General features: G+C 46.5%; 1 protein-coding gene across 1 annotated transcript; it reads right to left on the reverse strand.

Moving 5' to 3' along the window:
• Positions 1-26,250: 26,250 nt before the first annotated feature.
• On the reverse strand, positions 26,251-58,469 carry LOC142924244 (uncharacterized). Its single transcript, XM_076066230.1, has 3 exons — positions 58,464-58,469; positions 33,901-34,051; positions 26,251-28,422 (listed from the first exon to the last, which is right to left on the reverse strand). Exons 1-3 carry the CDS (start codon positions 58,467-58,469, stop codon positions 27,374-27,376), a joined length of 1,206 nt encoding a protein of 401 aa, XP_075922345.1. The 3' UTR covers positions 26,251-27,373.
• Positions 58,470-72,089: the final 13,620 nt, after the last annotated feature.

Genomic DNA, 72,089 nt, shown 5'->3' on the forward strand with positions numbered 1-72,089 from the left:
TGTCTAAAATCTTGACAGGGATGAAAACATCAACATGTGTCCTGGACCCCATCCCACCTCATCAAAGACTGTTTACAGCTATCTCCACACTCATCACAAAAATAATTAACTCCTCTCTCAGCTCTGGCTCAATCCCACGTTCACTCAAACTGGCTGCTGTCACCCCCATTCTCAGAAAAAATGGACTTGACCCCAACATTGTCAAACTTTCGGCCCATTGCCAATCTCCCCTTTCTGTCTAAGATACTGGAACGCACTGTCGCCAAACAACTCAAAGCCCACCTCTCCTCAAATGACCTGTTCGAACCATTTCAATCCGGCTTCCGTTCACAACACAGCACTGAAACAGCCCTCCTCAGAGTTACCAACGACATCCTCCTCTCCGCAGACTCTGATGATAGGATCTGCACTATTGAGGAGTTCTGTTATATTGAGGAGTTCTGTTATAATGAATCTGTTATAATGAATCTTGCCACCTTATGTATGCCTTTGTGAGTCCACATATGACACAGGTGTAATGCGCTTGACCATTGTCTTTTGTTTCAGATGTGCGAGAGCAACTCCGCTGCGAGTCATGGTGGTGCTGGGAGAATTGCCTTTACCATCGATGGCACTTCACCAGCACCCGTCTCGACCCCACCTCAATCTGGTAGAGTTACAAGAGCGAAAAAACTCATCTCTTGTGACGTCTGTGGGAAAAAAATTCCAACTGGCATGGTGCCTAGAAGCCCACGTAAGAACGCACAAGGAGACCCATGACCAATGGTGCGGCATATGCGGACGAAGCTTTGATCAGCAAGGAAAATTCAAAAGGCATATGAAGACCCACGAAAAGGATTACATGATAAAGGGTGCACCAGGCTTGGTGAATAATGGCAGTTTTGCCAATGCGGTGTTGAATCCGATAGAGTCACTAGAATCCGATAGAGTCACTAGAGCAGTGGTTCTTAACCTGGGTTCGATCGAACACCAGGGGTTCGGTGAGTCGATCTCAGGGGTTCGGCAGAGCCCCCGCCACGGAGGTCCGGACACACTTGAATTATTGTGTAAATTTGTAATGACACACACGGCCCGCTTGGCCATCACCGGCTGCAGATGATCATGCTACACTGCTTGGCCAATCAGCGCTGCGGGGAATTTAGTGCGTACTCAGTACTCAACGTGTGACTGTTGTTGTCGTGTGATTTCTTTAATATTTTATCCATACTAACTATGTCGGGCAAAAGAAGAAAGTGGTCGGACGAATATGTACAACATGGATTCTCATGTATCACGGAACGTGATGGGAGTGAGCGTCCTATCTGCATGATTTGCAACGCCAAGTTGAGCAACTCTAGTCTTGCACTGGCAAAACTAAAGGAACACTTCTTGAAGCTGCATGGAGACGGGGAATACAAGAACACAACACTTGCTGAATTCAGGGTGAAGAGAGCCAGATTCGATGAAAGGGCCACTCTGCCTGCTCTTGGATTTGTACCTGTTAACAAACCGATCCTGACAGCATCGTACGAAGTTGCTTACCTGATCGCAAAGCAGGGCAAGCCACACACCATTGGTGAAACACTTGTGAAACCAGCTGCATTAAAGATGGCGAATCTGATACTCGGAACAGCGGCCGAAGGTAAATTATCCCAAATTCCCCTTTCAAATGACACCGTCAGTGACAGAATAGAAGACATGAGTAAAGACATCTTGGCTCAAGTAGTCGCGGATCTGATTTCAAGCCCGGCAAAATTCAGCCTTCAACTCGACGAAACCACAGACGTTTCTGATCTAAGCCAGCTTGCTGTTTTTGTACGCTATGTGAAAGACGACATGATAAAAGAAGAGTTTTTATTTTGTAAGCCTCTTACAACAACAACGAAGGCAGCCGATGTGAAGAAGCTTGTGGATGACTTCTTCAGAGACAACAATCTTTCATGGGATATGGTTTCTGCAGTTTGTACGGACGGAGCTCCAGTCATGCTGGGAAGAAAGTCTGGTTTTGGTGCGCTAGTAAAGGCCGATGCACCACACATCATTGTGACGCATTGTATTCTGCACAGGCATGCGTTGGCAACAAAAACCTTACCTCCAAAAATGGCAGAAGTATTAAAAACTGTGGTGGAATGTGTGAACTATGTGCGAAAAAGTGCTCTGAGGCACCGCATCTTCAGTGAGCTGTGTAAAGAAATGGGCTCTGAATTTGAGGTACTTCTGCTCCATTCTAATATTCGGTGGTTATCCCGGGGACAGGTGCTGAATCGTGTTTTTGCCATGCGTGTGGAATTAGCCCTGTTTTTGCAAGAGCACCAACACTGCCATGCAGATTGCTTCAAAAATCCTGAGTTCATTCTCATTTTAGCGTACATGGCTGATATATTCGCAGCTCTCAATCATCTCAATCAGCAGATGCAGGGTGGTGGAGTCAATATCATGGAAGCGGAAGAACACCTGAAGGCTTTTCAAAAAAAGCTACCGTTATGGAAACGACGAACAGAGAACAATAACTTCGCAAACTTCCCGCTTCTGGACGACTGTGCAAGTAAGATCGAAGATGTGTCTGGAATCGGAGATATGTCTGTATCCACGGAACTGAAGCAAACAATTGCCACGCACTTAGATGAGCTTGCAAAGTCTCTCGACGGATATTTCCCTACAAGAGAGTCATATCCAGCATGGGTGAGACAGCCGTTCACGTTTGCTGTTGAAACAGCAGATGTCAATGATGAATTCCTCGACGAAATAATTGAAATTCAGCAGAGCCAGGTTCAACAGCAACTCTTCAGAACAACAACGCTCTCAACGTTTTGGTGTCGACAAATGAACAAGTATCCAGTTATTGCTAAGAAAGCCCTGGATTTTTTTATACCATTTGTTACAACATATCTTTGTGAGCAATCCTTTTCGAGGATGCTGGACATAAAAACGAAGAAAAGGAACAGACTTTGCTGTGAAAATGACATGAGAGTGGCACTTGCCAAGGTGAAGCCACGCATATCTGAACTGATCTCTCAAAGGCAACAGCAGAAGTCACATTGATTTCCAGGAACCGGTCCCGGGCCTCCCCTAGGTCTACTCAGCCTCAAATGAGTACCTGGTGCGGTGTGTAAACATCGCCACTAGGGAGACAAAGGCGGTCGGGCGTGGTGCTGGCCACCCACCCCCTCGTGTACTGTTCCGGCCTTCATAGGTGCTCGCTAACAGCACTTGCCCCTACAGTCTGTTCAGGCTATACGGGGGATCTTTGTGTCTCCCTGTCTGTGTTTGGTCTCTCTCTCAAATTTAGTTTCACCTGATGACGACTGCTTGGGTTGCAATAGAAACGTCGTATTCTATTATTTATTTTCTTTTCTTTCTACGTGACTTTACCGAAAGACCATTGAGTAACAACAGTGTTTTTAAGAATCACAGCTAAGAGACAAACAGCATTATATTTTCTACTAAACATAACATTTTAATAACATGTAAAAAAATACTTTAAATCTCATCACTGCTCCTCATACTCAATCCGTGATCAGTGCCGGATTATCCTCGGAACAAAATAATCATTAGCTGTGGGCCCCGCACTTTCAAGGGCCCCGTGGTAAATGATCTCACGCTATAAATCCCGGTTCAGTGATTCTGTACTTGCTCTATTACTATAGTAAAATTACAATTACTTTACTATGCAAGTTAAAAACTTCGTGTTTCAATAATTGTGTTTTTTCATTATTTTGGGCACCTTTATAATATAAGCTACAGGACCCGCACGAGCTTAATCCGGCACTGTTCGGGATACTGTTCCAGTGCCCAACCAGGCTGTTGAAGACACCGTGAGTGGAGTTGAGGGGGATCGGTGGAGGTGTGAAGGGGGCGAGTGATGCCGACGGGCTGCGAGGGGGTCATCCGAGAGGGTGCCCAGTGGGGAGATGAAGCAATGAAATCGATCCACGTGCAGGTGCTGGGTGGATTACTGCACAGCGGCATCGTGGGAGGTGGCGACGGCTCGTGGAGGTCTCTACCCACTAGTGGATTGACCATGGCTGATGGTGGTGATGATGATGGATGTTGCTCACTCACTTGGCGACGTATGAAACGCCAGAGATGCACGGCGATGTGCAGGGTGTTCAGCAGCACGGTGGAGCTGATGGCCTCCTTGCAGCCGCTGTACAGCTGACCCACAACGTGGAGCAGAGCAGGGAGCATGCTGTCCACTATGGCCTGGCAGCTGCTGCTCAGCTCACCCATAGCCTGCAGTAGGGCAGGGAGCACGCTGTCCACAATGTCCTCACTGTGGCTACTGCACAGCTGACCCGCAGCGTGCAGGAGAGGAGTCGGCGCGCTGTGCATGAGCCAGGACATCCCGTGGGGCCAGGCTGGGCCGTCCCTCTCTTGTCCATCTGCGTGGCCGCTAGTGAACATCGGTCCCCAGGTGGCGACCCCTGCTGGTGCAGAGACGTTCTTCTTCATGAGTCCCGAGTAGTTGATCGTGGTGGTGGTGTTGGAGCCGTGGATGTCCGAACCCCCACGCCGAGATCCTCCGAGGAGTTCCACCATCGGCTGCGTGAGCAGCAGAACCACAGTGAGGACAGCCGTGAAGATCGCCATGGTGGTGGTGGCGAAGTTCTCTGAAGACCTCGAAGTGGAGGAGCAGCGTGGGGCGAGGTGGTTGCCTCTGCAGGAGCCGACTCCACTCTGGCCTCTGCCGTGACGTCACCGGGCCATGACGTCACCGTGATGTCAGAGCTTTCCACGGCTCTTTCGTCATTATAGCATTCCGCACGTGGCTGTGCAATGGAACATCACCACGTGATACACTACAACACTGTATTGTTTATAGAATTGTAATACAATACTAATTATTCACATCTGAGACACGAGTGACGCTCTAGATTCTGTGCGGATGGAGGAAGCCACTGGGAGCAGCTGCGTCATTCTGGACGCTTCTGGCTGCCCCTGGCATCTGCTCGTAGCTACTGCCAGGGCTATAAAAGCAGCTGTGGTGCCGCCGCAGCGGAGCCGCTGCAGCGGAACCGCGCCCGCTACCGCGGCGCCATCACCTATGCCGCAGATTTCCCGCCACTCTCCCGGGGCCGGTGCCTTCTCAGACGTCCGCGTTTTGGCCCCTGCACAGTCGTGAGGCCGCTGCAGCAGGGCCACTCTGCCGAGGTCGTGGCCACCGCTGCAAAGCCGCCACCGGGGGATGTCGACGCCGACGCTGCGCACCCTCACCACCCCCCCCCCCCCACACACGAACGTACACACGCCCCACGTAGAGCCAGGAGGAGAGGTCACCCGGCTGATAGGTTTTTGTCCAGAAGTCCCTAGTGGGATCGAACCTCATGGTTTCCTGCGGCCGGGAAATTGGGCAATCCTCCCCCCTGTAGCTGACATGCACTGCGGCGCCGCGACCTGATATTAAAGTTGCATGGTCGCGGCAAGGGCCATCGAACCACCGCGAGTGGAGCCTCACACATGCACGGGTCAGTGGACTGGTAGCGGGAGAACAGAGAGCGGACGTCGGTGAGATCACTGCGGCGACGTCATCTGAGCTGGGATCCGGACATCGAAAGGGCGGGAGAATCCGAGCCCCTGATTGGACGGGAGGCCAAGGGTCGGAAAGAGCAAAAATTCCTTTGTTGTAGGTAGGATAAAAAGGGGGGGGATCGGGGTAGCAGGGGGGTTCTTCTGGTTCAAGATCATCGCGGTCCCGGGAGCAGGAGAGTCAGCCATCCGAGACGTCCGTGAGACGTACTCCGGCATCGGCAGGCTCGTCGCCTCATTCCCTCACAGCGGTCAGTACATCGGGGAGAAGTAAGTACGAGTGAGAGAGGCGTAAGTTCAGCCGTTTTACATCCAGGATAGAGAGCGGGGCGAGCGGTAGGGGAAATCGACTCGTAGACCTCCGAGGGATAGGTTAGCGTCCACTGACCATACCATCACAGGTAAATAAAATTCGCTAGTGGGGGGAAAAACAACTGTGTTGCGTGGTCTTTTGGGAGCGTGAAGTGGAGGGCAGTGTGCGCTGGGTGTCTACGTGTATGCGCGGCTGTGCACCTCGAGACGAAGCGGGTGGTGTTTACGTGCCCGCACGATTGCCCACCATAGTGCTTAGCGATCGCGTACCTGGGTGGCGGTGCCGCGGTCACGCACCCGCACACGGGTCTGGTCGCGAGATAGCGAGTTAGAGCGCCGAGCGTGCGCGTATTCGCGCGACTGTTTGAGCCGGACCTTTAACTCAGAGCCAAGCGAGCGTCCCCAATCAGCGGCGCGCACGGCAGAAACCCTGCCCGCCCGTCCCCCGGCTCCAACCCCTTCGTGTGCGATTGGTTTGTTTAGGGGCAGAGGGTAGGGGCGTGTTTGTTATTGTCGGCACACGTGGAGCGCGGGTGGGAGGGAAACACGCGCCGCGCCTGTTTGTTTACGGGCGGGACGGAGATTTACTGGCGAGCGCGCTTACAGCCCCACCCCGCCTTTGCACAGTGTAACGCATCGCAAGCGCGGAGCGTACGAGCCGATAATTAAACTATGTAAACGCGGTCTACATCCCAGGCAGAGGTACAGGGGGGCGAGACGTTAGGGGTCGTTAGTCTGGACCTGAAGGAGCAGCCGGGGGGTAGCGGTGTGAGTGGAATGGGGGAGTCGGTGAGCAGCGGCCCCGACAATTCAGTGATGGCGGGGGACGGTAGCCCCCACACAGCTCCTGTAGCTGCACTGGCAGAACATCGGCGGAGGAGGGAGCAGCGCTCACAGCTGAAGCGAGCCTCACTGTGAAGTACATCAACAAGCATGGCCCTGAGTGTTTACTTCCCTGCGATGCACGTGATGGAGAGGAGCGTCTGGCCAGGCTGGCCGGTCTGGAACCCCCGCGGTGAAAGTCTCTTCCAGCAGCTGCAGCAAGACATGAGGAGCGAGATCGAGAGGATGGAGAGAATCTTCCGTGGAGTCGATCAGCTCAGCAGCCACACGCGGGCTCCGGGCAGCCTCGGAGACGCACTGCTGCAGGAGCCGGCCGTGAGCATGTGGGTTCCAGATTGAAGATCCACAGGAGCAAGGAGGCGGGTTTGTCGCGTCCCTGGACGTGCAGGACTTCTCCCCACAGGACCTGGCCGTGAAGGTGTCTGGAGACAAGCTGGTGGTGGCCGGACGGCGCGAGGTGAAGAGCGGAGAAGTCAGCAGCGGCAGCTACAGCCACAGCTGCCAGGAGTTCCACAGGGAGACGCAGCTGCCCAGGAACGTGGACCCGCAGAGCGTGAGCTGCTGCTTGACTGAAGACGGGAAGCTGAAGTTCAAGGCTCAGCGCCGCGCCCTCCCTGCAGCGGCCGAGAGGGTGGTGGTCATTGAGCAGCCAGCGACAGCGACTCCTGGCACGGCCTCTCAGTCCACTGGCACCACTCACGCGTAGAGTGGCGCCTGGAGGATCCATTCCAGCAACCTGCTTTATTGATGTTTTAATTGTATGGATATTTAGTTAAATCAGTTTCTTCTATCCACGCAATGTTCAGTAATATTTACGTGTTTCAGCGTTCACGTTCAACTTCATTGGATTAGGTGTTTATTTTCCACAGTCTAATTTTCGAACTACTATAATATATACTGTTTGTGTGAATGGTAATGATGTTTGTTTTTTGTATTAAAATGCCTTTCAATTTCCTGTAACAGTTGCAACTGTTCTTTTTTTCTACATTGTGTTTGTTTCATCGTTACTGTGGATCAGAGTTCTGGACACAGAATTCCCCAAAACTAAGACAACCGGTAACGCGGCCTCATTGCTCCCTGTCCATGACAACTCCCAAGGTGCCAGGCTCACGCCGTCGGCCCTGCCGAGTCACTCCGAACTCAGAATCTGGGATTGGCTTGCAATGATCTAAGGTCAATCTTACCACTTCACATTTCACTTGTATCATCCTTCAATTGGTAGTAAATCCGTCGCTAAGGAATTGGCCCTCAAATCGTGGGGACAATCGTACCACAGAAAAATTAGTTTCCATTTAATGTTTGCGGCACAGAGAATGTAACTAGTTACATGATAACATCGCTGCTGTAGCAGTGTAAGTCACGCTGCTATTAAAATATTCTATATCTAGAGTTTCCTGGCTGGCTGCTGGCTGTGCTTCTCTCCACCCCAACAATAACTCCGTTGTTAGTGGGTGCAGGAGACAATAGGGACACCAACAAGGTGGGAATAACCAGAACAGTATTTGAAGACTCACACGGTTAATTTAAAATTTCACTTTCAATGTATGCGACAATTAACGTAATTATTTTTGACAAAATAACTTGTTTTATCCTAGAGAATTAGAAACTAAAGCTGAAGACATTAAACTAGCGCAATTAAAATGTACGATTGATTGTAAAGTTAGCAAAATAAATAAATGATCTAATTCATATACTATATTCTTGGTTCTTTCGGTAAAGTCACCAAGAAGGGAAACAATACATTAATAAAGATATAAAACAATAAAATTCTCACAAATCAAAATTCATATACTGTTGATTTATTCACTCCATCTCCGCACTTGACACTGCCGGTTGTGTCCCTCCTTAGCTCCCATTCCCACGTTAGTCTCGACCACCGGCCGTCATCACTTCAAGTTGTGTGTCCTGCCTCACCCCACCTTTCTAAACTAAAATTACGTCCTTAATTTGCATATGATGTCCAATTGATTTGTCCGTCTTCCAGTATCAGTGTAATTCTTAGGATGTGCATCATCTCTACGCTTCCTTGTGCATTTCTAAACATTGGTTCTATTTTTCGTTTGTGATGAATCTGTTTGAAAAAAACGTTGTGCTTAAGGTATATGGCTCAGTTACGTTTCATTATTAAGTTAAGATAACAATAAGCACTTTGTTGTGCCCTGATACGCCTCTCTTAATCATTTTCATTCCTCTTCCCTTCAACAACCGCCCTACGTGTAGATGCACTTCTGTGTTTTCAAGGCTGTGTCCCTGTTCTTTTTGCGCTCAGTTTGTTATTCACCCGCACCTCCAGTAAAGCATGGTTGGCTGCGTACGGTGCGAAAGAAGTTCACCATGCAAACATACGCTGCGTTGAAAAATTATTCTACTGACTGCAGACCAAACCTGGACAGATTTCTCAATACGAGTGCAATATCGAGGGTACAGATCAATGCCACCTGAACACAGATGCTAATTCCCGGACGGGTTGCAACTCTAGCCATGCCCATGCAAACATACACAACATCTTGACCATGAATCGCCTATGCGGCAGATTAAATGTCAAGCATTTAACATTGAATTCCGATCTACTTTTGTTCGTTTTGATTTATTTTGGCGCAGCTTCAAGTAAGTCTTTTTGATATAATTATTGTATTGTCATTTACTGTATAATTATGATAATAGACCAAGCACTGAGACATTGCCCAGGGTTGGTCTACAATCGAAAAGGTGGCAACCCCATAGCACACCCTCCTGTTCCAGTGTTAACACATCGTATGTTTGTATCTTGAACTTCTTTCGCACCGTACGTAGCGCACCGTGCTAATCGGAGGAATGAGGTGAGCGGGAATCGACCTCGTGTAGTCGGGGTTCGTAGCGCAGTGCGCTAACCGCTGCGCCACCGCTCCCCCCACCACACACGCGCACAGCAACTCCAGAGAGCGACTTTTGGGTCAGAGGTAGCCGCATTGCACTGGGGCCGTCCATAAATGACGTCACGCACCTGGGGTGGGGGGGGGGTCAGACATTTGTGACGATGTTTGACGATGGGGGGGGGGGGGGTTGAGAAATGTGACGTCACATCAAAATGCGCAACTTTAAATAAATACGGACAACACGTTCTACTTAATTAAATAGACTTTTTAAATAAATCTTTTCTCCCATAACATCAGAGTGCAGCGCCACATTAAATACGCACTACAATGACAATAGTTTAAAGCGATTTGAAACACGTTTTATATTTGGGGCGTGGGGGGGGGGGCAGAGCTTTGTGTCGTCATATTTGAGGGGGGGGTCTGACTTTTTGTGACGCCGCGTGACGATGGGGGGGGTGGTCCAAAATCGAGTGACGTCATTTATGGACGGCCCCCACAGCGTGAAATAGCGCAACAAACCGAACCCGCGTACATTGAGGGAAGCCCTGGCTGGTTTATCATTAATTAATCTCCAGTTAAGTCACAAACGAATCTCTTAGAGCCGAAGGCGCGATCCAGTATCACGTTGGCATGCCGTGTCAACCCGTACGGGGTTACCCCGTATTGGTGTACAGGGAGATTGAGTTCTCAGGTCCATACGGCTTACTATAGCCGTTTTAAAATGGGCAAAACAATGTTTTGTGTTTCTCCCCTTGTGATGGGACTTTGTAGGATGAATGTTGAGATTTGTAAGGGGCACGGGGTGACCAATAAGGTCTGAATTGGTCTGTAATAAGAGAGGCAATGGTTAGGGGGTGACAGGTGTGCGTTGGCACTGCGTGCCACGTCGCGTTGTCATACAGCTGACACTCCGATGAGCAATGATTCAGCGACGCACGGTGCCAAAGGGGCCGTCCAAAAATGACGTCACGCGATTTCTGACGATTTTTGACCCCCCCCCCCCCATCGTCACGCGGCGACACAAAAAGTCAGACCCCCCCCTCAAATATGACGACACAAAGCTCTGTCCCCCCCCCCCCCCCCAAAAAAAATATAAAACATGCTTCAAATCGCTTTAAACTATTGTAATTGTAGTGCGTATTTAATGTGGCGCTGCACTCTATTGTTGTAGGATTAAACATTTATTAAAAAGTCTATTTAATTAAGTAGAACGTGTTGTCTATGTTTATTTAAAGTTGCGCATTTTGATGTGACGTCACATTTCTCAGCCCCCCCCCCCCCCTTCGTCACACATCGTCACAAATGTCTGACCCCGATGCCTGCAGGATTAGCTTTTTTATTCTTCGTCTTCCAAAGAAGATAATTAATGAGAATATTGATGGAATTTCCCCCAGTGCATGTTGGCTGGGGAAGGGCTGTTTAAGACCCGCGGTGAACCCGCTCATCTCCACGTATCGGCATGAAATGATAAAATCGCGGATTTTAGGAAGCGCGTTCGTTTCAAGTGGATGCTTGTTGTCAACACCGCCACATTGACAGCACTCGCAACCATCCCATACCTCCGATTAGCACGGTGGGCTACGTACGGTGCCAAAGAAGTTCAAGATACAAACATACGATGTGTTAACACTGGAACACGAGGGTGTGCTATGGGGTTGCCACCTTTTCGATTGTAGACCAACCCTGGAAAATGTCTCAGTGGTTGGTCTATTATCATAATTATACAGCAAATGACAATACAAAATTATATCAAAAATACTTACTTGAAACTGCGCCAAAATAAATCAAAACGAACAAAAGTAGATCGGACTTCAATGTTAAATGCTTGACATTTAATCTGCCGCATAGGCGATTCATGGTCAAGATGTTGTGTATGTTTGTATGGGCATGGTTAGAGTTGCCACCCGTCGGGGAATTAGCATCTGTGTTCAGGTGGTATTGATCTGTACCCTCGATATTGCACTCGTATTGAGAAATCTGGCCAGGTTTGGTCTGCAGTCAGTAGAATCATATTTCAACGCAGCGTATGTTTGCATGGTGAACTTCTTTCGCACCGTACGCAGCCAACCATGCTTTACTGGAGGTGCGGGGGAATGACAGACTGAACCCAAAAAGAACAGGGACTCAGCCTTGAAAACACAGAAGTGCATCTCCACGTAGGGCGGTTGTTGAAGGGGAAGAGGGATGAAAATGATCAAGAGAAGCGTATCAGGGCAGAGCAAAGTGCTTATTGTTATCTTAACTTAATAATGAAACGTAACTGTACCATATGCCTTAAGCAGAACGTGTTTTTCAAAGAGATGCATAACAAACGGAAAATAGAACCAATGTTTAGAAATGCACAAGGAAGCGTAGAGATGATGCACATCCTAAGGATTACACTGATACTGGAAGACGGACACGTCAATTGGACATCATATGCACATTAAGGACGTAATTTTAGTTTAGAAAGGTGGGGTGAGGCAGGACACACAACTTGAAGTGATGACGGCCGGTGGTCGAGACTAACGTGGGAATGGGAGCTAAGGAGGGAACACAACCGGCAGTGTCAACTGCGGAGATGGAGTGAATAAATCAACAGTATCTGAATTTTGATTTGGAGAATTTTATTGTTTTATATCTTTATTATTTTATTTTCTTTGGTTCTTTCGGTAAAGTCACGTAGAATGAGAATAAAATAATAAAATGACACGATAAAATTCTCACGACGTTTTGGCAACAACGCAAGCGGCCGTCTTTAGGTGAAAGGTACAGAACTGTCGGGACGACAGAGCTTCAATTAACGATGTTAAGATTCGTAGCGACTTTTAAGCCGGTTGGGAGAAGTGAGGCACCTTGACAAAGGGGTTTACATATCAATAGCTGAGGGATTAGCTTGTGACTCGTCACGGAATTGGCTATGTTAAATCAAAACCTACACATCCACAGAGGCAACTAGTAATTTAGCATTGAAATAACTAAGGGATTAGCTTGTGACTAGTCACAGGAATGGCTATGTTAAAGTCAAAACCTACACATCCACAGAGGCAACTAGTAATTTAGCATTGAAATAGCTAAGGGATTAGCTTGTGCAAATAGCTGAGGGATTAGCTTGTGACTGGTCACGGAAATGGCTATGTTAAAGTAAAAACCTACACATCCACGGAGGCAACTAGTAAATTAGCATTGAAATAGCTAAGGGATTAGCTTGTGACTGGTCACAGAAATGTATGTTAAAGTAAGGCCTACACATCCACAGAGCTTCAATGAACGCTGTTAAGATTCGTAGCGACTTTTAAGCTGGTTGGGAGAAGTGAGGCACCTTGACAAAGGGGTTTACATATCAAATAGCTGAGGGATTAGCTTGTGACTGGTCATGGAAATGGCTATGTTAAAGTCAAAACCTACACATCCACAGAGGCAACTAGTAATTTAGCATTGAAATAGCTAAGGGATCAGCTTGTGACTGGTCACACAAATAGATGTTAAAGTCAAAGCCTACACATCCACAGAGGCACCTCGTTCATGGACGCCAAAGGGGGCTGCAACAACTCAACTGTCATACAGTAAAGCGATGTGCAAACCAACCGGCTACCATGAGAGATTCGTTCATGAGGCCATCCACATATAAAAACACAGAGACTATTTCAACCGAGAAGATGGATTCTGGCTTAGTAACCATTGGAAAGATGTTTTAAACCATTTCGGTTCTTAATTAATTGTATTTCACGAGGACCTTCAGACCGCAGCTCTTTCGCTGGCACTGACTTTTAATACCTCTCACACCACGGTTAATGGTATGGTTTATAACATGGAGTATAACAGCGCCTCGCAGCTGTTTCTCCCCTCCTTCCTCCTCTGCTCCAACCATGGATGGACTCGTCCGTCTGAACGTAGCTGTCCGTGGTGAGTAAGGTAAGAATCCACCCGTTTTTTCACCATATAACATTGTGATATAACATTGAGGTAGTTTTGATTTAAAGCTTTCGTGACTGCAGTAATTCATATTCTTAGTTCTTTCGGTAAAGTCACGTTGAAGGGAAACAATAAAATAATAAAAATATATAAAACAATAAAAATTCTCACGACGTTTCGACCATAACACAAACGGTCGTCTTCAGGTGTGTCAGTTTGCATAAATTTATTTATTTTTAAACGGTGTATTTATTTATTTATCTATCAAAAAAAAACCGTTAGCGCCACGTGCAGCCATTTGGCAGTTTATTTAGAAGGACGAGTCCATCTATGTTCTAAAAAGAGGAGGGGGGAGACGAAAAATTTAATGATTGCTGTCTGAAAGCCACTGTAAGCGTGAACAATCAATTAAGACCTGAAATGGTTTATCAAATCTTTCCAATGATTGCTAAGACAGAATCCATCTTCTCGGTTGAAATTGTCTCTGTGCTTGTATATGTGGATAGCCTCATGAACGAATCTCTCATGGTAGCCAGATGGCTTACAAAGAACCTCTGTCTTGGAAAAGTCAATGTCATGTGAGCCTACTGAATTATAACAATGATCTGCCACGGCCGAGGTGTTGGTCTTACCGTGTTTAAGGTCTGCTTTGTGTTCACGAATGCGGTCCGAAACATGGCGTTTGGTTTCTCCAATGTAACTACTACCACAGAGGCAACTTAGTTTGTAGACACCAGGGTATTGTATGTCCGGAATCACATCTTTTACAGACGGAACCGGATCACGGATTTCATGTAATGTGTTGAAACGGACCTGGATCTTGTGTTTATTCAAGATTTTGGAGATCTTTTTTGTGATCCCCGCAATGTAGGGTAAAGTGATGGTTTTGAAAGGCTCCTCAAGAGGGTCCTTCTTCTTATTTTTACACCGTTTAAAAATAAATAAATTAATGCAAACCGACACACCTGAAGACGACCGTTTGTGTTATGGTCGAAACGTCGTGAGAATTTTTATTGATTTATATATTATTATTTTATTGTTTCCCTTCAACGTGACTTTACCGAAAGAACTAAGAATATTGAGGAAGTTTATATTTTAATTTTTATTGGTTTACTATATGATATTCATTATATAGTGTAGTGTATACCCAGTTAATGTTAATAGCTCAGCTTATTGAAGAATATATTGAGTACATTTATTATATTGATGTAATTTAGAATTAGGTTTTTCACATCGCTTTACTGTATGACAGTTGAGTTGTTGCAGCCCCCTTTGGCGTCCATGTACGAGGTGCCTCTGTGGATGTGTAGGCTTTGACTTTAACATAGCCATTTCCGTGACCAGTCACAAGCTAACCCCTCAGCTATTTGATATGTAAACCCCTTTGTCAAGGTGCCTCACTTCTCCCAACCAGCTTAAAAGTCGCTACGAATCTTAACAGCGTTCATTGAAGCTCTGTGGATGTGTAGGCCTTTACTTTAACATCTATTTCTGTGACCAGTCACAAGCTAATCCCTTAGCTATTTCAATGCTAACTTACTAGTTGCCTCTGTGGATGTGTAGGTTTTGACTTTAACATAGCCAATTCCGTGACCAGTCACAAGCTAATCCCTCAGCTATTTGCACTAGCTAATCCCTTAGCTATCTCAATGCTAAATTACTAGTTGCCTCTGTGAATGTGTAGGTTTTGACTTTAACATAGCTATTTCCGTGACCAGTCACAAGCTAATCCCTCAGCTATTTGATATGTAAACCCCTTTGTCAAGGTGCCTCACCTCTCCCAACCAGCTTAATAGTCGCTACGAATTTTAACAGCGTTCATTGAAGCTCTGTGGATGTGTAGGACTTTACTTTAACATCTATTTCTGTGACCAGTCACAAGCTAATCCCTCAGCTATTTGCACAAGCTAATCCCTTAGCTATTTCAATGATAAATTAACAGTTGCCTCTGTGGATGTGTAGGTTTTGACTTTAACATAGCCATTCCTGTGACCAGTCCCAAGCTAATCCCTTAGCTATTTCAATGCTAAATTACTAGTTGCCTCTGTGGATGTGTAGGTTTTGACTTTAACATAGCCATTTCCGTGACCGGTCACAAGCTAATCCCTCAACTATTGATATGTAAACCCCTTTGTCAAGGTGCCTCACTTCTCCCAACCAGCTTAAAAGTCGCTACGAATATTAACATCGTTCATTGAAGCTCTGTCGTCCCGACAGTTCTGTACCTTTCACCTGAAGACGGCCACTTGCGTTGTGGCCGAAACGTCGTGAGAATTTTTATTGTGTTTTTTTATTATTTTATTCTCATTCTACGTCACTTTACCGAAAGAACCAAAGAAGATGAATCCTTGCAGTCACGAAAGCTTCAAATCGAAAAAAAATATTTTATTGTTTCCCTTCTATGTGACTTCACCGAAAGAACCAAGAATATAGTATATGAATAAGATCATTTATTTTGCTAACTTTACAATTAATCGTACATTTTAATTGTACTAGTTTAATGTCTTAAGGTTTAATTTCCAATTCTCTAGGATAAAACAAGTTATTTTGTCAAAAAGAATGACGTTAATTGGCGCATACATTGAAAGTGCAATTTTAAATGAACCGTGTCAGTCTTCAAATACTGTTCTGGTTATTCCCACCTTGTTGGTGTCTCTATTGTCTCCTGCACCCACTAACAACGGAGTTATTGTTGGGGTGGAGAGAAGCACAGCCAGCAGCCAGCCAGGAAACTCGAGACATAGAATATATTAATAGCAGCTTGACTTACACTGCTACAGCAGCGATGTTGTCATGTAACTATTTACATTCTCTGTGTCGCAAACATTAAATGGCAACAATTTTTTTCCGTGGTACGCTGTCCCCACGATTTGAGGACCAATTCTTTAGCGAAGGATTTACTATCAATTGAAGGATGATACAAGTGAAATGTGAAGTGGTAAGATTGATCATAGACAATTGCAAGCCAATCCCAAATTCTGAGTGCGGAGTGACTCGGCAGGGCCGACGGCGTGAGCCTGGCACCTTCGGAGTTGTCACGGACAGGGAGCAATGAGGCCGCGTTACCGGTTGTCTTAGTTTTGGGGAATTCTGTGTCCAGAACTCTGATCCACAGTAACGATGAAACAAACACAATGTAGAAAAAAGAACAGTTGCAACTGTTGCAGGAACTTGAAAGGCATTTTATTACAAAAAACAAACATCGTTTACCATTCACACAAACAGTATAGTATTATAGTAGTTCGAAAATTAGACTGTGGAAAATAGTCATGTGTAATGATGAAAAATACTTGAAGATAACATCATTATCTCATTGCAATATATGAACGTGTAATGGCAAATTAAAACGATGCGATACAATTTGACAATCATTTACAGCGATACACTTAATCCAATGAAGTTGAATGTGAACGCTGAAACACGTAAATATTACTGAACATATCGTGGATAGAAGAAACTGATTTAACAAAATATCCACGCAATTGAAACATCAATAAAGCAGGTTGCTGGAATGTATGCTCCAGGCGCCACTCTACGCGTGAGTGGTGCCAGTGGACTGAGAGGCCGTGCCAGGAGTCGCTGTCGCTGGCTGCTCAATGACCACCACCCTCTCGGCCGCTGCAGGGAGGGCGCGGCGCTGAGCCTTGAACTTCAGCTTCCCGTCTTCAGTCAAGCAGCAGCTCACGCTCTGCGGGTCCACGTCCCTGGGCAGCTGCGTCTCCCTGTGGAACTCCTGGCAGCTGTGACTGTAGCTGCCGCTGCTGACTTCTCCGCTCTTCACCTCGCGCCGTCCGGCCACCACCAGCTTGTCTCCAGACACCTTCACGGCCAGGTCCTGTGGGGAGAAGTCCTGCACGTCCAGGGACGCGACAAACCCACCTCCCTGCTCCTGTGGATCTTCAATCTGGAACCCACTGCTCACGGCCGGCTGTTGCAGCAGTGCGTCTCCGAGGCTGCCCGGAGCCCGCGTGTGGCTGCTGAGCTGATCGACTCCACGGAAGATTCTCTCCATCCTCTCGATCTCGCTCCTCATGTCTCGCTGCAGCTGCAGGAAGAGACTTTCACCGCGGGGGTTCCAGACCGGCCAGCCTGGCCAGACGCTCCTCTCCATCACGTGCATAGCAGGGAAGTAAACACTCAGGGCCATGCTTGTTGATGTGCTTCACAGTGAGACTCGCTTCAGCTTGAGCGCTGCTCCCTCCTCCGCCGATGTTCTGCCAGTGCAGCTACAGGAGCTGCTTTTATAGCCCTGGCAGTAGCTACGAGCAGATGCCAGGGGCAGCCAGAAGCGTCCAGAATTACGCAGCTGCTCCCAGGGCTTCCCTCATCCGCACAGAATCAAGAGCGTGACTCGTGTCTCAGGCTGCAGTTTGTGAGCAGTTTACTGCCATGAAATTCACTCTGCACTGATAATGAATGTAAAACAGAGTGATGCGCTCTTCTATATTTAATTGAAATTACTACACTTTGAAGGGTGATACAAACCGAAACTTAAATTCTCGCTTACACAGCACAATGACATCATCAGCCTTATCAGGAAAGACTGAGTCACACAAAGACAACGAATGTCCCTTACATTTCACTTAATAAAAAACTATCAATTCTGTACAATGGTTATTTTTAAAATATACGTAATGCTATAGTTTGATACTTACACATTGGCAGGGTGAACTAAATGCTATTGTAGTGAACTTGTCACAAACTGCAGCCTGAGACACGAGTCATGCTCTTGATTCTGTGCGGATGGAGGAAGCCCCTGGGAGCAGCTGCGTCATTCTGGACGCTTCTGGCTCCCCCTGGCATCTGCTCGTAGCTACTGCCAGGGCTATAAAAGCAGCTCCTGTAGCTGCACTGGCAGAACATCGGCGGACGAGGGAGCAGCGCTCACAGCTGAAGCGAGCCTCACTGTGAAGCACATCAACAAGCATGGCCCTGAGTGTTTACTTCCCTGCGATGCACGTGATGGAGAGGAGCGTCTGGCCAGGCTGGCCGGTCTGGAACCCCCGCGGTGAAAGTCTCTTCCAGCAGCTGCAGCGAGACATGAGGAGTGAGATCGAGAGAATGGAGAGAATCTTCCGTGGAGTCGATCAGCTCAGCAGCCACACGCGGGCTCCGGGCAGCCTCGGAGACGCACTGCTGCAGCAGGCGGCCGTGAGCAGTGGGTTCCAGATTGAAGATCCACAGGAGCAGGGAGGCGGGTTTGTCGCGTCCCTGGACGTGCAGAACTTCTCCCCACAGGACCTGGCCGTGAAGGTGTCTGGAGACAAGCTGGTGGTGGCCGGACGGCGCGAGGTGAAGAGCGGAGAAGTCAGCAGCGGCAGCTACAGCCACAGCTGCCAGGAGTTCCACAGGGAGACGCAGCTGCCCAGGGACGTGGACCCGCAGAGCGTGAGCTGCTGCATGACTGAAGACGGGAAGCTGAAGTTCAAGGCTCAGCGCCGCGCCTTCCCTGCAGCGGCCGAGAGGGTGGTGGTCATTGAGCAGCAAACGACAGCGACTCCTGGCACGGCCTCTCAGTCCACTGGCACCACTCACGCGTAGAGTGGCGCCTGGAGCATCCATTCCAGCAACCTGCTTCATTGATGTTTTAATTGTGTGGATACTTTGTTAAATCAGTTTCTTCTATTCACGATATGTTCACTAATATGTAGGTGTTTCAGCGTTTCCAGTTAACTTAATTTGATTATGTGTATCGCTGTACAGGATTGTTAAATTGTTTCACATCGTTTTAATTTGCCATGACACTTTCATATATTGCAATAAGATAATGGTAAATGTTATCTTCAAGATTTTTCATCAAAGCTGCTATAGCCATGTAAGTCATACTGCTATTACAATAATGTATGCCTCGAGTTTCCTTACTGGCTGGGTTTCTCTCCACCACAAAATTAACTCTGTTAGTGGGTTCCAGCTGTTTCCACCGAAACTAACTGGGTAACTGGCTACACGGATTTTTCCGTTTACAGTCACAAATAAACATTACACATACATGCAGGCATCGACTTACGAACCACTCGACTTACGAATTTCCGCACTTAGGAACCAGCTTCCATGAAATGTGTTTTAACATTGAGAATTACAACGCGAACTCGCACTTGCAAACTGAACCGAGGATCTATTTTTTTTCAGCGGAGCGATCCTCCACGAGTTGTGTCATCCTCGCGCTTCCAGTGTTTGTGCTCGTGTGTGCATGCACGCACGTGTGTACATTATTGTGTTCCCACTTACAAACCGTTTGACTCACGAACGGGTCCCAGGAACTAATTGAGTTCATAAGTCGAGGACTGTCGGGATCGTGTATGAAACATAAAATACATACAAATTTATAAAAACATTTTATGTTCAAATACCTTGCGTCCTGATGCTGGCTTGCTTGTCGTAAGGGGCGAAATGAGTCACTACAATTGCACACACACAGACAACAACCGCCACTAAGTGGCTGTGACGTTGCTACGGCACTTGTGCCAGGCTAAGTGCACTTTATGGCCACGTGATCACGGGTCAGATTCAGTTGCCATGGTTTGACAGAGATGAGTGGCAGATGCGTCAGCTGTGCCTCCCCTACTGTGCCAACTTGATGTGTTTTAGCCGCCTAAGGCTCTGCTCCTTGTTGTGAGCGTCTCTCTGCTGCCCTCTGTTGTTGCTGGAGGGCGACTACCTCCAACTGCCCAGTATCGTCCATCATGAGTCTCCTCCACATAGGCCGCGCTTTACACTGCTGGTACCAGTCATTCGCAAGTCAATTCAGTTCCACATCCTCTTGTACCACATCATTTAATCTCTTCTCTAGCCCGTGCCGCGCCTGTTTATCCCCCTTTAATGCAGTGGTTAGGGAGGCGTGGTACATGACCCAGCCAATGTAGCATTACCTGCTGGAGGCGCTTACCGATGGGACTTTGTCCAGATCTGTCAAGGATTGTGAGCTCACACAATCCAGCCTGGTTAAACCCAGGATGGATCGTAGGAAGGCCATCCTGAATGTTTATAACCGGCGAAGATGTTCCATTAGGGGGGTCCACGTTTGGCAAGCATCGAGAAGGAAGGGCATGACCGTGGCCGAGAAGATCCGAAGACTGCTGTGGAGCGACAGATATCAGGTAGCTTTCACACAGCGTTATGCAACCGATGAAAAGATAATGCCGCTCGACTGATTCGGAGTGAGACCTCTTCTGTCAAACCGGAGTTGGTCATAAGCACACTATCCAGATGTGGAAAACTATCCAATTTACAACTGCCCCATCACCAATGGGGAGTTAAGGGGTGGAGGGTTTAATGCAGACATGGGCTGGGCTTTTTAATCCGGCCCCCTGAACGTGTCCAAATATTATTAAATTAAATTTTACCTTTCACCTGTAATGCCCTCATTTCCCCATTAGATGGAGCACTTTGACCGGGAGTGTGGTAATTGGTTTGGGCGCAGGCCTCAGATGTTTTCATGATGTTTGATCAGTCACGTTACGACATGTTTTTGTATTGTTCATGTTCGTGCAATTTGTTAAATTGCCTTGCAAATAAATGCTTTGCTACCTGTTAAAGGCCAAATCCTTTCATGTAATGATTTTTACATGTCATTTATATTAGTTCACACAAACACTCCATCCATCTGTTCCTTGCCCGGCCCCTCTGTCAAATTTTAGAACCCATTGTGGCCCGCGAGTAAAAAAAAATGCCCACCCCTTGTTTAATGGCACAACATAGCGAGGCAGGTGCTTAGTTTTGGTGGGGCTGATGGTTAATGCCCCACCTCTTAGTGCAGGGGAAGGGAACCTTTTTTGTGCCAAGGGCCATTTGGATATTTATAACATCATTCGGGGGCCATACAAAATCATCAACTTAAAAATTAGCCTATTATATTTGGTCAAACATTTAATTAACTCACCCCTAATGCGATGGCTGGAACTGCTTCTCTTTGGTGAGGCGTGTGGAGATTTTAGCTGGCATTGATGATGTTAGCTGGTATTGATGATGTTAGCTGGTATTGATGATGTTGCTACTCGCAACTGCTTTTCCAGGTTTGCTCCAAGATTGATTGAATTTCGAGTCCCGCCTGCGGTTGCCTTGGCAGGGCCAGACCAAATGATTTCGCAGGCCTCATGGCCGGCCGGCCGGACGTTCCCCACCCCTGTCTAATGGCACGCTCCAGGTCTAGATCATTCGCATACGTAACATGGATGACAAATCGGGAGCAAGCTCTCAAGCGCACCCGGGCATCAATCCGCCTCCCATTGTATCTATATCAGATATAGATTGCTCCGGTACGGACATGGAAGGTTTCTCGAACGACGTGGACCAAAAATATTTTAAACAGTGTACGGAGCCAGAGGACATTACTGTCGAACCCCAAGGTTAACGGGGAATAGCTTCGTCTTCCGGCAAAGTAGCTTTACTCGGCCCTGCTCAATATCATGGAAGTCCTTAATTATTGTGAGCAGAGAGTCAGAGACTCCGAAAGCATGAAGAACAACCCAGAGTCCAGACCTATTGATGGTATCATAGGCATTGACCAGGTCAATAAAGCAGAGATGTAAGTCCTGTCGGAATTCAACACTCCTCTGCTGTAGCAAACGGAAGGAAGATGTGGCATCTGTGGCTGCCCTGGCCTGAAACCACAATGGGGCTCCCCAATCCTCTTCTCAGCATGCCTGGCAAGGTGATGTTGAATAATCCTTGCCAGGACTTTTTCCGGCACTCTAACACAGGCACAGACTCTAACCAAAACTATCGAATAATTACACGGTTAATTTAAAATTGCACTTTCAATTAATGTGCCTATTAATGTCATTATTTCGGCAAAAAATGTTTTTATCTTAAACTAGTGCAATGAAAAAAATACCCTTTATTGTAAAATTAGCAAAATAAAGACGATATAATTCCTGTACTGTTTTAGTTTATCTTTCTGAATACACATTTAATGAAAATGTGTTTTAGTGAATGGTTGTTTTTGAAGGTGATATCGTGTAAATGTTTTCCAAAGCTGCTTATGCAGCCGTCACCATCTCCAGCCGTGATTTCTCCACTTCTGTCCGAAGCCATCACCATCTCTTGCGGATTTGCAATGCAAAAATCTGTCTGGCTACTGCCCACCGGTTGATTTATTCGATCCATCTTCGCAGTGGACGTTCTATTGGTTGTGTTCCCTCCTTTAGCTCCCATTCCCACGTTAGTCACGACCACCGGCCGTCATCTCTTCAAGTTGTGTGTCCTGCCTCACCCCACCTTTCTAAACTAAAATTATGCCTTTAATTTGCATATGATGCCCAATTGACGTGTCCGTCTTCCATTCTCAGTTTAATTCCTAGCATGTGCATCTCTATGCTTCCTTGTGCACTTCTCAACATTGGTTCCATTGTCTTCGTCAATGGCCATGTTTGTGATGCATCTGTTGTTGCAGGTCATATCCACTGATTAAAAAACGTTCTGCTTTAGGAAAATGGCTTTGTTACGTTTCATGATTTAAGTTCAGATTCCAATCAGCACTGTGCTCTGCCCTGATACGCCTCTCTTAATAATTTTCATCCCTCTCCCCCTTCAACAACCGCCCCACGTATAAATGCACTTCTATGTTTTCAAGTTGTGTCCCTGTTCTTTTTGTTCATTTTGTTATTCCCCCGCACCTCCAATAAGCATGGTTGCCTGCATACAGTGCGAAAGAAGTTCAGCATGCAAACATACGCTGCGTTGAAAACTTACTCTACAGCATATTCACACTGGAGACGCAGGAGGGTGCTGCTATGAGATTGCCACATTTTTGACTGTAGACAAAGCCTGGACAGATTTCTCAGTCAGCACTCAGTCTAGAATTATCAGAACTACACAGTAAACGACACAATGCGGGTGCTATATCTCGTAAGAATGAATACCCACCACCTAAACACAAATGGTAATTCCTGGACAGGTGACAACTCTAGCCATGCCCATGAAAAAATATATAGTGACTAACTTGGAGACGTAACTTCTTCGAGGCAATTCTTTAATTACACACCGAGCATACTGTTACACACTCTCTGCTGTAATACAACGCTCTGTCCCTCGCTTAAACGCAACTCTGCACTCGTGGCTAGCCTACAACACAACGCTCGCCATCTGACACTGATGGCGCTGAACTAAGACAGGCAACTACTGCTAGCAGCACAATTATCAAGTGGATGACGACAGCGGCGAAGGCGACGATCTTCAACAGCAACGACGACGACGACGGCGATCCCACTCCAAACGATGGCCCTCATCCCCTGCTCGGGGTCCCCTTTAATCCTGTTAGCGTGGCCTCGCTCCACTCCGGCCACGCTCCCCTTCTAGAATCTACTAGCAGGCTCTCGACGTGTCCTACCCGAGATCCTTCTCAGGTCTATTACGTGGTCTGCTGTCAATCAGGGCTGCTTCACTCTGCAGATCCCCTTCCCTGCCAGCAGCCAGCGCTATGCTACGTAGTGACCAATTCTATGTGACTACACATACACAACATCCTGACCATCACTCGCCTATGCGGATGATAAAATATCAAGCATTGGAGATTTAATTCTGATCTACTGTTGTTCGTTTTGATTGATTTTGGCACAGTTTAAAATATATATTTTCATATCAGTACCAGCGGGAAGTACCCAGCGTTTCCCGGGGGAAAAATATATTTACAAACTTGTCTTCTCTTAAAAACATAACATACACAAACACTAAGCTATTGTGCCCTTTGTCCATTTGTCCGTCAACAAAATTATAGGAGGAGCGACACTGGAAAAACGGCGTATTCTATTATTTAATTTATTTTCTGTCAACGTGACTTTACCGAAAGAACCAAAGAGTAATTCCTGCAGTCACGAAAACTTTGAATCTAGTTTTAGCGTGTTAATGTTAAATAAACGTGTTGTCTCCTATAGAAGCCTGAGTCTCCATTTGAGCCCACTACAACTGGTGTTGGAAGTGGCCAAACGTTAGTTAATTAACTATAGATTATGGAGACTAGGCGAACAATACGTACCAGGTCTCCAGATGAAGAGGACGACGACCAACCGGCTCCAGAGATGTCGGCGCAATCCCCCAGCCCCCACTGGGGGCCTGGGGTGTCCACCTCCGGTTCCAAACCGCCCTCCAAATTGCCTTACCTACGAGTCCTACTTGGTACAGGCCGGACCCGCTATTGCCCCCTGTTGGGCCCTGACTGCAGCTACATATTTTCCAGTAGTGGTGGCGGCGTATTACGCCTGACAATTACCCACCACATTAAGATGCACGATGGTAGCTTGCAGTTGTGTGTCGACTTTAGGAAGCTTCATAAGATATCGGTGGCTGACGCGTATCCTCTCCCTCGGATGGACGATTCCCTGGACGCTCTGGCGGGAGCACAGAACTTCTCCACCCTTGATCTCCTGTCCGGATTTTGGCATTTGCCACTAAATGAGGCCTCTAAACCCAAACGGCTTTTCGAACACCTCAAGGCCTGTTTGAATTAAATCAGCTTCCCATGGGACTCCACGCAGCACCGGCTACGTTCCAACGACTGATGGAGCTGGTGCTGGCTGGACTTCAATGGGACTCATGCTTAATATACCTCGACGATGTCATCGTCTTCAGCCGTACGTTCAAAGAACATCCTGATTGGTTACGCGCGGTCTTTCTTAAAATGCGAGCGGCCCATCTCAAATTCAAGCCGCAGAAGTGTTACCCCCTTCAGAAATCCGTGCGGTATCTCGGTCATATTGTCAGTAAATCGGGCATTGCGATAGATCCCGACAAAACCACGTGTGTTCGGACGTGGCCGACCCCCACGTTGATGATGCAGGTGCAGAGTTTTATTGGTTTTGCGTCTTATTATCGCCGGTTTGTCACTGGGTTCGCTACCTTCGCAAAACCTGTCCACGCCTTGACGGTTATGGGTCAGAGGTTTCATTGGGGGGAGGAGGAAGCCGCATTTGTTGCGCTTCGCAATTCCCCTCCGCTACTCTGACTTTGCCATGCCGTGTGTCCTTGATACTGACGCAACCAACACCAGCATTGGCGCGGTTCTGTCCCAGGTTGTCAACGGGGTGGAGTGTGTTGTTGCATACGGCAGCAGAGTGCTGTCGCCAGCCGAACAGCGTTACTGTGTCACGCGCCGGGAACTATTCAGGTCTCCCGCATTAACGAGTTGATTGCTCTGGACATCCCTGGTTCGGTTCCCATCACCCCTCGTGGGAATAAATATTTGTTGGTTGGCGTCGAATATTTATCGCGCTGGCCGATGGCCTGGCAGCTATGGATGGGAGCCATCCGGTAGTGCCACCTAGGCACATGCCATGGTACAATGGTGAGCACACAGCACTTGTAATCAATACAGAGGTACTATGTACAGGGGCGGCAAGCAGCTAAAAAATGGTGCACGTTTATTATAAATACGACATTCTCAAATGGTTTCGAAATTAAGTGTCTTATCAGCAGAATCGTGCAGAGTTTCTGCCGAACATACACAGCATTAGTTCCTAAAACACTTTGGCAGAGTTGGTGTCACTGCCCCGGAAAGGAACATTAATGGTGATTTTGTGGAAAGTCAGGTGAAATGGGTGGTTGGTCAGACTGACCAGCACCCTGTGCTGTGTGGATCGCTCGTGGTTCTGGCCACCAATCGCCAAGCAAATTTGTTGCAGAGACTTCCACGTGTAGAGTGACTTCAGTTGTGTGCAACCGAGTTGCGCAACTGCTTGCACCGGCTGTGGCCGTGTGCGGAAAGCTAACTCGGGTCAAACCTGGGTTTCGAAGCGCGGTGTAGCATTAACCATGACACTACCGCTCCCCACAATCACACACACGCGAAGATCGACACCAAATACGTGCTCTGTTGCACCGCACAGCAACTCACACGCACACTGCAGTGTCCAATAACAACACAAATGTATTAATCCTGACAACCACCTGCTCTGCCACTCAAAACAATGTCCATCACATGGCCATCAACGCGACACATATAGTTCATCACGGTCACCCGACCAGCAGGAGTCACGTGTGTGAGCAGTCCGTGAATGTCGCCGGGCTATGGTGATGCAGTGGTGTGGGTTGAACAAGCGGCGGATGATGATGTCTATCGTGGAAATCTGTGGAGCGGCACGGAAAAAAAAGTGGGACGGGTGGCCCAGTGTGGAGCAGGAGCCGCTCGGCTGGGACGAAGGTGGGGAGGAATCCACTGATCCGGTGGAGGCGTGGGGAGGAGGGCGGGACGCCGCGTGAAGCGCGACTCGTGGGAGTGGTGCCAGGCAGAAGGGGCACCTGGGACTCCGTACGCGGGACCCCGGCCGTTGCACCTGGGCTGGGGGGGGATCCACTGCCCTGCAGGTGGAGCGAGGCGGGGGGGAAGGTGCTCTCGGTCTGAGTGGTTGGGACGAATCAATGCGGATGGAGTTGAGGATTCGAGAGGAGGTTTGCGGAGGCGGGGAGGAAGGCGGCTGTTGCGGGACTTGCGGTAACGCTGCCGTGAAGAACAGGGAGCAAAAGACTCGTGTGCCGGGCCCGGTCTGGTATCATGGTGGCGTGGAGGAACCCAGGGCTCTGGTGGAGGTGGAGGCAGGTGGAAAGCAGGGAGCTCCCAATCCTGGGGGTTAGCTTGATTACTCATGGGTGGAGGTGATGGTGCGAGTGGCGGTGGTGGTGATAGTGGCAGTGGAAGCGATGGCAGAAGTGGAGGTTGAGGCAATGGCAGGAGTGAAGGTGGAGTCGATGTCAGCAGTGGGGGTAGAGTTGATATCAGTGGTGGAGGCAATGGCCTGAGTAGAGATGGAGGCGATGGCAGCAGTGGAGTTGAGGATTCGAGAGGAGGTTTGCGGAGGCGGGGAGGAAGGCGGCTGTTGCGGGACTTGCGGTAACGCTGCCGTGAAGAACAGGGAGCAAAAGACTCGTGTGCCGGGCCCGGTCTGGTATCACGGTGGGGTGGAGGTGCCCAGGGCTCTGGTGGAGGTGGAGGCAGGTGGAAAGCAGGGAGCTCCCAATCCTGGGGGTTAGCTTGATTACTCATGGGTGGAGATGATGGTGCGAGTGGCGGTGGTGGCGATAGTGGCAGTGGAGGCGATGGCAGAAGTGAAGGTTGAGGCAATGGCAGGAGTAAAGGTGGAGTCGATGTCAGCAGTGGGGGTAGAGTTGATATCAGTGGTGGAGGCAATGGCCTGAGTAGAGATGGAGGCGATAGCAGCAGTGGAGCCGATGGCCCGATTGGAGGTGTAGGCGATGGCAGCAGTGGGGGCGATGTCCTGAGTAGAGATGGAGGCGATGGCCTGAGTAGAGGTAGAGGCAATGGCCTGAGTAGAGGTGGAGACGATGGCCTGAGTAGAGGTGGAGACGATGGCATAAGTAGAGGTGGAGGCGATGGCCTGAGCAGAGGTGGAGGCGATGGCCTGAGTAGAGGTGGAGGCGATGGCCCGAGTGGAGGTGGAGGCGATGGCCTGAGTAGAGGTGGAGGCGATGGCCTGAGTAGAGGTGGAGGCGATGGCCCGAGTGGAGGTGGAGGCGATGGCCTGAGTAGAGGTGGAGGCGATGGCCCGAGTGGAGGTGGAGGCGATGGCCCGAGTGGAGGTGGAGGCGATGGCCCGAGTGGAGGTGGAGGCGATGGCCCGAGTGGAGGTGGAGGCGATGGCCCGAGTGGAGGTGGAGGCGATGTAAGCAGTGGAGGTGGAGTTGATATCAGTGGGGGAGGCGATGGCCTGAGTAGAGATGGAGGCGATGGCCTGAGTGGAGGTGGAGGCGATGGCAGCGGGGGAGGCGATGGCAGCGGTGGAGGCGATGGCCCGAGTAGAGATGGAGGCAATGGCCCGAGTGGAGGTGGAGGCGATGGCCCCAGTGGGAGCGATGGCCTGAGTGGAGCTGGATTCTTCAGGTGAGAAGCGCAGCTCTGCTTGGTGCCGGGGTTGCTTCCCCTCCCCTGCGCCCGCCGCTTTCGTCTCCGTGCCGCGGCCATATGAGCCCGGGGACTCGGTGCTCGGCCGAGACCTCCACCTTTCTTTCTCTGCAGCGCCCGGGAAATCTTCCTCCTTCCGGTCCTCATCCTCATTCTCATCGCTCTCTGCAAAAGTTACGAAAAACATCAACTGCGTCATTAGCTGAATCTCCCTGCTCCGTGTCTGTGAGTGCGTTGTGACCCTGGGGACAGACTTGCGAGTTTGTTTTTTACGTTTTTGAGCCAGGAGGCCAGGATTGGGAAAAACTTGGGCCACTTTTCATCCAGGCAACTGGAGAGCAGCACAGACTAAGTCTTACTTACCAAACATTTAAACTACCAACAGCATACTCTTTGGTTTCTTTCGGTAAAGTCACGTAGATAGAAAAATAACTAATAAAGTGAAACCTTGGATTGCGAGCATAATTCCTTCTGGAAACGTGCTCTTAATCCAAAGCACTCGTATATCAAAGCGAATTTCCCCCATAAGAAATAATGGAAACTCAGATGATTCGTTCCACAAACCAAAAATACCGTATTCATATAAATTTTTTTAACACAAAATACCTTTTTATATTTTTATTATTTAATATAAAGTAATCAAATTTATTAATTACATTTAATCGTGGCTGGTGTGAGGGAGACGAGATAGAGGATGGTTATTGTGTAGGACGACTTTCACTTGCAGTACATTTACTAAAGAACAGTCACTACACATGGACACAAAATAAAAAAAATGCTTTACGCACACACACGTATTCACAACACTACAGTACTGTAGAAAACAGTAAACACGTAGTCACAACACTATAGTACTGTAGTAAACAGTATACACGTGGTCACAACACTATAGTACTATAGTAAACAAGATAAGTTCGCACGGATGTTGACTATACGAGTGAGACACACCGACTGAGACCGAGCATGGGAGACGATTACCCACAATCCCGCAGTATACACGTGGTCACAACACTATAGTACTGTAGTAAACAATATACACGTGGTCACAACACTATAGTACTATAGTAAACAGTATACACGTGGTCACAACACTATAGTACTGTAGTAAACAGTACACACGTGGTCACAACACTATAGTACTGTAGTAAACAGTATACACGTGGTCACAACACTATAGTACGATAGCAAATACAGTATACACGTGGTCACAACACTACAGTACTATAGTAAACAGTATACACGTGGTCACAACACTGTAGTACTGTGGTAAACAGTACACACGTGGTCACAACACTATAGTACTGTAGTAAACAGTATACACGTGGTCACAACACTATAGTATTGTAGTAAACAGTATACACGTGGTCACACCACTATAGTACTGTAGTAAACAGTATACACGTGGTCACAACACTATAGTACTATAGTAAACAGTATACACGTGGTCACAACACTATAGTACTGTAGTAAACAGTATAGACGTGGTCACAACACTATAGTACTGTAGTAAACAGTATACACGTGGTCACAACACTATAGTACTGTAGTAAACAGCATACACGTGGTCACACTATAGTAATATAGTAAACAGTATACACGTGGTCACAACACTATAGTACTGTAGTAAACAGTATACACGTGGTCACAACACTATAGTACTGTAGTAAACAGTATACACGTGGTCACAACACTATAGTACTATAGTAAACAGTACACACGTGGTCACAACACTATAGTACTATAGTAAACAGTACACACTAGGTCACAACACTATAGTACTGTAGTAAACAGTGTACACGTGGTCACAACACTATAGTACTATAGTAAACCGTATATACGTGGTCACAACACTATAGTACTATAGTAAACAGTATACACGTGGTCACAACAGTATAGTACTGTAGTAAACAGTATACACGTGGTCCCAATACTATAGTACTATAGTAAACAGTATACACGTGGTCACAACACTATAGTACTGTGGTAAACAGTACACACGTGGTCACAACACTATAGTACTGTAGTAAACAGTATACACGTGGTCACAACACTATAGTACTGTAGTAAACAGTATACACGTGGTCACACCACTATAGTACTGTAGTAAACAGTATACACGTGGTCACAACACTATAGTGCTATAGTAAACAGTATACACGTGGTCACAACACCATAGTACTATAGTAAACAGTATACACGTGGTCACAACACTACAGTACTGTAGTAAACAATATACACGTGGTCACAACACTATAGTATTATAGAAAACAGTATACACGTGGTCACAACACTATAGTACTGTAGTAAACAGTATACACGTGGTCACAACACTATAGTACTATAGTAAACAGTATACACGTGGTCACAACACTATAGTACTGTAGTAAACAGTATACACGTGGTCACAACACTATAGTACTGTAGTAAACAGTATACACGTGGTCACAACACTATAGTACTGTAGTAAACAGTATACACGTGGTCACACTATAGTACTATAGTAAACAGTATACACGTGGTCACAACACTATAGTACTGTAGTAAACATTACACACGTGGTCACAACACTATAGTAATGTAGTAAACATTACACACGTGGTCACAACACTATAGTACTGTAGTAAACAGTGTACACGTGGTCACACCACTATAGTACTATAGTAAACAGTACACACGTGGTCACACCACTATAGTACTGTAGTAAACGGTATACATGTGGTCACAACACTATAGTACTATAGTAAACAGTATACACGTGGTCACAACACTATAGTACTATAGTAAACAGTATACACGTGGTCACAACACTATAGTACTATAGTAAACAGTATACACGTGGTCACAACACTATAGTACTGTAGTAAACAGTATACACGTGGTCACAACACTATAGTACTATAGTAAACAGTATACACGTGGTCACACCACTATAGTACTGTAGTAAACAGTATACACGTGGTCACAACACTATAGTGCTATAGTAAACAGTATACACGTGGTCACAACACCATAGTACTATAGTAAACAGTATACACGTGGTCACAACACTATAGTACTGTAGTAAACAATATACACGTGGTTTCAACACTATAGTACTATAGTAAACAGTATACACGTGGTCACAACACTATAGTACTGTAGTAAACAGTATACACGTGGTCACAACACAATAGTACTATAGTTAACAGTATACACGTGGTCACAACACTATAGTACTGTAGTAAACACTATAGACGTGGTCACAACACTATAGTACTGTAGTAAACAGTATACACGTGGTCACAACACTATAGTACTGTAGTAAACAGTATACACGTGGTCACACTATAGTACTATAGTAAACAGTATACACGTGGTCACAACACTATAGTACTGTAGTAAACAGTATACACATGGTCACAACACTATAGTACTGTAGTACACATTACACACGTGGTCACAACACTATAGTACTGTAGTAAACATTACACACGTGGTCACAACACTATAGTACTGTAGTAAACAGTGTACACGTGGTCACAACACTATAGTACTATAGTAAACAGTACACACGTGGTCACACCACTACAGTACTGTAGTAAACAGTATACACGTGGTCACAACACTATAGTACTATAGTAAACAGTATACACGTGGTCACAACACTATAGTACTATAGTAAACAGTATACACGTGGTCACAACACTATAGTACTATAGTAAACAGTATACACGTGGTCCCAACACTATAGTACTATAGTAAACAGTATACACGTGGTCACAACACTATAGTACTGTAGTAAACAGTATACACGTGGTCCCAACACTATAGTACAATAGTAAACAGTATACACGTGGTCACAACACTACAGTACTATAGTAAACAGTATACACGTGGTCACAACACTATAGTACTGTAGTAAACAGTATACACGTGGTCACAACACTATAGTACTATAGTAAACAGTATACACGTGGTCACAACACTATAGTACTGTAGTAAACAGTATACACGTGGTCCCAACACTATAGTACTATAGTAAACAGTATACACGTGGTCAAAACACTATAGTACTATAATAAACAGTATACACGTGGTCACAACACTATAGTACTATAGTAAACAGTATACACATGGTCACAACACCATAGTACTGTAGTAAACAGTATACACGTGGTCACAACACAAGCAATCGTCTTCAGGTGAAATAATACAGCAGGCGGACTGCTGAGACAGGAAGAAATGTAGCGAGAGAGCTACTGCAACCAAAGGTTACACTATATACTTTTGTGGTGGGATTTGCAAGTAAATGTAAGATCGCAGAGCAAGCATACCCCGGCTAATCCCTCGGCTACTCCGAGGGGGAGTGGGAGCGGAGGGGCTGCCGTAACGGGCGAGATAGTGGGGGTGAAATTTACAGAGGGTACAAGCTGATAGAAAGAAGATCAAACTCAGCAAACTTAGAAATGTAATGCAACTCATTGAGTCGGCCAACACAACAAATAATACTTTGCCTGGTTGATCACCGTCCTTCTCTGCTTGTGTCTCCCTGTTGTGGGGAGCGGTGGTGCAGCTGTTAGCGCTACGCTGCGCTATGAACCTGGCGACCCGGGTTCGATTCCCGCTCACGGCCAACACCAGTGACGATTATCTGAACCGGTCCCGGGCCTCCCCTAGGTCGACTCAGCCTCAAATGAGTACCTGGTGCGGTGTGTAAACATCGCCACTAGGGAGACAAAGGCGGTCGGGCGTGGTGCTGGCCACCCACCCCCTCGTGTACTGTTCCGGCCTTCACAGGTGCTCGCTAACAGCACTTGCCCCTACAGTCTGTTCAGGCTATACGGGGGATCTTTGTGTCTCCCTGTCTGTGTTTGGTCTCTCTCTCTCAAATTTAGTTTCACCTGATGACGACTGCTTGGGTTGCAATCGAAACGTCGTATTCTATTTTTTTTTATTTTTTCTACCTGACTTTACCGAAAAACCATTGAGTAACAACAGTGTTTTTAAGAATCACAGCTAAGAGACAAACAACATTATATTTTCTATTAAACATAACATTTTAATAACATGTAAAAAAATACTTTAAATCTCATCACTGCTCCTCATACTCAATCCGTGATCAGTGCCGGATTATCCTCGGAACAAAATAATCATTAGCTGGGGGCCCCGCACTTTCAAGGGCCCCGTGCTAAATGATCTCACGCTATAAATCCCGGTTCAGTGATTCTGTACTTGCTCTATTACTATAGTAAAATTACAATTACTTTACAATGCAAGTTAAAAACTTCGTGTTTTATAATTGTGTTTTTTTATTTATTCTGGGCACCTTTATAATATAAGCTACAGGACCCGCACGAGCTTAATCCGGCACTGTCCGGGATACTGTTCCAGTGCCCAACCAGGCTGTTGAAGACACCGTGAGTGGAGTTGAGGGGGATCGGTGGAGGTGTGAAGGCGGCGAGTGATGCCGACGGGCTGCGAGGGGGTCATCCGAGAGGGTGCCCAGTGGGGAGATGAAGCAATGAAATCGCTCCACGTGCAGGTGCTGGGTGGATTACTGCACAGCGGCATCGTGGGAGGTGGCGACGGGTCGTGTTGGTCTCTACCCACTAGTGGATTGACCATGGCTGATGGTGGTGATGATGATGGATGTTGCTCACTCACTTGGCGACGTATGAAACGCCAGAGATGCACGGCGATGTGCAGGGTGTTCAGCAGCACGGTGGAGCTGATGGCCTCCTTGCAGCCGCTGTACAGTTGACCCACAGCGTGGAGCAGAGCAGGGAGCGCGCTGTCCACTATGGCCTGGCAGCTGCTGCTCAGCTCACCCATAGCCTGCAGGAGGGCAGGGAGCACGCTGTCCACAATGTCCTCACTGTGGCTACTGAACATCGGTCCCCAGGTGGCGACCCCTGCTGGTGGAGAGACGTTCTTCATGAGTCCGGAGTAGTTGATCGTGGTGGTGGTGTTGGAGCCGTTAATGTCCGAACCCCCACGCCGAGATCCTCCGAGGAGCTCCACCATCGGCTGCGTGAGCAGCAGAACCAAAGTGAGGACAGCCGTGAAGATCGCCATGGTGGTGGTGGCGGCGAAGTTCTCTGAAGAACTCGAAGTGGAGGAGCAGCGTGGGGCGAGGTGGTTGCCTCTCCAGGAGCCGACTCCACTCTGACCTCTGCCGTGACGTCACCGGGCCATGACGTCACCGTGACGTCAGAGGTTTCCACGGCTTTTACGTCATTATAGCATTAGGAACGTGGCTGTGCAATGGAACATCAACACGTGATGCACTACAACACTGTATTGTTTATAGAATTGTAATACAATACTAATTATTCACATCTGAGACACGAGTGACGCTCTAGATTCTGTGCGGATGGAGGAAGCCCCTGGGAGCAGCTGCGTCATTCTGGACGCTTCTATCTGCCCCTGGCATCTGCTCATAGCTACTGCCAGGGCTATAAAAGCAGCTCCTGTAGCTGCACTGGCAGAACATCGGCAGAGGAGGGAGCAACGCTCACAGCTGAAGCGAGCCTCACTGTGAAGCACATCAACAAGCATGGCCCTGAGTGTTTACTTCTCTGCGATGCACGTGATGGAGAGGAGCGTCTGGCCAGGCTGGCCGGTCTGGAACCCCCGCGGTGAAAGTCTCTTCCAGCAGCTGCAGCGAGACATGAGGAGCGAGATCGAGAGGATGGAGAGAATCTTCCGTGGAGTCGATCAGCTCAGCAGCCACACGCGGGCTCCGGGCAGCCTCGGAGACGCACTGCTGCAGCAGCCGGCCGTGAGCAGTGGGTTCCAGATTGAAGATCCACTGGAGCAGGGAGGCGGGTTTGTCGCGTCCCTGGACGTGCAGGACTTCTCCCCACAGGACCTGGCCGTGAAGGTGTCTGGAGACAAGCTGGTGGTGGCCGGACGGCGCGAGGTGAAGAGCGGAGAAGTCAGCAGCGGCAGCTACAGCCACAGCTGCCAGGAGTTCCACAGGGAGACGCAACTGCCCAGGGACGTGGACCCGCAGAGCGTGAGCTGCTGCTTGACTGAAGACGGGAAGCTGAAGTTCAAGACTCAGCGCCGCGCCCTCCCTGCAGCGGCCGAGAGGGTGGTGGTCATTGAGCAGCCAGCGACAGCGACTCCTGGCACGGCCTCTCAGTCCACTGGCACCACTCACGCGTAGAGTGGCGCCTGGAGCATCCATTCCAGCAGCCTGCTTTATTGATGTTTCCATTGTATGGATATTTAGATAAATCAGTTTCTTCTATCCACGCTATGTTCAGTAATATTTACGTGTTTCAGCGTTCACATTCAACTTCATTGGATTAAGTGTATCGCTGTAAAGGATTGTGAAATCGTATCGCTTCGTTTTAATTTGCCATTACACGTTCATATATTGCAATAAGATAATGATGAATGTTATCTTCAATTATTTTTCATCATTACACATGACTATTTTGCACAGTCTAATTTTCGAACTACTATAATACTATAGTGTTTGTGTGAATGGTAAATGATGTTTTTTTTTGTAATAAAATGCCTTTCAATTTCCTGCAACAGTTGCAACTGTTCTTTTTTCTACATTGTGTTTGTTTCATCGTTACTGTGGATCAGAGTTCTGGACACAGAATTCCCCAAAACTAAGACAACCGGTAACGCGGCCTCATTGCTCCCTGTCCGTGACAACTCCGAAGGTGCCAAGCTCACGCCGTCGGCCCTGCCGAGTCACTCCGCACTCAGAATTTGGGATTGGCTTGCAATTGTCTATGATCAATCTTACCACTTCACATTTCACTTGTATCATCCTTCAATTGGTAGTAAATCCTTTGCTAAGGAATTGGTCCTCAAATCGTGGGGTCAAGCGTACCACAGAAAAATTAGTTGCCGTTTAATGTTTGCGACACAGAGAATGTAAATAGTTACATGACAACATCGCTGCTGTAGCAGTGTAAGTCACGCTGCTATTAAAATATTCTATGTCTCGAGTTTCCTGGCTGGCTGCTGGCTGTGCTTCTCTCCACCCCAACAATAACTCCGTTGTTAGTGGGTGCAGGAGACAATAGGGACACCAACAAGGTGGGAATTACCAGAACAGAATTTGAAGACTGACACGGCTAATTTAAAATTGCACTTTCAATGTATGCGCCAATTAACGTCATTCTTTTTGAAAAAATAACTTGTTCTATCCTAGAGATTTAGAAACTAAACCTTAGGACATTAAACTAGTACAATTAAAATGTACGATTAATTGTAAAGTTAGCAAAATAAATAAATGATCTAAATCATATACTATATTCTTGGTTCTTTCGGTAAAGTCACGTAGAAGGGAAACAATAAAATAATAAAGATATAAAACAATAAAATTCTCACAAGTCAAAATTCATATACTGTTGATTTATTCTCTCCATCTCCGCAGTTGACACTGCCGGTTGTGTTCCCTCCTTAGCTCCCATTCCCACGTTAGTCTCGACCACCGGCCTTCATCACTTCAAGTTGCGTGTCCTGCCTCACCCCACCATTCTAAACTAAAATTACGTCCTTAATTTGCATATGATGTCCAATTGACGTGTCCGTCTTCCAGTATCAGTGTAATTCTTAGGATGTGCATCATCTCTACGCTTCCTTGTGCATTTCTAAACATTGGTTCTATTTTCCGTTTGTGATGCATCTGTTTGAAAAAAAACGTTCTGCCTAAGGCATATGGCTCAGTTACGTTTCATTTCGATTTAAAGCTTTCGTGATTCCAAGGATTAATATTCTTTGGTTCTTTCGGTAAAGTCACGTAGAATGAGAATACAATAATAAATTGATAAAATAAAATAACACAATAAAATTCTCACGACGTTTCGGCCACAACACAAGCGGCCTTCATCAGGTGACGGGACGAGACTGTCTGGAGGACAGCGCTGGAGCGAAAAAGCCACGCTCATATCGCGACCTTTAAGCTGTGTGAGAAGCAACAGAGCGCCTTGACAAAGGAATTAGCATAGAATTTAGCATTGCAACAGCTGAGTGATTAGCGTTTCATTATTAACGTGTCATTATTAAGTCAAGATAACAATAAGCACTTTGCTCTGCCCTGATACGCCTCTCTTAATCATTTTCATCCCTCTTCCCCTTCAACAACCGCCCTACGTGTAAATGCACTTCTATGTTTTCAAGGCTGTGTCCCTGTTCTTTTTGAGTTCAGTTTGTTATTCCCCCGCACCTCCAATTAAAGCATGGTTGGCTGCGTACGGTGCGAAAGAAGTTCACCATGCAAACATACGCTGCGTTGAAAAATGATTCTACTGACTGCAGACCAAACCTGGACAGATTTCTCAATACGAGTGCAATATCGAGGGTACAGATCAATACCACCTGAACACAGATGCTAATTCCCGGACGGGTGGCAACTCTAGCCATGCCCATGAAAACATACACAACATCTTGACCATGAATCGCCTATGCGGCAAATTAAATGTCAAACATTTAACATTGAATTCCGATCTACTATTGTTCGTTTTGATTTATTTTGGCGCAGTTTCAAGTAAGTCTTTTTGATATAATTATTGTATTGTCATTTACTGTATAATTATGATAATAGACCAAGCACTGAGACATTGCCCAGGGTTGGTCTACAATCGAAAAGGTGGCAACCCCATAGTACATCCTAACGTGTTCCAGTGTTAACACATCGTATGTTTGTACCTTGAACTTCTTTCGCACCGTACGTAGCCCACCGTGCTAATCGGAGGTATGAGGTGAGCGGGAATCGAACTCGTGTAGTCGGGGTTCGTAGCGCAGCGTGCTAAACGCTAAACGCTGCGCCACCGCTCCCCCCACAACACACGCGCACAGCAGCTCCAGAGAGCAGCTTTTGGGTCAGAGGTAGCCACATTGCACTGGGGCCGTCCATAAATGACGTCACGCACCGAGGGGGGGGGGAGGTCAGACATTTGTGACGATGTGTGACGAGGGGGGGGGGGTTTGAGAAATGTGACGTCACCTCAAAATGCGCAACTTTAATTAAATATAGACAACACGTTCTACATAATTAAATAGGCTTTTTAACAAATCTTTTCTCCTACAACATCAGAGTGCAGCGCCACATTAAATACGCACTACAATGACGATAGTTTAAAGCAGGGGTCGGGAACCTTTTTGACTAAGAGAGCCATGAAAGCAAAAAAATTGGAAATTTATTTCAGTGAGAGCCATATAATATATTTTAAAAGTGAATTCAACTAAATGTCAGTATAATAAGCCTCTGAATTTATTCTTTTAAATAATGTTGTTATAACACTCACCATTAATGCGACTTCTGGTGCTGCATGGATTTGCTGATGTCTTTGTAGTCGGGTTGGTACTTGGTGAGGTTAAGCTTCATGCAAGCATTGAGGCTTTCATCCGTTAAACGTGATCGTTGGTTGGACTTGATGTTTTTAAGATGTGAGAATGACTGCTCACATGCATACGTAGGCCAGTATCATCCAATTAAAATAATGGACAATTGCTCCTGCAGCCCTGAACAGGACATGCGCAGTGAAAAATTGATGGATGGATTAAAACAAGTGAGAATATTTTGTTTTATCTGCGAGCCATATGCAATCATCAAAAGAGCCACATCTGGCTCGCGAGCCATAGGTTCCCGACCCCTGGTTTAAAGCGATGTGAAACATATATTTTTGGGGAGGGGCGGCGCACAGCTTTGTGACGTCATATTTGAGGGGGGGGGTCTGACTTTTTGTGACGCCGTGTGACGATGGAGGGGGGGTCAAAAATCGTCCAAAATCGCGTGACGTCATTTATGGACGCCTCCACAGCGAGAAATAGCGCAACAAACCGAACCCACGTACAGCGAGGGTAGCCCTGCCTGGTTTATCATTAATTAATCTCCAGTTAAGTCACAAACGACTCTCTTAGAGCCGAAGGCGCGATCCAGTATCACGTTGGCATGCCGTGTCAACCCGTACGGGGTTACCCCGTATTCGTGTACAGGGAGATTGAGTTTTCAGGTTCATACGGCTTACTACAGCCGTTTCAAAACGGGCAAACCAATGTTTTGTTTGATGGGACTTTGTAGGATGAACGTTGAGATTTGTAAGGGGCACGGGGTGACCAATAAGGTCTGAATTGGTCTGTAATAAGAGAGGCAATGGTTAGGGGGTGACAGGTGTGCGTTGGCACTGCGTGCCACGTCGCTTTGTCATACAGCTGACACTCCGATGAGCAATGATGCGGCGACGCACGGTGCCAATGGGGCCGTCCATAAATGACGTCACGAGATTTCTGACGATTTTTCACCCCCCCCCCCCATCGTCACGCGGCGTCACAAAAAGTCAGACCCCCCATCAAATGTGACGTCACAAAGTTTTGCCCACCCCCTAAAAAAAAAACATGTTTCAAATCGCTTTAAACTATTGTCATTGTAGTGCGTATTTAACGTGGCGCTGCACTCTGATGTTGTAGGAGAAAACATTTATTAAAAAGTCTATTTAATTAAGTAGAACGTGTTGTCTATATTCATTTAAAAATGCGCATTATGATGTGACGTCACATTTCTCAAACCCCCCCCCCTCGTCACACATCGTCACAAATGTCTGAACCCTCCCACCCAGGTGCGTGACGTCATTTATGAACGGCCCCAAAAAGTTCAACATTCGTGCGTATCCGCCGTGATGTGGGGCGAAGTTTAATTCTAATCTTATTATCCGCGATGCCTGCAGGATTAGCTTTTTCATTCTTCGTCTGCCAAAGCAGATGATTAATGAGAATATTGATGAGATTTCCCCCAGCGCATGTTGGCTGTGGAAGGGCTGTTTAAGACCCGCGGTGAACCCGCTCATCTCCACGTATCGGCATGAAATGAAAAATCGCGGATTTTAGGAAGCGCGTTCGTTTCAAGTGGATGCTTGTTGTCAACACCGCCACATTGACAGCACTCGCAACCATCCCATACTCAATTGAAAACTCTTCTTAAGTAATTGCTTATTGTGTTTAGTTTCTTGTCCTTACCTCATACCTCCGATTAGCACGGTGGGCTACGTACGGTGCGAAAGAAGTTCAAGATACAAATATACGATGTGTTAACACTGGAACACGAGGGTGTGCTATGGGGTTGCCACCTTTTCGATTGTAGACCAATCCTGGGCAATGTCTCAGTGCTTGGTCTATTATCATAATTATACAGTAAATGACAATACAATAATTATATCAAAAAGACTTACTTGAAACTGCGCCAAAATAAATCAAAACGAACAAAAGTAGATCGGAATTCAATGTTAAATGCTTGACATTTAATCTGCCGCATAGGCGATTCATGGTCAAGATGTTGTGTATGTTTGCATGGGCATGGCTAGAGTTGCCACCCATCCGGGAATTAGCATCTGTGTTCAGGTGGTATTGATCTGTACCCTCGATATTGCACTCGTATTGAGAAATCTGTCCAGGATTGGTCTGCAGTCAGTAGAATAATTTTTCAAACGCAGCGTATGTTTGCATGGTGAACTTCTTTCGCACCGTACGCAGCCAACCATGCTTTAATTGGAGGTGCGGGGGAATGACAAACTGAACGCAAAAAGAACAGGGACACAGCCTTGAAAACACAGAAGTGCATTGACACGTAGGGCGGTTGTTGAATGGGAAGAGGAATGAAAATGATTAAGAGAGGCGTATCAGGGCAGAGCAAAGTGCTTATTGTTATCTTAACTTAATAATGAAACATATCTGAGCCATATGCCTTAAGCAGAACGTTTTTTTTTTCAAACAGATGCATCACAAACGGAAAATAGAACCAATGTTTAGAAATGCAGAAGGAAGCGTAGAGATGATGCACATCCAAAGAATTACACTGATACTGGAAGACGGACACCTCAATTGGACATCATATGCAAATTAAGGACGTAATTTTAGTTTACAAAGGTGGGGTGAGGCAGGACACACAACTTGAAGTGATGACGGCCGGTGGTCGAGACTAACGTGGGAATGGGAGCTAAGGAGGGAACACAACCGGCAGTGTCAAGTGCGGAGACGGAGGGAATAAATCAACGTTATATGAATTTTGATTTGTGAGAATTTTATTGTGTTATATCTTTGTTATTTTATAGTTTCCCTTCTACGTGATTTTACCGAAAGAACCAAGTATATAGTATATGAATTAGATCATTTATTCTGCTAACCTTACAATTAATCGTACATTTTAATTGTACCAGTTTAATGTCAATCCTTTACAGCGATACACTTAATCCAAAGAAGTTGAATGTGAACGCTGAAACACGTAAATATTACTGAACATAGTGTGGATAGAAGAAACTGCTCTTTGGTTTTTTCGGTAAAGTCACGTAGAAATAAGAAATAATGAAATAAAATTTCAGAATAGCATACGACGTTTCGATTGCAACGCAAGCAATCATCATCAGGTATAGAATAGCTAAATTTAAGAGAGAGGAAACACAGAGAGATGGAGAAGCACGTCAAATTGAACAAGATTTAGTAAAGTTTGGAAACAATAATATGCAGCACAGAGGGTCGGTCAAACTAAATATCCATACAATTGAAACATCAATAAAGCAGGTTGCTGCTCCAGGCGCCACTCTACGCGTGAGTGGTGCCAGTGGACTGAGAGGCCGTGCCAGGAGTCGCTGTCGCTGGCTGCTCAATGACCACCACCCTCTCGGCCGCTGCAGGGAGGGTGCGGCGCTGAGCCTTGAACTTCAGCTTCCCGTCTTCAGTCAAGCAGCAGCTCACGCTCTGCGGGTCCACGTCCCTGGGCAGCTGCGTCTCCCTGTGGAACTCCTGGCAGCTGTGACTGTAGCTGCCGCTGCTGACTTCTCCGCTCTTCACCTCGCGCCGTCCGGCCACCACCAGCTTGTCTCCAGACACCTTCACGGCCAGGTCCTGTGGGGAGAAGTCCTGCACGTCCAGGGACGCGACAAACCCGCCTCCCTGCTCCTGTGGATTTTCAATCTGGAACCCACTGCTCACGGCCGGCTGCTGCAACAGTGCGTCTCCGAGGCTACCCGGAGCCCGCGTGTGGCTGCTGAGCTGATCGACTCCACGGAAGATTCTCTCCATCCTCTCGATCTCGCTCCTCTTGTCTCGCTGCAGCTGCTGGAAGAGACTTTCACCGCGGGGGTTCCAGACCGGCCAGCCTGGCCAGACGCTCCTCTCCATGACGTGCATCGCAGGGAAGTAAACACTGAGGGCCATGCTTGTTGATGTGCTTCACTGTGAGGCTCGCTTCAGCTGTGAGCGCTGCTCCTTCCTCTGCCGATGTTCTGCCAGTGCAGCTACAGGAGCTGCTTTTATAGCCCTGGCAGTAGCTACGAGCAGATTCCAGGGGAGCCAGAAGCGTCCAGAATGACGCAGCTGCTCCCAGGGCTTCCCTCATCCACAGCAAATAGCAGTGACTCAAACCTGGGGTTCAGCTGTGTGACACCTTCTCTAAACTAGCACATCAACAAGCATGGCCCTGAGTGTTTACTTCCCTGCGATGCACGTGAAGGAGAGGAACGTCTGGCCAGGCTGGCCGGTCTGGAACCCCCGCGGTGAAAGTCTCTTCCAGCAGCTGCAGCGAGACATGAGGAGCGAGATTGAGAGGATGGAGAGAATCTTCCGTGGAGTCGATCAGCTCAGCAGCCACACGCGGGCTCCGGGTAGCCTCGGAGACGCACTGCTGCAGCAGCCGGCCGTGAGCAGTGGGTTCCAGATTGAAGATCCACAGGAGCAGGGAGGCGGGTTTGTCGCGTCCCTGGACGTGCAGAACTTCTCCCCACAGGACCTGGCCGTGAAGGTGTCTGGAGACAAGCTGGTGGTGGCCGGACGGCGCGAGGTGAAGAGCGGAGAAGTCAGCAGCGGCAGCTACAGCCACAGCTGCCAGGAGTTCCACAGGGAGACGCAGCTGCCCAGGGACGTGGACCCGCAGAGCGTGAGCTGCTGCTTGACTGAAGACGGGAAGCTGAAGTTCAAGGCTCAGCGCCGCGCCCTCCCTGCAGCGGCCGAGAGGGTGGTGGTCATTGAGCAGCCAGCAACAACGACTCCTGGCACGGCCTCTCAGTCCACTGGCACCACTCACGCGTAGAGTGGCGCCTGGAGCATCCATTCCAGCAGCCTACTTTATTGATGTTTTAATTGCGTGGATATTTTGTTATATCAGTTTCTTCTATTCACGATATGTTTAGTAATATTTACGTGTTTCAGCGTTCACATTCACCTTCATTGGATTAAGTGTATCGCTGTAAAGGATTGTCAAATCGTATCGCTTCGTTTAATTTGCCATTACACGTTCATATATTGCAATAAGATAATGATAAATGTTATCTTCAATAATTTTTCATCATTAAACATGACTATTTTGCACAGTCTAATTTTCGAACAACTATAATACTATACTATTTGTGTGAATGGTAAATGATGTTTGTTTTTTGTAATAAAATGCCTTTCAATTTCCTGCAACAGTTGCAACTGTTCTTTTTTCTACATTGTGTTTGTTTCATCGTTACTGTGGATCAGAGTTCTGGACACAGAATTCCCCAAAACTAAGACAACCGTTAACGCGGCCTCATTGCTCCCTGTCCGTGACAACTCCCAAGGTACCAGGCTCACGCCGTCGGCCCTGCCGAGTCACTCCGCACTCAGAATTTGGGATTGGCTTGCAATTGTCTATGATCAATCTTACCACTTCACATTTCACTTGTATTATCCTTCAATTAGTAGTTAATCCTTCGCTAAGGAATTTGTCCTCAAATCGTGGGGACAAGCCTACCACAGAAAAATTAGTTGCCGTTTAATGTTTGCGACACAGAGAATGCAAATAGTTACATGACAACATCGCTGCTGTAGCAGTGTAAGTCACGCTGCTATTAAAATATTCTATGTCTCGAGTTTCCTGGCTGGCTGCTGGCTGTGCTTCTCTCCACCCCAACAATAACTCCGTTGTTAGTGGGTGCAGGAGACAATAGGGACACAAACAAGGTGGGAATTACCAGAACAGTATTTGAAGACTGACACGGTTAATTTAAAAATGCACTTTCAATGTATGCGCCAATTAACGTCATTCTTTTTGAAAAAATAACTTGTTTTAACCTAGAGATTTAGAAACTAAACCTTAGGACATTAAACTAGTACAATTAAAATGTACGATTAATTGTAAAGTTAGCAAAATAAATAAATGATCTAAATCATATACTATATTCTTGGTTCTTTCGGTAAAGTCACGTAGAAGGGAAACAATAAAATAATAAAGATATAAAACAATAAAATTCTCACATGTCAAAATTCATATACTGTTGATTTATTCTCTCCATCTCCGCAGTTGACACTGCCGGTTGTGTTCCCTCCTTAGCTCCCATTCCCACGTTAGTCTCGACCACCGGCCTTCATCACTTCAAGTTGTGTGTCCTGCCTCACCCCACCTTTCTAAACTAAAATTACGTCCTTAATTTGCATATGATGTCCAATTGACGTGTCCGTCTTCCAGTATCAGTGTAATTCTTAGGATGTGCATCATCTCTACGCTTCCTTGTGCATTTCTAAACATTGATTCTATTTTCCGTTTGTGATGCATCTGTTTGAAAAAAAACGTTCTGCCTAAGGCATATGGCTCAGTTACGTTTCATTTCGATTTAAAGCTTTCGTGACTGCAAGGATTAATATTCTTTGGTTCTTTCGGTAAAGTCACGTAGAATGAGAATAAAATAATAAATTGATAAAATAAAATAACACAATAAAATTCTCACGACGTTTCGGCCACAACACAAGCGGCCTTCATCAGGTGACGGGACGAGACTGTCTGGAGGACAGCGCTGGAGCGAAAAAGCCACGCTCATATCGCGACCTTTAAGCTGTGTGAGAAGAAACAGAGCGCCTTGACAAAGGAATTAGCATAGAATTTAGCATTGAAACAGCTGAGTGATTAGCGTTTCATTATTAACGTTTCATTATTAAGTCAAGATAACAATAAGCACTTTGCTCTGCCCTACGTGTAGATGCACTTCTGTGTTTTCAAGGCTGTGTCCCTGTTCTTTTTGCGTTCAGTTTGGTATTCCCCCGCACCTCCATTAAAGCATGGTTGGCTGCGTACGGTGCGAAAGAAATTCACCCTGCAAACATACGCTGCGTTGAAAAATGATTCTACTGACTGCAGACCAATCCTGGACAGATTTCTCAATACGAGTGCCATATCGAGGGTACAGATCAATACCACCTGAACACAGATGCTAATTCCCGGACGGGTGGCAACTCTAGCCATGCCCATGAAAACATACAAACCATCTTGACCATGAATCGCCTATGCGGCAGATTAAATGTCAAGCATTTAACATTGAATTCCGATCTACTTTTGTTCGTTTTGATTTATTTTGGCGCAGTTTCAAGTAAGTATTTTTGATATAATTATTGTATTGTCATTTTCTGTATAATTATGATAATAGACCAAGCACTGAGACATTGCCCAGGGTTGGTCTACAATCGAAAAGGTGGCAACCCCATAGCACACCCTAACGTGTTCCAGTGTTAACACATCGTATGTTTGTATCTTGAACTTCTTTCGCACCGTACGTAGCCCACCGTGCTAATCGGAGGTATGAGGTGAGCGGGAATCGACCTCGTGTAGTCGGGGTTCGTAGCGCAGTGCGCTAACCGCTGCGCCACCGCTCCCCCCACCACACACGCGCACAGCAGCTCCAGAGAGCAACTTTTGGGTCAGAGGTAGCCGCATTGCACTGGGGCCGTCCATAAATGACGTCACGCACCTAGGGGGGGGGGGGAGGTCAGACATTTGTGACGATGTGTGACGAGGGGGGGGGGTTTGAGAAATGTGACGTCACCTCAAAACGCGCAACTTTAATTAAATATAGACAACACGTTCTACATAATTAAATTGGCTTTTTAACAAATCTTTTCTCCTACAACATCAGAGTGCAGCGCCACATTAAATACGCACTACAATGTCGATAGTTTAAAGCGATATGAAACATGTTTTATATTTTTGGGGAGGGGCGGGGCACAGCTTTGTGACGTCATATTTGAGGGGGGGGGTCTGACTTTTTGTGACGCCGTGTGACGATGGAGGGGGGGTCAAAAATCGTCCAAAATCGCGTGACGTCATTTATGGACGCCTCCACAGCGTGAAATAGCGCAACAAACCGAACCCGCGTACATTGAGGGAAGCCCTGGCTGGTTTATCATTCATTAATCTCTAGTTCAGTCACAAACGAATCTCTTAGAGCCGAAGGCGCGATCCAGTATCACGTTGGCATGCCGTGTCAACCCGTACGGGGTTACCCCGTATTCGTGTACAGGGAGATTAAGTTTTCAGGTCCATACGGCTTACTACAGCCGTTTCAAAACGGGCAAACCAATGTTTTGTTTGATGGGACTTTGTAGGATGAACGTTGAGATTTGTAAAGGGCACGGGGTGACCAATAAGGTCTGAATTGGTCTGTAATAAGAGAGGCAATGGTTAGGGGGTGACAGGTGTGCGTTGGCACTGCGTGCCACGTCGCGTTGTCATACAGCTGGCACTCCGATGAGCAATGATTCGGCGACGCACGGTGCCAATGGGGCCGTCCATAAATGACGTCACGCGATTTCTGATTTTTGACCCCCCCCCCCCCATCGTCACGCGGCGTCACAAAAAGTCAGACCCCCCATCAAATGTGACGTCACAAAGTTCTGCCCAGCCCCTAAAAAAATAAAACATCCTTCAAATCGCTTTAAACTATTGTCATTGTAGTGCGTATTTAACGTGGCGCTGCACTCTGATGTTGTAGGAGAAAACATTTATTAATTAAGTAGAACGTGTTGTTTATATTCATTTAAAATTGCGCATTATGATGTGACGTCACATTTCTCAAACCCCCCCCCCCCCTCGTCACACATCGTCACAAATGTCTGAACCCTCCCCCCCCAGGTGCGTGACGTCATTTATGAACGGCCCCAAAAAGTTCAACATTCGTGCGTATCCGCCGTGATGTGGGGCGAAGTTTAATTCTAATCTTATTATCCGCGATGCCTGCAGGATTAGCTTTTTTTATTCTTCGTCTTCCAAAGCAGATAATTAATGAGAATATTGATGGAATTTCCCCCAGTGCATGTTGGCTGGGGAAGGGCTGTTTAAGACCTGCGGTGAACCCGCTCATCTCCACGTATCGGCATGAAATGAAAAATCGCGGATTTTAGGAAGCGCGTTCGTTTCAAGTGGATGCTTGTTGTCAACACCGCCACATTGACAGCACTCGCAACCATCCTATACTCAATTGAAAACTCTTCTTAAGTAATTGCTTATTGTGTTTAGTTTCTTGTCCTTACCTCATACCTCCGATTAGCACGATGGGCTACGTACGGTGCGAAAGAAGTTCAAGATACAAATATACGATGTGTTAACACTGGAACACGTTAGGGTGTGCTATGGGGTTGCAACCTTTTCGATTGTAGACCATTCCTGGGCAATGTCTCAGTGCGTGGTCTATTATCATAATTATACAGTAAATGACAATACAATAATTTTATCAAACATACTTACTTGAAACTGCGCCAAAATAAATCAAAACGAACAAAAGTAGATCGGAATTCAATGTTAAATGCTTGACATTTAATCTGCCGCATAGGCGATTCATGGTCAAGATGTTGTGTATGTTTGCATGGGCATGGCTAGAGTTGCCACCCGTCCGGGAATTAGCATCTGTGTTCAGGTGGCATTGATCTGTACCCTCGATATTGCACTCGTATTGAGAAATCTGTCCAGGATTGGTCTGCAGTCAGTAGAATAATTTTTTAACGCAGCGTATGTTTGCATGGTGAACTTCTTTCGCACCGTACGCAGCCAACCATGCTTTAATTGGAGGTGCGGGGGAATGACAAACTGAACGCAAAAAGAACAGGGACACAGCCTTGAAAACACAGAAGTGCATTGACACGTAGGGCGGTTGTTGAATGGGAAGAGGAATGAAAATGATTAAGAGAGGCGTATCAGGGCAGAGCAAAGTGCTTATAATGTTAATGCTCACCCCGAGCCCTCAATACTCTGATAGTGCGCTGTTTTTGAGTTGTACGCCTTTTGGCGTCTTCTGGTCCAACACCAATGGAGACTAGGATCTAAGAAAAGCTGTTTCGGGTGTGGACCAATCAAATTCAAGGACAGTGCATATTATTATCAGAGTTGTCTTTTTTGTTTGCATTTTGACTGCTTGTGTTGTGGTCATTGCAAACATGATGCCTTGAATAAAGGTGTCAGTTTTTGTGCCAGTTAAAGGGTAAAACCTATTCCTATATCTTGTTTCTGGAAAAGGAGGTCTCATAGTGTTAATACTCACCCCGAGCCCTCAATACTCTGATCGTGCGCTGTTTTTGAGTTGTACGCAGTGGTTCTTAACCTGGGTTCGATCGAACCCCAGGGGTTCGGTGAGTCGATCTCAGGGGTTCGGCAGAGCCCCCGCCACGGAGGTCCGGACACACTTGAATTATTGTGTAAATTTGTGATGACACACACGGCCCGCTTGGCCATCACTGGCTGCAGATGATCATGCTACACTGCTTGGCCAATCAGCGCTGCGGGGAATTTAGTGCGTACTCAGTACTCAACGTGTGACTGTTGTTGTCGTACGTCGTGTGATTTCTTTAATATTTTATCCATACTAACTATGTCGGGCAAAAGAAGAAAGTGGTCGGACGAATATGTACAACATGGATTCTCATGTATCACGGAACGTGATGGGAGTGAGCATCCTATCTGCATGATTTGCAACGCCAAGTTGAGCAACTCTAGTCTTGCACCGGCAAAACTAAAGGAACACTTCTTGAAGCTGCATGGAGATGGGGAATACAAGAACACAACACTTGCTGAATTCAGGGTGAAGAGAGCCAGATTCGATGAAAGGGCCACTCTGCCTGCTCTTGGATTTGTACCTGTTAACAAACCGATCCTGACAGCATCGTACGAAGTTGCTTACCTGATCGCAAAGCAGGGCAAGCCACACACCATTGGTGAAACACTTGTGAAACCAGCTGCATTAAAGATGGCGAATCTGATACTCGGAACAGCGGCCGAAGGTAAATTATCCCAAATTCCCCTTTCAAATGACACCGTCAGTGACAGAATAGAAGACATGAGTAAAGACATCTTGGCTCAAGTAGTCGCGGATCTGATTTCAAGCCCGGCAAAATTCAGCCTTCAACTCGACGAAACCACAGACGTTTCTGATCTAAGCCAGCTTGCTGTTTTTGTACGCTATGTGAAAGACGACATGATAAAAGAAGAGTTTTTATTTTGTAAGCCTCTTACAACAACAACGAAGGCAGCCGATGTGAAGAAGCTTGTGGATGACTTCTTCAGAGACAACAATCTTTCATGGGATATGGTTTCTGCAGTTTGTACGGACGGAGCTCCAGTCATGCTGGGAAGAAAGTCTGGTTTTGGTGCGCTAGTAAAGGCCGATGCACCACACATCATTGTGACGCATTGTATTCTGCACAGGCATGCGTTGGCAACAAAAACCTTACCTCCAAAAAATGGCAGAAGTATTAAAAACTGTGGTGGAATGTGTGAACTATGTGCGAAAAAGTGCTCTGAGGCACCGCATCTTCAGTGAGCTGTGTAAAGAAATGGGCTCTGAATTTGAGGTACTTCTGCTCCATTCTAATATTCGGTGGTTATCCCGGGGACAGGTGCTGAATCGTGTTTTTGCCATGCGTGTGGAATTAGCCCTGTTTTTGCAAGAGCACCAACACTGCCATGCAGATTGCTTCAAAAATCCTGAGTTCATTCTCATTTTAGCGTACATGGCTGATATATTCGCAGCTCTCAATCATCTCAATCAGCAGATACAGGGTGGTGGAGTCAATATCATGGAAGCGGAAGAACACCTGAAGGCTTTTCAAAAAAAGCTACCGTTATGGAAACGACGAACAGAGAACAATAACTTCGCAAACTTCCCGCTTCTGGACGACTGTGCAAGTAAGATCGAAGATGTGTCTGGAATCGGAGATATTTCTGTATCCACGGAACTGAAGCAAACAATTGCCACGCACTTAGATGAGCTTGCAAAGTCTCTCGACGGATATTTCCCTACAAGAGAGTCATATCCAGCATGGGTGAGACAGCCGTTCACGTTTGCTGTTGAAACAGCAGATGTCAATGATGAATTCCTCGACGAAATAATTGAAATTCAGCAGAGCCAGGTTCAACAGCAACTCTTCAGAACAACAACGCTCTCAACGTTTTGGTGTCGACAAATGAACAAGTATCCAGTTATTGCTAAGAAAGCCCTGGATTTTTTTATACCATTTGTTACAACATATCTTTGTGAGCAATCCTTTTCGAGGATGCTGGACATAAAAACGAAGAAAAGGAACAGACTTTGCTGTGAAAATGACATGAGAGTGGCACTTGCCAAGGTGAAGCCACGCATATCTGAACTGATCTCTCAAAGGCAACAGCAGAAGTCACATTGATTTCCAGGTATGTCATTTGTTGTGAGTTTATGCATTGTGTTGGTTTTATTCTTTGAACAAGGTAATGTTCATGCACGGGTCATTTTGTGTACCAGTAAAAAACATATCTATGTCTTGAATTTGAAAAAAATCACATTTTATTTTTCACTAAAGAGGGGTTCGGTGAATGCGCATATGAAACTGGTGGGGTTCGGTACCTCCAACAAGGTTAAGAACCACTGCACTAGAGTGAGAAAACGAATCTCTTGCGACGTCTGCAGGAAAACATTCCAACTGGCATGGTGCCTAGAGTCCCACATGAGAATGCACAAGACCGGTGGTCAAAGCTGCAACATCTGCGATAAAAGCTTTGATCGGCCCTACAAACTCAGAAGGCATATGGAGTAACCCACGGAAAGAACTCAAGGGGCGCACGTGGCATGGTGAATGACGGCAATTTTGCCAATGCGGTGTTGAAGGTGTGTCAGACATACTCGGCCGCGAGTCATGGTGCTGGAAGAATTGCCTTTGCCATGGATGGCACCAGCAGCTCCAGCAGCAGCTTGTCGAGTCCTGGTGGTGAGGAGGCAGAGTTGCAGACAATGCCACCTTCTGCAAAGGGCGCACCTGCGTGCAACGAAGTTATTGCTATCACAGCGACCGCGCATGGAACGAAGGCGCCTGCTGGGAAACGCCACGCCTGACCAGCGCCCGTCTCGACTCCACCTCACTCCCATAGTCACTAGAGTGAGAAAACAAATGTCTTGCCAAGTCTGTGGGAAAGCATTCCAACTGCCATCATGCCTAGAGTCCCACATGAGAACGGACAAAGAGACCCCTGACCAATGGCATCTGCGGTCGAAACTTTGATCAGCCAGGCAAATTCAGAAGGCATATGGAAACCTACGAAAAGGACTATTGGATATTTCTTTGCTGTTCTATTACTGAAGTTATCAACAGAAGTTGTGTACCAGATTAATTGCACTTGTGGCAAATGCTATGTTGGGCAAACAGGATGAATGATCAGCACGAGACTAAAAGAACACCACAGAAATATGAAATGCTCACAAATACAACTGTCAGCAGTAGCAGAACACGCGTGCCCACAAGGACACTCAATTGATTTTGATAATGTTGAAGTTCTGTGCAAAACTTGTTACTACTAGCCAAGACTAATTACATAATCTATCGAAATTTAAATAAATAAAAATAATTGTAATCGTTTGGATAGCTACCGGCTTAGTGCTGCATGGAAGAGAATAATCAAATTACCGTTTGTACGGCTATTTTAGTACACACAATGGACACTAAGTACAAGATCAATGGGCTAGCATAATGTGCATGTATAATGTACGTTGATTCATTAATCCCCCCCCCCCCACTTTGCGCTCAAAGAGCGCACAAGTGTTGTCATCACATCTACGCCTCTATACAAGGAATTAAACAGGTGGACTTCTCCCAAATCTTGCTGTTGCCTGATGAAGCTAGTTGTAATTACTGAAACGTCGTACTCCGATGGTAAATGTTGTGGCTTGGCTCTCCAACACACCACACACCGGTGTGCTGTACTAGTGATGAATTGGCATGTTCTGTTTACGTGACAACCCTTACTAGTTGGCTGTCGGGTGGTGGCGGGTTTAACGGCACATTTATATAGTAATAGGTTTTTACCCTTTTATCTGGCACCAAAACTGACACCTGTATGTAGACATGATCCCTTGTATAAATGTGTCAGTTTAGGTGCCAGATAAAAGGGTAAAAACATATTACTATATCTTGCTACTGGCAAAGGAGGTCTCATAATGAAAATTCATACCCCGAGCTCTCAATACTCTGATAGTGCGCTGTTTTTGAGTTGTATGCCTTTTGGCGTCATCTGGTCCAACACCAGTGGAGACTAGGCTCTAAGAAAAGCTGTCTCGGGTGTGGACCAATCAACTTCAAGGACAGTGTATATCATTATCAGAGTTGTCTCTTTTTGTTTGCATTTTGACTGCTTGTGTTGTGGTTATTGCAAACATGATCTCTTGTATAACGGTGTCAGTTTTGGTGCCAGATAAAAGGGTAAAAACCTATTACTATATCTTGCGACTGGCAAAGGAGGTCTCATAATGACACATTTATATATTTACGCGATCCAACCCATAAAACCTGTATTATGGATATTTGTCGCAAAAGCCTACGTGTTAAACTGCCATGTATTTTTACGTCTATTGCTGTATTTTCTTACGTGCAATATATTTAATAAACCATCTTAATTTATTCATATTTTTGTTCGTAGTTATATCATTGTTGCGCGTGCGGTGTGGTCAGTGGATATTGTTCAGTGGATCAAACCGAGACAAATATTTTTGCAGCAGCTGTGGCTGCACATTGCAACAGCGCATTCCGAATGGTGTAGAACGCATCGCCCATAATCTGTATCTGTGTGCAAACACCAGGTATGGTTGGTAAGAAACACGTTTGGTTTTAAATGAATAAAACTCGAGCTTCAGCCATATTGTTCATTATAGACCCCACTTTGTAAGAATTAATCACGCAAACCTTGCGCCTGATTCATTTGAGTCGCTGTGCTCATGAGCAACAGGGCATTTGTGGCAAGGTGTTAATGTACCACAGATTAGCACGGTTGGCTACGTACACTGCAAAAGAAGTTCAACACATTATTTGGGTCTTTCCGTAAAGTCACGTAGATAGAACAATAAAATAATAAAAATAAAGTAAATAAAAAAGTAAAATATATCACGACGTTTCGATCGCAACACAAGCAATCGTCATCAGGAGAAAAATGATAACGATTGCTTGTGTTGTGATCAAAACGTCGTGATATTTTTATTATTATTTTGTATTCACTTTATTTTTATTATTTTATTGTTCTATCTACGTGACTTTACCGAAAGACCCAAAAAATATTAATTCCTGCAGTCACGAAAGCTTTAAGTCAAGATTCAAGCACAACACACTTTCATACATTGTGGAAAGCGAGTATCCTTGCACGTACAATGCACTGGACCGCATGTTCATGTTAAGTGAGTCGGGGGCTTTGTCACTGCCTACCCCATGATATAAATAATCTCAGGGAATTAAATTGCAAGTGTGCAATCTCCCTTCCGGTGGACATCGAGGATGAGTCATACCCTGGCTTGCCAGGAGGCAGTGGATCACAACTGTGGAATCCTTTCCATCTGCACGGGATAGAACGTTGCCCCCTTGCTCACATTTGTTCGTTTTCTGCGAGTGTACTGGTTTCCCCCCACATGTAAACACTCAGTAAGTGGCTGCAAATATCGGAATGTTAAGAGAACCGCAGAGCTTGGGCGATTGTTGGGAGTGCCGGCTCACCGCCTGGCTGCTGTCTCCCCGCTCGTCTGTGGGAGACATATAGAGGTACTGAATTAGATTTATATTCTCTACATAACATGATTCCTATCTACACAAAGCACTCACAGCGTAGAGTACAGCAAGTGATATTCCACGAAATAAAAAATAAACGTACATGACCACAACAGAAGCCAATGGGTACAGCTGTGCATACACGTACACAACATATACACGATTCCTACTGGTGGTTGGAACGATTCACCACTGCCGGAGAGTCAAGGAATTGTAATGATTCAGGATCATTAATGCAAACTGTCCCCGTTCTCAAACCTGTGTACGATTTAAAAGGTCATAGAACGCCATTGTCGGAAGCAATTACTTCCCCATGTCACTGCGATGGGCAGATTCATGCCGTTGCAGTCGGCTTACACATTGTCAGTAGACCCCCCATACGCAAGCGTACACATTTGGTTAACCCCTCCTCCCCCCTCCATGCATACATACTAAATGGATGCCCCCTAACAGCTACACCACCACTCCCCACACGAGACAAGCATGTGACTCTCGGTGTAAATGGAGACGGAGTGCGAATACACGTGCCGATGCCCCAAGTACAGTTGCCACCATTTCCACGACAGAGCAAACCCAGGCACATTTCTCAGCGAGCCCAGGTCTATTGTTAAAACTGTGCAGTTCACGGTGATAAAATCAACCATAGCCATACCCGGGGTACCAGATCTCGACACAAATGAATTCCTGCTGCCACCCGAACACTGTCCGGGGGTCAAACGCGGACAGGTGGCAGCCCCAGTCGCGAGGCCACATCTGCACCGACTCACGGTAAATGTGTGCAGGGCCAGCAGGAAGAGCCCCGGGATCTCGGAGCGCAGCCACTGGTTCCACGCGCTGTCTCGGTCCACGTCCTCGCGTGACGACGACGATACTTCAAAATCACCTGACCGGAAGGAGGGGGGAGGGAGAGTAAGAAGGTACGAAGGGGAACCTTCTAACTCTTTCACAGGGACGCGTTCTTCGCATGCGTCACCCTGCAGCCAACCTCTCTGCTCTCGTGTGTGAACGTGGGTCAGTTTGGTTTAATCGTTCAGAATGAATGGGGCATGACCCTGGCCCTTGTGCAACGTATTATTTTCCATGAGATAATACCAAACACATCATTCATGTGTGAGTGTGTCTGTGGCCTGCAAGCAAAACCTACATTCTCTCGAGTCATATATCGGGAGCAGTCACAGGTGGGAAAGCATTGCCGAATTCCTTGAAAGGCTCAACTCTCTCCAACTTATGTTGAAAGCATTTACAGTGAGGGAAAAAGTATTTGATCCCCTGCTGATTTTGTACGTTTGCCCACTGACAAAGAAATGATCAGTCTATAATTTTAATGGTAGGTATATTTGAACAGTAAGAGAGACGGAATAACAACAAAATCCAGAAAAATGCATGTAAAAAATGTTCTAAATTGATTTGCATTTTAATTAGGGGAATAAGCACTTGACCCCTCTGCAAAACATGACTTAGTACTTGGTGAAAAAACCCTTGTTGTCAATCACAGAGGTCAAACGTTTTTTTGTAGTTGGCTACCAGGTTTGCACACATCTCAGGAGGGATTTTGTCCCACTCTTCTTTGCAGATCTTCTTCAAGTCATTAAGGTGTGGAGGCTGACGTTTGGCAACTCGAACCTTCAGCTCCCTCCACAGATTTTCTATGGGATTAAAGTCTGGAGACTGGCTAGGCCACTCTAGGACCTTAATGTGCTTCTTCTTGAGCCACTCCTTTGTTGCCTTGGCCGTGTGTTTTGGGTCATTGTCATGCTGGAATACCCATCCACGACCCATTTTCAATGCCCTGGCTGAGGGAAGGAGGTTATCACCCAAGATTTGACGGTACATGGCCCCGTCCATCGTCCCTTTGATGCGGTGAAGTTGTCCTGTCCCCTTAGCAGAAAAACACCCCCAAAGCATAATGTTTCCAACTCCATGTTTGACGGTGGGGATGGTGTTCTTGGGGTCATAGGCAGCATTCCTCCTCCTCCAAACACGGCGAGTTGAGTTTATGCCAAAGAGCTCCATTTTGGTCTCATCTGACCACAACACTTTCACCCAGTTGTCCTCTGATTCATTCAGATGTTCATTGGCAAACTTCAGACGGGCATGTATATGTGCTTTCTTGAGCAGGGGGACCTTGCGGGTGCTGCAGGATTTCAGTCCTTCAAGGTGTAGTGTGTCACCAATTGTTTTCTTGGTATGGTGCCAGCTGCCTTGAGATCATTGACAAGATCCTCCCGTATAGTTCTGGGCTGATTCCTCACCGTTCTCATGATCATTGCAACTCCACGAGGTGAGATCTTGCATGGAGCCCCAGGCAGAGGGAGATTGACAGTTAATTTGTGTTTCTTCCATTTGCGAATAATCGCACCAACTGTTGTCACCTTCTCCGCAAGCTGCTTGGCAATGGTCTTGTAGCCCATTCCAGCCTTGTGTAGGTCTACAATCTTGTCCCTGACATCCTTGGAGAGCTCTTTGGTCTTGGCCATGGTGGAGAGTTTGGAATCTGATTGATTGATTGCTTCTGTGGACAGGTGTCTTTTATACAGGTAACAAGCTGAGATTAGGAGCACTCCCTTTAAGAGTGTGCTCCTAATCTCAGCTCGTTAGCTGTATAAAAGACACATGGGAGCCAGAAATCTTTCTGATTGAGAGGGGGTCAAATACTTATTTCCCTCATTAAAATGCAAATCAATTTTTTACATTTTTGACATGCGTTTTTCTGGATTTTTTTGTTGTTATTCTGCCTCTCACTGTTCAAATAAACCTGCCATTAAAATTATAGACTAGTAATTTCTTTGTCAGTGGGCAAACGTACAAAATCAGCAGGGGATCAAATACTTTTTTCCCTCACTGTATGCATTAGTTCTGCCCGTACCTCTTTGTGCCTGTGTAGTGGGCAGGCAAGTGTGGTGGAGCAGCAGGTCCAGCACACGGGGTGTCCAGCAGAGGAGAGGAACTCCCCGTGGCCGTGGCCGGGGAAGCAGAGGTCGGCGGCGCTGGGAGCGGCGTCAGTTGCGCGGCGTCTGTGGGAGAAGGCACAGGCCTCTTCTGAAGATTATCATCCGCAGACACATCATACGGCTTGCCGGACACGTCACACACTCGGCCCTGTGATTGTGGAGGTGAGACAGGTTCGCGCGTGGCAACGAATGGCTTGTCGCTGGACAAACATCGACGGCAACATCGGGAGAACGCGGCACGAACTCGTGCAGAGTTTCTGGCACCATATGAATTTACACTCCTTGTAGGTATGTACGTTGAACCTCGTTCGCGCCATACGTCAGCCAGCCGTGCTAATCGGAGGTGCAGATGGATGCAATTGAAGGACGTGGAGCAGAGGTGTCAAAATGAAAAAAATAATTGATACAGAAATTACACAAGTCCAGGGGACTTCACCAAGGCCGTGTTATCCCAGACTCTGACAGAGCACAAAGGAAGATTGGCAATGACAAAAAATGGCTTCATAACTTTCATTGTCAGATGGCACACTTGCATCTTCAGTCTTCAGTCGGCGTCAGTAATTTAAGAATGCACGCATGATGCGTGACACCAACTAAAATGGCATCGATGCTGACTAATCACATCCTCTCCAAGATGTGGAACTCAAGAGACGAGGATAGCCTCTTCCAAACAGGACTACCCTTGACAATTGAGTTGTCGCCTGGGTAAAAATAAAATGAACTAGGAGATTTCAACTTGAAAATCCAAACCATCGCACCAACAGTAATGGACGGAATCCTATATGAGGCGCACACTGCAGTAGCTTCAGGTGGACTCTGGTACCTGCTTTAACGTCTGTGTGAGAAGCATCTTCTCCCACTGAAATTCAAACAAAGTTGACAGTTAGACAGGACATGTTTTAAAACATCCGCAGTAAAATTCAAGTATGTATACCATTAAAGTAAACTATTTTTTATTTACCAGGTTAGGCCCATTGAGAGCTATTAAGCTCTTTTTCAGAAGCGACCTGGCCACAAATTATAGCTTAACGAAGTAGCTTATCACGTGGAAATTTATAGTAGCCAAATACTCTAAACGCATTACTTACAAATAGCTCACAAAGCGGTTATCCTCCCACTACCCTTGGGTTACCTCCTGTCCCGGTCCAGCCGAGACAGTCTGTGAATTGGCATCTGTATTTGGGTGGCATGAATTAATTTGTACCGAGATCTGGTACCGGTACTGTGCTGAACTTTACTACTGCATGGTTGTTGACAGACCTAGACCGACTGAAACATAGGTCTGGGTTTGATCTCCATAGTGGAAAAGGTGGTAACCCGAAAACTAACCCAAACCCTTCCACATTCAACGATAAACACTTTCAAACCGAGTTCGCTCGGAAATGACCCCACTAAACCGCACGTATGTAAACGTTTGACTTCAGTGGTTCCTCCGCCGCGTGCGAACGATGAAGTGCACGGCCTCTCGTGATGATGACCTCACACCCACATGGCTGCATGAAAGGCGGTGCTGACGAGCATGAGGCAGGTGGAAGAGGCAAAACGAGGAGGCAAGATTAGAGTGCTGTAGTTGGTGGGGTATAGTGGGGCCTATTTCCGAATGATTGATTTATGTGGAAATGAAATTGGTCAAGAGTCCGTTACTTTGTAAACATTAGCATGTATCTACTTTAAAACCAAGTCTGCAGGGGTGGGGAAGATGAGGTCTGTTCATTCTGGTGGGCAAAGAGAATTTAGACACTCCAAGTTAAGTCTGGTGGCATACGAATGAAATGCACCTTACAAATGTAAATAATAATGATTATTAATCCATCTTCTTCTTCACTCCCACGGTGTTTCCAACCAGGGTTAGGCCATGTAATTATCTGACGTGCTGTACACTTGTACAGTGTTACTGAATTATTGTATCATTATGAATTCAGTGCCCCTTCTGCGACCTTTCCCTAGATCCCCCTCTGGTGTATAACCTGGCCTGCTGACGTCAGGGCTGTAAGCCGCAGATCCCTTTCCCTGCCAGCAGCCAGCGCAATACTGTTACATTACCATTCTATGCCACTACACAGGGACTCCTCTACTTACGAACATTCGACTTACGAACATACAGAGATATGATCAAACCTGTCCGTATGTCCAGTTTCCTGTTTGGACCGAGAGTCGCAAGTTCATGGTGGCATCTACATCTGCAGAACGTGAAGAACCAGAGGCAACTTTTAAAGCCATTCCCCGTGTTTAGTGTACAAGCCGTAAAACGTGTTTGAAATCGACGGGAGAAAAGTTGGACTCACGAACAAATCGACTTACGAACAGACCTCTGGAACCGAACTCGTTTGTACGTACAAGAGTCTGTATATGGTGGTCACTCTGAACAACACAGACCCAGCCTCCTTTTAACTTTTTTTGGTCCATTAGGACATTACCAGACACATCTTTCTGTGCTAACGACCACACAATACACATTAGACGAGTCATAACAGGTCACGTTTAATAGTCTAAACTTGTCTGGAGTAAGTCGCATACGGAAGACATTTCTGCACATTTGCAGAATTACATGTCTATGATAAAGGAACCATGTGTATTGCATTACACAGGGGTGCTTGATCATGTGTGGATGCAGATTCCCGCAGCAATACAGGGAATAGGTTGTTCGCAGCGCCACTGATTAATCAGAATCAGAATCTTTTTTATATCCTGGAGGAATACGATGAGCTATGAAGATCTTTTTCACATATGTCCAGTAGGGGCGGGTCAGCGAGCTATTTCCAAAACCGATGAGAGGCAAGATGGAGAAAATGTAAGCAAATTGCTAAAAATACAAAGTACATACATTCCTGCCAATTTGTCAACAAATGCAAGCTTGGGCAAGGTAGCAACACAACAACCACAGCTCCCGCCCACAACAAGACTCCATAAAATTCTTCAATTGCATTGCATTAAAATTGAACGTTTAATGAGCGATATTTGAAATAGCATTACCAAATGACAATATTCCCTTCGAATACCTGACTAATGAATGAGGCTAAGACGCTTGCAGTAATGGTCAAATATGCATCACAAGCCATTCAGAAGTGGTAGGCCTCACGTGACCACAGGGCACCACAGTGGCAATATGTTAACTACCTCGCCTGGTACGCAGGAGGCCGTGGATTCAATCCGGCCCCTGTCGCCTGCTGTATATTTTGAGGTTGCATGTCTCTCTCACTACATTTAGAATAAACATCACGCGTTTAGAGTATTTGGCCTCTATAAATTTCCACGGGATAAGCCACTTCGTTGAAGATAACATTTGTGATAGCCAGGTTGCTTCTGAAAAATAGCTCCATAGCTCAGTGGGGCCTCAAACTGGTAAAATAAAAAATATATAGTTTATATTCTTGGTTCTCTCGGTAAAGTCACATAGAAGGGAAACAATAAAATAATAAAAATATAAAACAATAAAATTCTCACGACGTTTCGACTGCAACATCACCTGATGATCATCATCACCTGATGATTGCTTGTGTTGCAGTCGAAACGTCGGGAGAATTTAATTGTCTTATATTTTTATTATTTTATTGTTTCCCTTCTACGTGACTTTACCGAAAGAACCAAGGATATGAATCCCTGCAGTCACGAAAGCTTTAAATCAAAATATAGTTTAGTTTAAAAGTTATAGTTTGAGAATGGCGGTCCGATGGGTGGGAGTGAAGGGGTATTGTGAGGAGGCGTCATCGGGAGTGGAAGCTGCTGGTGGGAGCATGGGAGGTGTGGGGAGTGTGAGGTGCATCGGCATTGTGGAGAGGGAAGGGGTGAGAGTGTTGTAAGCGATGGGGCTGGGGGAGGAGTGGTGGATATGACGATGTGGAAGCTGTGTCGGTGATGAGGTGTGTGCTTGAAGTGAGGATTACATGGGGAGCGGTGCCGAAGTGGTTAGCGCACCGAGCGACGGGATCCGGCGACCCGAGTTCTATTCCCACTCACGGCCAACATCGGTGACGAGCATCTGAACCAATCTCGGTCCCATCCCAGGTCTATTCTGCCTTAAAATGAGTATTCAGGTTTTGTGAATGGGAGGAGACAAAGGCGGCCAGGCGTGGTGCTGGCCACTCATCCCATCTCAGCGAGTCGACCCCATGGCACCTGGGTAATGGAGGTGGTGATGAAGATGATGACGACGGTGATGATGATGTTGATGACGATGGTGATGACGAGTCACGCACTCAGACTCACAGAGCCACACTCAGAGACTCACAGCCACACTCAAGAGACTCACAGTCACTCACTCAGACTCACAGAGCCACACTCAAGAGACTCACAGCCACACTCAAGAGACTCACAGTCACTCACTCAGACTCACAGAGCCACACTCAAGAGACTCACAGAGTCACTCACACAAAATCACAGAGCCACACTCAAGAGACTCACAGCCACACTCAAGAGACTCACAGTCACTCACTCAGACTCACAGAGCCACACTCAAGAGACTCACTGAGTCATTCAGAGAATCACAGTCACTCACACAGACTTACACTCACTCAAGGAGACCCACAGACTCACTCACAGACTCACTCACACAGACTCACAGAGTAACTCATACACAGACTCACACTCACAGACTAATTCTGACACACACAGACTCGCAGAGTAACACGCACTCAGAGACTCACAGAGTCACACTCAGTCACTCAATCAGGGACTCACAGCCACTCACTCAGAGACTCGCACGCACTCACAGAGCCACACTCAGAGATCTAGTCACTCACTCAGAGACTCACAAAGTCACTCACTCAGAGAATCAGAGCCACACTCAGAGACTCGCAAAGTCACTCACTCAGAGACTCAGAGTCACTCACTCAGAGACGCAGAGCCACAGACTCACAGAGCCACACTCACAGACTCAGAGCCACACTCATGGACTCACAGTCACTCACTCAGAGACGCACACTCAGACTCAGAACCACAGACTCACAGAGCCACACTCAGAGACGCACACTCACACTCAGAGACTCACAAAGTCACTCACTCATACACTCACAGACTTACACAGTAACTCACAGTCACTGCCACTGAACTCAGTCTCACCGGGTAACACACTCACAGACTCGGAGTAACTCACATGAACTCACAAAGTAACTCACTCACACAGACTCGGATTAACTCACATGAACTCACAAAGTAACTCACTCACACAGACTCACAGAGCCACAGAGACACACGGAGTCACTCACTCAGAGACTCACATAGTCACTCACTCTGACACTCGGAGACTCACTCACTCACACAGACTCAGAGTAACTCACACACTCACAGACTTACACAGTAACTCACAGTCACTCCCACTCAACTCAGTCTCACCGGGTAACACACTCACAGACTCGGAGTAACTCACATTAACTCACAAAGTAACTCACTCACACAGACTCGGAGTAACTCACATGAACTCACAAAGTAACTCACTCACACAGACTCACAGACTAACAAACAAAAACAAAGATCCCCAGTGAACCCTTAATAGACTGTAGGGGCAAGTGCTGTTAGCGAGCACCTACGAAGGCCGGCACGGCACACGAGGGGGTGGGTGGCCAGCACCACGCCCGGCCGCCTTTGTCTCCCCCATTGGCGATGTTTACACACCGAAACCAGGTACTCATTTGAGGCCGAGTCGACCTAGGGGAGGCCCAAGACCTGTTCAGATAATCGTCACCGGTGTTGGTGGCCGTGAGCGGGAATCGAACTCGGGTCGCCGGGTTCGTAGCGCAGCGTAGCGCTAACCGCTGCGCCACCGCTCCCCACACCCTCGCTCACAAACACAACGCAGGCAGCGTGGGCAGCCCTGGTCCATCCACTGCTGGATGAGGGCCTTGCCATGCCGTGCGAGTTATTTGACCAGAAGCGCAGTGCGTGTTGTTAACATTCCCCGTGTGGTGGATAGAATCGGAGGGCTTTCCCCAGCCCTCACCCACCAGGAATGGTGAAGTATAGTCAAATACTTCCTGTGACCAACACGGCGTTAGGAGACATTCATACAACCCACAGATGGACTAATCATTATTGTGAGTACTGTGGTGTACTTAAAATAATGTGTGGATGAGGAGGAAGAAGTTCCAGAAGTCGCACTTCAGCAGCCACAACTGCCCCTTCGCAGTATCAACAACCACGCAGACAAATGCACTGCCACATCCTACAACACGCGTTTGTTCCTTCAAAGTAGTGAATTCGCGTCCCAACACGCTGGTTCACGAAGATGGAGCGGTCATATAATGAGCTGGACAGCGACAACAACTTAAATCAGCGGTAATAATGCGGCAGACACGCAGGAAGCAATACTTAGGTAGGCCGCGATGAGATCACGGGGCTCGGATGGCGACCCTGCCTGGGAAGGTGCACACAAACTCCTCACAAAGTGAGCACCACAATGTTGTCCTTACAACACACAGTGGTCTCGCTTTTCTTTCATATCCACGAGCACAGCAACATCCAGCAACACATATCTCCTCACATTGTGCCCAGGACTGCTTTAAATAAAGATTTTAAATAAACTTTCCCGCCAAAAAAATTAATTGAGGCATGTGTGGGTATCGATGTGGAACTTGTGATCACATTGCTAAGAGCCGAAACACAAGGCACCCACCACCCCACACATCCTACTACTGCTGCTGTTGTTGCTGCCTTGTGAAGTCTATGATGATGATGATGAGCAGCAGCAGCAGCAGCGAGATAATGAGGAGGTTGAATGTGATGATGATAATGTGGAGTAGAGTCAGGGGGGTTATGCCCAAAGTTCTCTGTCCTCACCTCCCCACCACCGCCACGTCCCAACTCTGAACATCCACACATCATCATCATCATCGACCAGCAATGACCAACAGCAGCTCACAGCCCATTAAATACACCACCAGTAGGACAATTGTATGGAGGAGGCCAAACAAACATCTAAAACTAACAAAATAACAATTGCCACCGAGAACTGTTTCACGTAACTCGTGCACTCAAAGTCCTCAGACAATGGCAGTTTTATTTCGATTTAAAGCTTTCGTGACTGCAAGGATTTATCTTCTTTGGTTCTTTCGGTAAAGTCACGTAGAATGAGAATAAAATAATAAATTGATAAAATAAAATAACACAATAATATTCTCACGACGTTTCGGCCACAACACAAGCGGCCTTCATCAGGTGAAGGGACGAGACTGTCTGGTAGGACAGCGCTGGAGTGAAAAAAGCCACGTTCAGATCACGACCTTTAAGCTGTGTCAGAAGAAACAAAGCGCCTTAACAAAGGAATTAGCATATAATTTAGCATTGAAATGGCCGAGTGATTATCTTGTGACTGGTCACAGAAATGGCTATGTTAAAGTTAACGCATATACATTCGCAGAGGCACCCCTTGACAAAGGAATTAGCATAGAATTTAGCATTGAAATAGCTAAGTTAAAGCATACACATCCGCAGAGGCACCCCTTGACAAAGGAATTAGCATAGAATTTAGCATTGAAATAGCTGAGTGATTAGCTTGTTACTGGTCACAGAAATAGCTATGTTTAAAGTCAGAGCATACACATTCACCGAGGCACCTAGTACAAATCAAGCAGGAGAATTTAGCATTGAAATAACTAGGAGAATTTAGCTAGTGACTGGTCACAGAAATGGCTATGTTGAAGTCAAGGTCTACACATCTGAGCTATTCACAGTAACTGGGTATACAATACAATGTATAATGAATACTACATAGTGAACCAATAAAAAACTAAAATAGAAATTACCTTAATGTTATCAATAAACTCTATATTCTCCAATCAGCTAAGCTACCAACAATAAGTCGTTATATATCACAATGCTATATGGCGAAAAAAATGGGTGGATTCTTACCCTCAACTTTAGCAACACGGATAGCTACGGGCCCCATTCAGACGGACGAGTTCATCCAAGGTCGGAACAGAGGAGGGGGAGAGAGACAGCTGCAAGGCGCTATTATACTCCATGTTTTAAACCATACCATTAACCGTGGTGTGAGAGGTATTAAGAGTCAATGCTGGTGAAAGAGCTGCGGTCTGCCGTGGCAGATCACTGTTATAATTCAGTGGGCTCCCATGACATTGACTTCTCCAAGACGGAGGTTTTTTGCAAACCAACCGGCTGCCATGAGAGATTCGTTCATGAGGCCATTCACATATACAAGCACAGAGACAATTTCAACCGAGAAGATGGATTCTGGCTTAGTAACCATTGGAAAGATGATTTAAACCATTTCCGTTCTTAATTAATTGTATTTTACGATGACCTTCAGACCGCAGTTCTTTCACCAGCATTGACTCTTAATACCTCTCACACCACGGTTAATGGTATGGTTTACAACATGGAGTATAATAGCGCCTCGCAGCTGTCTCTCTCCCCCTCCTCTGTTTCGACCTTGGATGAACTCGTCCGTCTGAATGGGGCCCGTAGCTATCCGTGTTGCTAAAGTTGAGGGTAAGAATCCACCCATTTTTTTCGCCATATAGCATTGTGATATATATAACGACTTATTGTTGGTAGCTTAGCTGATTGGAGAATATAGAGTTTATTGATAACATTAAGGTAATTTCTATTTTAGTTTTGTATTGGTTCACTATATAGCATTCATTATACATTGTATTGTATACCCAGTTACTGTGAATAGCTCAGATGTGTAGACCTTGACTTCAACATAGCCATTTCTGTGACCAGTCACTAGCTAATCACTCAGTTATTTCAATGCTAAATTCGCCTTGTTATTTCAATGCTAAATTCTCCTGTTTGATTTGTACTAGGTACCTCGGTGAATGTGTATGCTCTGACTTTAAACATAGCTATTTCTGTGACCAGTTACAAGCTAATCACTCAGCTATTTCAATGCTAAATTCTATGCTAAGTCCTTTGTCAAGGGGTGCCTCTGCGGATGTGTATGCTTTAACTTTAACATAGCCATTTCTGTGACCAGTCACAAGCTAATCACTCGCCATTTCAATGCTAAATTATATGCTAATTCCTTTGTCAAGGCGCTTTGCTTCTTCTGACACAGCTTAAAGGTCGTGATCTGAACGTGGCTTTTTTCACTCCAGCGCTGTCCTACCAGACAGTCTCGTCCCTTCACCTGATGAAGGCCGCTTGTGTTGTGGCCGAAACGTCGTGAGAATATTATTGTGTTATTTTATTTAATCAATTTATTATTTTATTCTCATTCTACGTTACTTTACCGAAAGAACCAAAGAAGATGAATCCTTGCAGTCACGAAAGCTTTAAATCGAAATATAACTGCAATTGTCTGAGGACTTTGAGTGCACGAGTTATGTGAAACAGTTCTCGGTGGCAATTGTTATTTTGTTAGTTTTAGATGTTTGTTTGGCCTCCTCCATACAATTGTCCTACTGGTGGTGTATTTAATGGGCTGTGAGCTGCTGTTGGTCATTGCTGGTCGATGATGATGATGATGATGTGTGGATGTTCAGAGTTGGGACGTGGCGGTGGTGGGGAGGTGAGGACAGAGAACTTTGGGCATAACCCCCCTGACTCTACTCCACATTATCATCATCACATTCAACCTCCTCATTATCTCGCTGCTGCTGCTGCTGCTGCTCATCATCATCATCATAGACTTCACAAGGCAGCAACAACAGCAGCAGTAGTAGGATGTGTGGGGTGGTGGGTGCCTTGTGTTTCGGCTCTTAGCAATGTGATCACAAGTTCCACATCGATACCCACACACGCCTCAATTACATTTTTTGGCGGGAAAGTTTATGTATCTTTATTTAAAGCAGTCCTGGGCACAATGTGAGGAGATATGTGTTGCTGGATGTTTCTGTGCTCGTGGATATGAAAGAAAAGCGAGACCACTGTGTGTTGTAAGGACAACATTGTGGTGCTCACTCTGTGAGGAGTTTGTGTGCACCTTCCCAGGCAGGGTCGCCATCCGAGCCCCGTGGTCTCATCGCGGCCTACCTAAGTATTGCTTCCTGCGTGTCTGCCGCATTATTACCGCTGATTTAAGTTGTTGTCGCTGTCCAGCTCATTATATGACCGCTCCATCTTCGTGAACCAGCTTGTTGGGACGCTAATTCACTACTTTGAAGGAACAAACGCGTGTTGTAGGATGTGGCAGTGCATTTGTCTGCGTGGTTGTTGATACTGCGAAGGGACAGTGGTGGCTGCTGAAGTGCGACTTCTGGAACTTCTTCCTCCTCCTCCACACATTATTTTAAGTACACCACAGTACTTACAATAATGATTAGTCCATCTGTGGGTTGTATGAATGTCTCCTAACGCCGTGTTGGTCACAGGAAGTATTTGACTATACTTCACCATTCCTGGTGGGTGAGGGCTGGGGAAAGCCCTCCGATTCTATCCACCACACGGGGAATGTTAACAACACGCACTGCGCTTCTGGTCAAATAACTCGCACGGCATGGCAAGGCCCTCATCCAGCAGTGGATGGACCAGGGCTGCCCACGCTGCCTGCGTTGTGTTTGTGAGCGAGGGTGTGGGGAGCGGTGGCGCAGCGGTTAGCGCTACGCTGCGCTACGAACCCGGCGACCCGAGTTCGATTCCCGCTCACGGCCACCAACACCGGTGACGATTATCTGAACAGGTCTTGGGCCTCCCCTAGGTCGACTCGGCCTCAAATGAGTACCTGGCTGCGGTGTGTAAACATCGCCAATGGGGGAGACAAAGGCGGCCGGGCGTGGTGCTGGCCACCCACCCCCTCGTGTGCCGTGCCGGCCTTCGTAGGTGCTCGCTAACAGCACTTGCCCCTACAGTCTGTTAAGGGTTCACTGGGGATCTTTGTTTTTGTTTGTTAGTCTGTGAGTCTGTGTGAGTGAGTTACTTTGTGAGTTCATGTGAGTTACTCCGAGTCTGTGTGAGTGAGTTACTTTGTGAGTTCATGTGAGTTACTCCGAGTCTGTGAGTGTGTTACCCGGTGAGACTGAGTTCAGTGGGAGTGACTGTGAGTTTCTGTGTAAGTCTGTGAGTGTCTCTGAGTCTGTGTGAGTCTGAGTGAGTCTCCGAGTGTCAGAGTGAGTGACTATGTGAGTCTCTGAGTGAGTGACTCCGTGTGTCTCTGTGGCTCTGTGAGTCTGTGTGGGTGAGTTACTTTGTGAGTTCATGTGAGTTACTCCGAGTCTGTGTGAGTGAGTTACTTTGTGAGTTCATGTGAGTTACTCCGAGTCTGTGAGTGTGTTACCCGGTGAGACTGAGTTCAGTGGCAGTGACTGTGAGTTACTGTGTAAGTCTGTGAGTGTGTGAGTGAGTGACTTTGTGAGTCTCTGAGTGTGAGTGTGCGTCTCTGAGTGTGGCTCTGTGAGTCTGTGGTTCTGAGTCTGAGTGTGCGTCTCTGAGTGAGTGACTGTGAGTCCCTGAGTGTGGCTCTGAGTCTGTGAGTGTGGCTCTGTGAGTCTGTGGCTCTGAGTCTCTGAGTGAGTGACTCTGAGTCTCTGAGTGAGTGACTTGGCGAGTCTCTGAGTGTGGCTCTGATTCTCTAAGTGAGTGACTTTGTGAGTCTCTGAGTGAGTGACTGGATCTCTGAGTGTGGCTCAGTGAGTGCGTGCGAGTCTCTGAGTGAGTGGCTGTGAGTCCCTGAGTGAGTGACTGAGCGTGACTCTGTGAGTCTCTGAGTGCGTGTTACTCTGCGAGTCTGTGTGTCAGAATTAGTCTGTGAGTGTGAGTCTGTGTATGAGTTACTCTGTGAGTCTGTGTGAGTGAGTCTGTGAGTGAGTCTGTGGGTCTCCTTGAGTGAGTGTAAGTCTGTGTGAGTGACTGTGATTCTCTGAGTGACTCAGTGAGTCTCTTGAGTGTGGCTCTGTGAGTCTGAGTGAGTGACTGTGAGTCTCTTGAGTGTGGCTGTGAGTCTCTTGAGTGTGGCTCTGTGAGTCTGAGTGAGTGACTGTGAGTCTCTTGAGTGTGGCTGTGAGTCTCTGAGTGTGGCTCTGTGAGTCTGAGTGAGTGACTCGTCATCACCATCGTCATCAACATCATCATCACCGTCGTCATCATCTTCATCACCACCTCCATTACCCAGGTGCCATGGGGTCGACACGCTGAGATGGGATGGGTGGCCAGCACCACGCCTGGCCGCCTTTGTCTCCTCCCATTCACCGAACCTGGATACTCATTTTAAGGCAGAATAGACCTGGGATGGGACCGAGATTGGTTCAGATACTCGTCACCGATGTTGGCCGTGAGTGGGAATAGAACTCGGGTCGCCGGATCCCGTCGCTCGGTGCGCTAACCACTTCGGCACCGCTCCCCATGTAATCCTCACTTCAAGCACACACCTCATCACCGAAACAGCTTCCACATCGTCATATCCACCACTCCTCCCCCAGCCCCATCGCTTACCACACTCTCACCCCTTCCCTCTCCACAATGCCGATGCACCTCGCACTCCCCACACCTCCTATGCTCCCACCAGGAGCTTCCACTCCCGATGACGCCTCCTCACAATACCCCTTCACTCCCTCCAATCGGACCGCCGTTCTCAAACTATAACTTTTAAACTAAACTATATTTTGATTTAAAGCTTTCGTGAATGCAGGGATTCATATTCTTGGTTTTTTCGGTAAAGTCACGTAGAAGGGAAACAATAAAATAATACAAATATAAAACAATAAAATTCTCACGACGTTTCGACTGCAACACAAGCAATCATCATCACCTGATGATGATCATCATCACCTGATGATTGCTTGTGTTGCAGTCGAAACGTCGTGAGAATTTTATTGTTATATATTTTTATTATTTTATTGTTTCCCGTCTATGCGACTTTACCGAAAGAACCAAGAATACAAACTATATTTTTTATTTTACCAGTTTGAGGCCCCACTGAGCTATGGAGCTATTTTTCAGAAGCAACCTGGCTATCACAAATGTTATCTTCAACGAAGTGGCTTATCCCGTGGAAATTTATAGAGGCCAAATACTCTAAACGCGTGATGTTTATTCTAAATGTAGTGAGAGAGACATACAACCTCAAAATATACAGCAGGCGACAGGGTCGGGATTGAATCCACGGCCTCCTGCGTACCAGTCGAGGTAGTTAACATATTGCCACTGTGGTGCCCTGTGGTCACGTGAGGCCTACCACTTCTGAATGGCTTGTGATGCATATTTGAACATTACTGCAAGCGTCTTAGCCTCATTCATTAAGGGAATATTGTCATTTGGTAACGCTATTTCAAATATCGCTCATTAAACGTTCAATTGTAATGCAATGCAATTGAGGGACTTTGTGGAGTCTTGTCGTGGTCTGGAGCTGTAGTTGTTGTGTTGCTACCTTGCCCAAGCTTGCATTTGTTGACAAATTGGCAGGAATGTATGTACTTTGTATTTTTAGCAATTTGCTTACATTTTCGCCATTTGGCCTCTCATCGGTTTTGGAAATAGCTCGCTGACCCGCCCCTACTGGACATATGTGAAAAAGATCTTCATAGCTCATCGTATTTCTCCAGGATATAAAAAAGATTCTGATTCCGATTAATCAGTGGCGCTGCGAACAACCTATTCCCTGTATTGCTGCGGGAATCTGCATCCACACATGATCAAGCACCCCTGTGTAATGCAATACACATGGTTCCTTTATCATAGACATGTAATTCTGCAAATGTGCAGAAATGTCTTCCGTATGCGACTTACTCCAGACAAGTTTAGACTATTAAACGTGACCTGTTATGACTCGTCTAATGTGTATTGTGTGGTCGTTAGCACAAAAAGATGTGTCTGGTAATGTCCTAATGGACCAAAAATAGTAAAAAGGAGGCTGGGTCTGTGTTGTTCAGAGTGACCACCATATACAGACTCTTGTACGTACAAACGAGTTCGGTTCCAGAGGTCTGTTCGTAAGTCGATTTGTTCGTGAGTCCAACTTTACTCCCGTCGATTTCAAACACGTTTTACGGCTTGTACACTAAACACGGGCAATGGCTTTAAAAGTTGCCTCTGGTTCTTCACGTTCTGCAGATGTAGATGCCACCATGAACTTGCGACTCTCGGTCCAAACAGGAAACTGGACATACGGACAGGTTTGATCATATCTCTGTATGTTCGTAAGTCGAATGTTCGTAAGTAGAGGAGTCCCTGTGTAGTGGCATGGAATCGTAATGTAACAGTATAGCGCTGGCTGCTGGCAGGGAAAGGGATCTGCGGCTTACGGCCCTGACGTCAGCAGGCCAGGTTATACACAAGAGGGGTATCTAGGGAAAGGTCGCAGAAGGAGCACTGAATTCATAATGATACAATAATTCAGTAACACTGTACAAGTGTACAGCACGTCAGATCATTACATGGCCTAACCCTGGTTGAAAACACCGTGGGAGTGAAGAAGAAGATGGATTAATAATCATTATTATTTACATTTGTAAGGTGCATTTCATCCGTATGCCACCAGACTTAACTTGGAGTGTCTAAATTCTCTTTGCCCACCAGAATGAACAGACCTCATCTTTCCCACCCCTGCAGACTTGGTATTAAAGTAGATACATGCTAATGTGTACAAAGTAACGGACTCTTGACCAATTTCTTTTCCACATAAATCAAGCATTCGGAAATAGGCCCCACTATACCCCACCAACTACAGCACTCTAGTCTTGCCTCCTCGTTTTGCCTCTTCCACCTGCCTCATGCTCGTCAGCACCGCCTTTCATGCAGCCATGTGGGTGTGAGGTCATCATCACGAGAGGCCGTGCACTTCATCGTTCGCACGCGGCGGAGGAACCACTGAAGTCAAACGTTTACATACGTGCGGTTTAGTGGGGTCATTTCCGAGCGAACTCGGTTTGAAAGTGTTTATCGTTGAATGTGGAAGGGTTTGGGTTAGTTTTCGGGTTACCACCTTTTCCACTATGGAGATCAAACCCAGACCTATGTTTCAGTCGGTCTAGGTCTGTCAACAACCATGCAGTAGTAAAGTTCAGCACAGTACCGGTACCAGATCTCGGTACAAATTAATTCATGCCACCCAAACACAGATGCCAATTCACAGACTGTCTCGGCTGGACCGGGACAGGAGGTAACCCAAGGGTAGTGGGAGGATAACCGCTTTGTGAGCTATTTGTAAGTAATGCGTTTAGAGTATTTGGCTACTATAAATTTCCACGTGATAAGCCACTTCGTTAAGCTATAATTTTCGGC

Source organism: Petromyzon marinus, chromosome 11 (assembly GCF_048934315.1).
Source record: "Petromyzon marinus isolate PM22_M1 ecotype Great Lakes invasive population chromosome 11, UKy_Petmar_22M1.pri1.0, whole genome shotgun sequence".
Taxonomy (NCBI): Eukaryota; Metazoa; Chordata; class Hyperoartia; order Petromyzontiformes; family Petromyzontidae; genus Petromyzon; species Petromyzon marinus.

Coding starts and splice junctions, on each gene's coding strand:
- LOC142924244 (XM_076066230.1), bottom strand. Junction 28,423..33,900: donor GGCGTTTCATACGTCGCCAA/GTGAGTGAGCAA, acceptor TAACTTTTGCAG/AGAGCGATGAGAATGAGGAT.